The 71,421-nt window shown below is 44.0% G+C and overlaps 1 protein-coding gene across 7 annotated transcripts; it reads left to right on the plus strand.

Annotated features, from left to right (window-relative positions):
- Positions 1 to 905: 905 nt before the first annotated feature.
- Positions 906 to 37,422, plus strand: PDGFA (platelet derived growth factor subunit A). 7 transcript variants are annotated; one of them, XR_015807204.1, is made up of 8 exons: positions 941 to 1,381; positions 2,535 to 2,631; positions 9,885 to 9,989; positions 12,027 to 12,214; positions 19,135 to 19,261; positions 20,897 to 20,979; positions 21,978 to 22,091; positions 22,203 to 22,973. XR_015807204.1 is itself a non-coding variant. In XM_088174357.1 (7 exons), the coding sequence occupies exons 1-6, from the start codon at positions 1,319 to 1,321 to the stop codon at positions 27,229 to 27,231; spliced, it is 714 nt and encodes a 237-aa protein (XP_088030483.1). In that variant the 5' UTR covers positions 941 to 1,318; the 3' UTR covers positions 27,232 to 27,271; positions 35,866 to 37,422. The 7 variants fall into 7 exon arrangements, 5 of the variants coding, with proteins under 5 accessions (XP_014725290.1, XP_088030483.1, XP_088030484.1 ...); XR_015807205.1 differs by lacking the exon at positions 20,897 to 20,979 and having other exon boundaries at positions 935 to 1,381; XM_088174357.1 differs by lacking the exons at positions 20,897 to 20,979; positions 21,978 to 22,091; positions 22,203 to 22,973 and adding exons at positions 27,098 to 27,271; positions 35,866 to 37,422.
- Positions 37,423 to 71,421: the final 33,999 nt, after the last annotated feature.

Below are 71,421 nucleotides of genomic sequence, written 5' to 3' on the forward strand. Positions count from 1 at the left end.
CTCTGCCCCTCCCCTTCTGCAAAAGGCAAGGCCCCCCCGCTAAAATAGAATAACAACCATAAGAAAGCGCGCACACACGCACACACGATCGCGCCGTGGCCATGGCGATCCGCTCTGCCTTATGTAAAGGCAGAGCACACGGCCGAGCCCGCCAGGTTACACGGCGGCTGCTGCGCAGCAGCGCCCGCCCCTCCGCCCGGTGCCGCAGAGGGCCGGCGGCGGGGGCTGCCCCGCTCCCCCCGGCCCCTGCCCGCCGCCGGCTCCTTGTTTTCCCCTCTCAGTGGGCAGAGCCCCTGGCCCTGGAGCAGGCGCCGCAGCTGCCGGCACCCCCACGACTTGTTGTTGGTGGGTCTGGTGCCGGGAGTACCCGGGAGGAGGGGCGGGGGCGGCGCACGGCGGGGCGGGAGCGGTATATGCTGCTCCTCGCCGGGGCCACGCTGCAGACCGGCCACCGCTCCGGAGCGAGCCCTGAGCCTCCCTCTGCCTGGAGTTGCAGTTCGTCTCCGATCCCCTTGGGATTTAAACCTTCTTGCATATATATATATATATATATATTTTTTTTTTTCCCCCCCTCCTTCCTCCTCCTCCTCCTGTCTTTTTCTCCCGTGCAAAGTGGAGCAGGAACTGCACCAAGGCAGCCCGCGAGATCCTGCAATACTGCTCCGATTTGTCCCTGCTATTATTCCTAATTAATTATTATTTTTGACCTCGCCCCAAGCCGGGGAGGGAAGCGGGACCGTTCTCGGCAAGAGAAACATTTCGCTCCGTATCAATAAAGATTTTTGATTTTTCCCCTCTCCGAGGAGGGGCCGGGTGGAGGGCAGGCACGGCGGGGGGGGCCGGCCCTCGGCGGAGAGCGCAGCCCCGCGGTCCCGGCGCGGCGCGGAGCGGCGGCCGCGGCGGGGGGAGGCGGCCCCAGCGCCGCCCGCGCGAGGGGGGCAGCCGCCCCAGACAGGTGATGGGCGTTTCGGCTGCGCTCCGGATCGACTCCTTGGGTTTCACTTTGGTCTGATCTAAGCAAATATGCAGAAGTACCGGCTGGTCTAGTCCTAAGAGCCAAGAGAAGCGAGCGAGAGCGGCAGAAGGGAGAGCAGCCACGCTCCCGTAGCGAGGGGAACGTACAAACAGCGGCCGCGCCGTCATTGAGCCACCGCCGCCCCGGGCAGCCCCGACCCACCCTGGATGCGGAGGACCCCCGAGCCACCCCGCTGCCTTTCCCCTGAGGGATGGTACTGAATTCCTGCGCGGCAGGAGCCGGCCTGCAGCCCCTCTCCATCAGCGTTGCCTTCCCTCCGTGTCTAAAGTGCACTAGACCGCGATGAGGACCTGGGCTTGCGTTTTGCTGATAGGTTTTGGATACCTGTCCTTTACCTTCTCCGAGGTAGGTGAGAGCGGCTTCCTGCGCTGCCCGTCCCCGGGGCACGCCGCAGCCGGGGGTCGGGGCGAGCCGCGGCGGAGGGCACCGGGGAGGGAGCGGGCTGCTCACCTGGGCTCCGCGGGCATCCCTGCGCCCCGGCCCCGCCGGGAGCGCTGCCCTGCCCCGGGCCCTGCGGGGCCGAGCCTGGGAGCAAGTTGCCATTTCATGCATGGCAGAAGAGAAGGGGAATGACCGTGCATTCCGCGCCCGGGCTGCTGGCTGCCCTTAAGAATTAATATGTATATAATATCTATTATATATATAATAAATACATGATAAAATATCCACGCCCCGCGGGTGCCAGCGGGCTGCGGCTGTGCGGAAGCCGAGGGTGTGCGGAGCCGGGCCGCCCCCGCGGCGCCCAGCGCTGCACACGGCGGCCGCGGGCACCGCTAGTGCCGCGGGCAGAACTTGGGTGAATCCCCCGCGCCCCAAAACGCCCGTCCCCGGTTTGTGAAGATCCCCCCGAGCAGTCAGGAGCTCTCCCGCCCGTTTGCCCGCAGGGGACGGAGGGGGCGCGGAGCCGCGTCCCGGGCTTGCTACAGGTGGCCCCGGTCGGGGCGAGCGCGGTGCTCGGCGCTGCACAGCGGCTGTAACTTTTCCCGGGACCCGGTCTGCTTGGCACTGGGAGCCGCGACGTGGGCGCTGGTAGGATGGCGGCGCCCCGTGGGACGCGGTTCTCCTCGTCCTCCTCCTGCCCGGCTCGGGGGAGCCCGAGCCCGCGGGGGACTTGGCGTCCGCCGGGGCGAACTTGGTCAGCCGCTGCCCGGGGTGGGCTCCTGCCGCCGAGCGGGGCTCGGGGCTCGGCGCTGCCGGGCACACGCTGCCAGGCGGGGCCGTGCGGAGCTGCCGCCCCGCTGAGCCGTGGCGCAGTCGGGCGGGCGGCGCGCAGCCCCCGCGGGCGCGCAGGCGGGGGCGGCGGGAGCGCTCCGGCGCCCCGCGGAGCGCTGTGGTGGGGTGTGTGCGTGTACTTTCCCCCTGCTTCATCCCCACACGTCCCGCAAACACCCCGCACCCTCCCCGGCAAGCCCGGAGGAGCGGCGCGCCGCATGCCCGGCGCTGCGGGCGCGCCTGGCGGGACTGCGCGGTGACCCGCGGTGTGTGTGTGTCTTTGAAGGAGGCCGAGATCCCGCAGGAGCTCATCGAGCGGCTGGCGCACAGCGAGATCCACAGCATCCGCGACTTGCAGCGCCTCCTGGAGATTGACTCCGTAGGTAAATTAGTCCCGTCCTCCTTCCTTCCGCGCCGTCGGCCGCCGCCGCCCCGGGGGGAGGCCCCGCACGCCCCGCGCTCCCCGCACGCCGCTCCGCGCCTCGCCCGAGACACCCGTGCGGGGAGCGGCCCCGAGAGCCGGGCCGCCCCGGGATGCGTGTCACGGGGAGGCGGCGGCCAAGGGGCCGATCGGGAGTTAAAACTTCGTGGGGTTCAGGGTGGAGAGGGACCTTGTGACCCCCCGTATTTTCAGAGCTCTCTCCGTCTCGCAGCGGAGAAGAATTGCCATAAGGTTTGTTGTTGGTCTTGCATTGCTCTGTTATCTTTAAACTACTGTCCTAGAGGTATTTAAAATATTTGAAACAATATTTATGAATGAAGTAATGTCTCTTCAAGCGCTGGGCTTTATTAAAAGGAAAATAAACAGTCCGCGCTGATTTTAAACAGAAACCTGCATATGAAGCTTACCCTCAAAAATACACTTTTTTTTTTTTTTTCCAAAAGAAAATAGTGCAGGGTTATTTTCTGCATCATTAGGCATGCAAATGGGTGTAGTGAGAACGTGCAGTTTAACAGATCGTTGCAGCAGTAAATCACATCTAGAAGCATGGTATTGCTGGGCTCCTTATCATTTGGTTTCGCTTGATGCACTTTGTTCCTGGTGATTTCTTCCCTCAGTTGAGAGAGAATAAACCCGGCACCTTTGATGTGCCCAGGGGAAGCCTGCATCTTGCTGAAGCACAAACATGGAGAAAAATGAATGAGTTCTTGCTTGCATTGGTACTGGGCCATCTCCTTTTAAACCATATGCTGTGTATTTTTGTAAAGTCTGTGCCAGGTTCAATCACCTTCATTCAGAGTTGCAGGATCCTTCTAGAGTTTAACTCACTGCTTTTTGTACAGTGCTCTATTAACGAGCAGGAATGCACTAGGAACGTATTTTACAGTCATAGCTTTCAATTTTCATGTGATTAGGGAGCAAACGTTTTCCCATTACACTGAAAAGGGGAGTATTTCTGTCTTGCACAACACTTTACCATAGAGGCTAATTACTAATTACCAGGTTGGCATCAGTTTAATATTTTTGGAGAGCAGTGCTTCATCATTGTTGTTTATCACCACAATTAAAGAAACTTTCACAACAGGGAAGGCATATGCAGTTCATATTTCCCCACTGAAGGCTGTTTTGGACCAGACAAGTGCACTACTGCTAAATTTTTTTCTTCCCTGTGAACTTGGTAGAGTTGGCTGCTGTTGCAGAAGGGCTGGATCTGAGCGCTAGCATTTTAAAATAGTGCGTGCTGCTCCTGCCTTTGAGTCAGGGTTCTGTAGCTACCAGAATACATTATTTTTTCAAATACCTCAGCGTAGCAAGCACATGCTTCATTTTTAAATACCACTTAGAAAGAGAGCAAAAGTTCACGTGGCTCCATTGCAAGAGAATCAGGCAGACAAGTGGGGCAATGGCAGGAACTGAATAAATGGGTAGATGTAGCAGAGAAATTTATTTCAGAAAATAATTATTTACCTCGTGGCAAATATTAACTGGAGGATGCAAGACCGAAAATGGAAAAGGTCAGCCAGAAGTTTACCCATTTCATTTTGCTGTTTTTTTTGCAATTTGTCAGTTTAGAAAGCATTAGAGAAACAAGAGACATAAATATTTTACTATCTCACTGTGAAACAGTAATTCCTTAAGACATGAACTCAAACAATATTAAAAAATAAAACCAAAATATTCAGCCTTTCACCCGGTTCTTGCTTATGTGAGTGCTGCTTTTGCCTGTGTGCTAAGCTGTGCTCTGAGCTACTCAGGCATGGTTGGGTTTTCATGGAGTAACCCGTCTTTACTACCCACATTTGCTTTTCCTGGGCACAGTCCTGCAGGCTTTACTGTCATGAGTAATTCTTACTAAAGGCTTATCAGGGTGACTAATCGAGTATTGAAATTGCCGTGCTTTCCTCAGTAAACAGGATCGGGCCTGTTTACTATATTTAGTATTAGCTTGAATTAGCAAATCAAATGTTTTCTCGTTGTCCCTGGTAAGATGATATTTCTGAAATATATTTCCTTAGGGCTGCAGTTGCCTTTAGGGAACAGCCAGTTCAGTGAGGGCTTGTACAGTAGGTATATTTCACTTTTATAGCATGTACTCATTTTCAGCTGAGGCTCAGAACAAAATCACTCCAGTGACTGTTCTCTGCCTTGTTATAGTGCATGGTATTGCCAGTCCTTCTGCATGTGAGTAGCCCTGTTTAAACTCAGTGGGTGGACTTGAGAATTAAGAATGATCTTGTAGGCTAAGAGTTTGCAGGATCAGGCATGCATGAAGAAAATGTCTGATATTCCTGAGTAACAAGGCGGAATCTGTGGAAAACGAAGGAAGAACAGTCATTTTCTCTCCTGCAATGCAAAACGTATATTTTTAATTGGAAAAGTAAGTTTTGTAAGTCAGAGTGGGCAGGTTTTTCTTCTATTCTGACAGATTTGGTCTCTATATTGTAGCGCAGAGATGACTGATAACCCCTTCATAAAATTAGAAACCACACCCCCAGACCATCTGGCATATTACTTAAAGAAAAACACTACCCAACATGGAGCTTATCATTGTATTCAAAAAAGAAAATCCAGGCCAGTTTGTCAGAGCCCAGTGCTGTATGTCCGACTCGGAGGGTAAAGGCAGCGTGAAAATTCTCTGTTTCTATCAGGAAATAGGGTCTTGTATCAATTTGCTGCGATTGGAATCTGGAGGCAGTGACAGAATTGCCTTGGCACGACGGAGAGCAGAGTCTGACCCTGTTTAAAGGAGAAAGCATGCACAGTCCCAGGAAGTAGGCAGCTCTAGTGTGCAGAGTACAGTTTTACTACGAGCAGACTAAATCCCCAAAACGGGGGCATTTCCTCTGCTCTGCTTGTGAAGTTCTCTCTGGCTCAGCAGCGTGGTTTTTCTCCTCGTGCTTCACCTCTCCCATCTGTCCTGTGGGAGGTAGAGTTCATTTCATCACCTATTATGTTTGCCTCCTGCTGGGAACAGATTTTCCCCAAGTCATCTGCCTGCATGGGGAAAGGCAGGGCTGAGTGTGCCTCTTTGCACGGGTTAAGGGCATCCACCAGGGTCACCTTAGGCCATGTGAATTTAACAGCCTGTGATTAAGAACTAGCAGAGCAGCTTTTGTTAAGTGGAGAAACGTTCTAAATTAACTGTGTTCTTCCATGGAAAAAGTGTTAGGCTGCTGCAGAGCTCAATCTTTTGGAAAATCTGCTGTTGACTTTGCAGGTTGTGGTGTGGTGCTCAATGAAGGAAGGACGTTGCAGTCCAATGTTTTGGCTTCCCTTGCACTTCTTACACATCATGAGAGGCATCTTCCATGTGTGGCCTCTGTTTTTCCTGAGACAGATGAGGGTATACTCCTCCTCCTTTACAGTTGGTCGATCACACCTAGGTAAAGGAAAAAAAGAAAACCTAAACAAGCGAGCTGCTACTTATATTTCCTTTAACAGATCAAAGTTGAAAACTTAATGACATCTATCTCTGCAGTTGAAATGTCAGAAGGGCAAATTTTATATCAGCCAAAAAGAAGATCAAAAAAACAGACTGATGTTGCCGTGGGCTTTCTGGCTCTAGGACTGATTTGTAAGACAGACCATTTCATTTTATTGTACCTTACATTGAATTCCTGAAAAAAATGAGATTATAAGAATTTCCTAAACTGCTGCTGTTGGTACTAGAAGTCTTGGATCTGTACTTTCTGGATGCACATCAAAGTGAAATCTAGAAGGATTTGCATTTAGACTGCATGTGTTGGGAGTTGTACCTCACATAAAATAGTTTGGTAAGAAGATGGAAATGCATATAAATTGATAAATAGAAAATAGCAGTAAACTTAGGATGCTTTCCACATGCTTCTTGAGTGAGAAGAGTAATCATGTATTGGCAGAATGTCACAGGAACTCTGTGATTTATATTCCATGACCCAGTGGAAAATTGCCAATCTGACAAAAAAGAACAATTTCAGCTACACTAATGGATTGACCAAGGCTAATTGCAAGAGTTTTTATGCCCATCATTGATATGTTGTCAGTACATAAAAGATTACAGAGAAATTTCTTGATTGGCTGCCATGAAAACATTTTTTTATTATTAAATCGTTAAAAGAAAGCTGCACTAATCTGGCTCTGTGCAGCATCCTCCATCTTCACTTGGTGACGAGCAGTGTTTGAGTTCTAAACTAAGAACCACCCATTTCTAGGCTTTCTGCTCTAAACCTCATTTTGTGAGGTGCTAAGCACCCATAAACTCGCATTTCCTTTGCTAAGAGCTTATCCTCACCCTGCAAGGAAATCAGTACATTGGAGGAAAAACTGATACACATTAAGTATCACCCTTCCTTAAAGTCAAACTAGAGAGTGCTCTTTGTAGCATGGTGGTTTTAATGAAATAAAAGGAGGTCTTCTGGCCATGCTTTCAGAGCCAAGTGTGAGTTTGAAAGCTGACTTGGTGATTTTTCACTCCTGCTTGGGCAAGACTCCAGTTGACTTAAACATTGCTTGAAGTGCATTGATTTTCCCATTGACTTCACTGGGAAATGGAATTCCTTCCAAATGCCTGTGGGAATCGGGGGACACTTAAGTGCCTTTAGCATTGTAGTGTCTTCTGGCTCCAGCCATGCCCCATGATTCTGTTTATTAAACCAAACTTGGATGATGTGATGATAGAAATAATACAATTTGTGTTAGATAACGCATTGAGGTTTGACTGGAACTTGTTCTGCTGAGCTAGCTGTGTAGATAGATCTCTTGTAACCCTCACAGAGAGACATGAACTTAGGACCTGCTATACATGCTCTTCACCTTAGAAATCATCTTATAAACAACACATCTCCTTGAGGTGTCATTTTGCTTTATAAACGTGGTGATGGAAAATGGCTAATGGCAGCTGAGTCGAGCACTTCTGTGTAAGCACATGACTTAACATCCTGGTTAGCTGATCATACCAGTCCTTTGGCTCTTACCAGCTTCTTTACAGGAGGCAGTGAGGGATCCTTCATGCTAGCAGGGAGCTGTGCCAGCATTGCTGAGTGTGGGATTAGGAGCTGTGGCCCAGCCCTGCCGTAGTGCTGGCAGCCCTGCCAGCTTCCCTTTCCAGCCTGATGCCTGTGCCCACCAAGCAGTTGGGATTAGAGGCATTACTTTTGTGTCTAATCTCCTTATAAACATTGTTTGCTTGTGCACGGACATGCTTCTTGCTCTGAGCCTAGCTTGGATCTCGGGCTGAGCAGAATTCACGCTGCTGTCGAGTATCACTTCATTGCCTCAAATTGAGGGAGAGGTTGTGACAACTTGAAGCTGCCAAAAAGGAGGTCGGTATTAAGGTGTTGGGTGGCTGAGTGCTAGGAAACAGAAGAGAGCTGGAGGCACATCAGAACTGATCCTCATTTTGCATAACGCCATTTGGGATCAGGTGGATGGCCTGGTGCCATTGGAATGGGATGTGGGAGACCTGGCTCCACTCCCCAGCTCAGTTGCAAACTTCCTGTGGGATCTCTGGCAAGCCATTTTATTTATACCACTGATGAGTTTTCTGGAGTATGGGGTGCAATAAAAGCAGAAATAAAACCCTTTAGTCATTGCTGTGTTACATGACAGGACTGGGACTGCAAATAAGGCCCAATACCAGCTAATTAGTCTGGTTCCAAAATTTCCCATTGAAATCTATGGGAAACGAGTACCATACATAGGAGCTTGGAGCCAATTTACTTGGATAAATTGAGACTGTGGATTTCACAATGACTAATTTCATACGAGGATCTGTTCAGCTGATAAGGAAAATAGACAGGACCAGTGGGTGATCCTGGCACGACCTCTTGGACCTCTGATTTTATCTTCTCTTAGCTACTTACAGTAGTATTTTCCAAGAAATAATGATAAACTCTGAGATGCAGAACTCTTTCTAAGGTGCTGAAGATCCTGCTATCTTCATGTCTCACCTGGCTGTACAGGTGATTTCATAAGCTGCATGTTCCTTAGGGCACAATTTCTTGGAGGGAGGAGAAAAGGAGTTGGTTGTTTTGTGGAACAGAGCCTTATGATGTGTGTTACTAATAAAACTGAGATTAAAACCAGTTCCAGAGACAGACAGCTGTGTGTACAGAACAAACTGGAAGCAGGGAGTGTGACAGTGCAAAAGATGGGAGTGTAGGGTGTTGTAGCTTGCAGAGAGGGTAATTGAGTACTGTATAATACCCTTTTGCATTTTTTTAGAGCACGTCACAGTTTTCTTAGGAGTCTGCAGTCAAACCTTGAAACTCTGCAATGATGTTCCAGAGGACACTCCAAGCAGCAGAGTGGTGCTAAACCCCTTAGTTTGGGTGTCCTGGGGTCTGTGTGCAGTTCTCTGTTTGGTTCCTTCTTCCTGATCCCCTATTTGCAGATTGTGCTTGTGGTTTTCAGACCCCACGGCATGGGACACGACCTGAACTGCTTCACTTAACAAACCCAAATAGTTGGAGCAGTTATTTTGTTGTTTTTTATGATAAATGAAATGCCAAGTTTTCCATCTTTGCTTTTTCTCATGGCCCTTTAACCCATGTGGTAGGCTTATTTAGGGAACAAGACAAGCCTGGATGCAGTCCCAGAGTTTGCAGTAGCTTCAGATGCCCCTCCAAAGGTTAGGATACTTCACAGGGGATTTGTTCTGCAACAGAGAGGCTAAAAGGAAACCCATGCTAGTTACTTTTTGCTTTTGATTCTGTCCTAGTACTGCCCTGAAAACCAAGCAACAGAAAATTTACAGAGGCAGCATTGTTGCTGTTGGGTCTAATACCATATTGTCTACTGTTGCCTCATACCAGAACTTCAAAATGTTTGTAAGAAACATTTCACATGCAAGCTTACTGTTCCTATTTCTACACCTTTCCAGTAAGAAAAACCATATTATGCCTTTCACATAAAAATGCAACTGTTTTACTTTAGACATGGTTGTCTGCCACAGTGTGTGCACTGTTTCTAGGGGCTTTCAGTAAAATGGATATTGGAATTAAATTGTGCATGCTTATACATGACATTCAATGTCTGTGTCTTTTGTCCCTGCCTTATGCCCTTGCAATTGCATTGCCAGGGGTTACATTAGACTAATTGTAGCAGGATTTGGTCTTGTGCCTATGAACAGCACAGATTTGTACCTGTGGAACAGCACTGTAGCAATACTGGTGCAAGTAACATACCTGAGGTTTAACATTTTGTTTCCTCTTCTAGGATATGATGATGTTTCAGAAACAAACTTGAGATCTTACAGTGTTCATTCTGCTAAACATGTGCAAGAGAACCGTCCTGTGCCCATTCGCAGAAAAAGAAGCATTGGTAAGAAACAAGCTATTTGTACTTTGGGAGTGAAAGCAGAGGGGGTGCTTTTGGTCAGCCAAGCAGGACATTTCAGTGGAAAAATGTGACATGCACAAAGGAAAAAAAGGACCATTTCTAGCTTCTGCCTTTCTTTTTGCACAAAACGAGCCGTTGCCTGAGAAGCTGTGTTCTGGAGGATGTCCATAGGAGACAGACATGCACAAATTCTTTACATTCACTTTCTTGTTGCAGCATGTTGGAAAGCTAGACCTTGGTTAGAAAATGCTGTGATATTCAATGTATAATTCATAGTGTGGGGAACAACTACAGCAGTGTGCTTTAAAAAACATCAACAGTTGGTAGAGTTTTCAGTACAGAAGCTCCACAAAAGGAAACAGCTTGACTCTTTATTCACAAGAAAAATACAGTTTATCCCCAAAATTAAAAGCCATTGATGGGAACTCCAGGGCATTGATTTTCATCACTGCGTAGGGTACCAGGCCTGTTTACAGGGGATTTTATCCTGATTAATAACAATGGTGATCCAACAAATCCCAAATATAAATTTAAAAAAGGGATGCACGAATAGGATTTACGTGCAGTGCTTGTTCATCTAATTAGGTGTGAGTGTCCCACCGTTCCACTGGAGTGTGGAAAACATCCACGATGTTACCTGTGGTGGGTAATTCAGCGTGGTGGTAGGCAGAGATAGCCCAGCTTGCTGTCAGCAGGGATTTGCAGTGTGAATTGGCAGGCACCCGGTGCCTTGGCTGCCTCGGGAGAGCAGCGGTTCTGAGGCAGCCGGCGACGTTGGCACCTCACCCTGCAAGGTGCTGGATGCCTCCCCACCACAGGCACTGGGAACTGGGTGTGCTCAATAACTTGTAGGAGTTGCCAGCTATCTTGCAGTATTGCATCTGTTAATTTTCTTGAGTTCATGGCACTGGGGGCTGAGAGTAAGAATTTTCACTTATTTAGTCTATTGAAATGCATCTCTTTCGAAACTAAGCCTAGATTTCTGTGTTGCAGGCACATGCTAGGCATGAGCTTCTTGTACTTAAGAACTAAGTGAAGAAGTGCAGGCAGTGTTCCAGTTCCCTGACACATTTAACCCAAAGCTATCACAAGCTTCCACTGCAAGGCAAAAAAAAAAAAAATCCCAGATGTCTGTGGAGAACTTATCAGCAAACAACTTGTCCCTGAAATTGCTGTTTTTTTCTGGACTGTTTTGAAATATCAGCTGACTTCTTAAGCAGTCCCTAGGTTGATGATGATAAATGGTTTGGATCATGGCAGCATCACACAGTAGTACAGAGCAACTCTTTATAATCCTAAACAAGCTCACTTACCTGAGCCCACCAGGATATTGGTTTAACTGCAGGTTTTTCGGTCATGCTGCTCTGGTGGTTTTGTATCATTCAGGAAATAACAAATTAAATAAAACCCACCATGTACAAAGCTTTGATGACTTCAGAAAAAATGGCAATTGCCCTTTGGAATGGTGGATGAACCAGACTCCCTGATGTGGGGATATTAAAGTTCTGGAAGTAGAAACCCAAGTCTTGAGAGTTTCAAGCTGGTGCAGGTTGTTTCCCAGGTGTGCAAATTGGGTATGATACAAATAATCCTCAATTTAACTTTTGAGGTGGTGTTTGACAGGTGTTGCATGTTTGTGTGATGGTATTTGTGTGCAGTGATGACCCCAGTGCTGGAAAACAGCAGCTGCTGTTGCACAGCCACTCTGAGGCTCTACTAGGGGGTCATCAAATGTGGAGGAGCTCCTGGCTTGCTGTCACTTCCAGAGCCAGAATTCTCTTATCTCATGGTATGTGCTCCAATCTGTGTCGGGAGCCAGGATACTGGAAACCCTCATTTTAGGGCTGGGCTTTGGGAACGAATCAGGCTTGTCCCCAGGGTAACAGCAGAGCTCAGCTGTAAGCAAACAGCGCTCAGCACTGCCTTGCCAGTGACCAGTGGGGCTGGGAGCACTGGTGCCACGTGTAGCTCGGCCATGGGGGTGCTGTGAGCTGGGGTGTGACTGTGCTGTGCCCGCAGAGGAGGCCATCCCGGCGGTGTGCAAGACACGGACGGTGATCTACGAGATACCTCGGAGCCAGATCGACCCCACCTCGGCCAATTTCCTGATATGGCCGCCCTGCGTGGAGGTGAAGCGCTGCACCGGCTGCTGCAACACCAGCAGCGTCAAGTGCCAGCCCTCCCGGATACACCACAGGAGTGTCAAGGTGAGCAGGGGCTGCGGGGCCCCAGCTGGCTCCTCTCCAGCCTGGAAACCCCATTATCCCTGTGCCCGTGTGACCCAAATCTTCGCTATCCCCTCTTGGATAGAGCGCCCCTCTCCGCTTTGAGTGAGCAGATGGCCTTTCCCAGTTACGTGGTCATTGGAAAATCTTGGGTTTGGGTTTGATTTTCACAGGATTCCCTTTAGGTTTTCTCTCTCTTTTTTTTTTTTCTTTTTTTTTGCAATGAAAATAAAGTTGATTGTGCCTTTCCCATGATCTCGCACAGTACAGATCTTAAAGTTAAGAAGATAAAATGACTCAAGGGGCATTGGACTTAAAAAAATAAATAAATCACAGTATGGAATGCTGTTTTCTTAATTAAATATTATGCAGCCTAAATTGGGCTTTTATATCTGACAACATAACACTTTTGATCTGAAAAAATGTGTTTCAAATTATCTTACCCCAGGGATAGAAGACTCAACAGCTTCATGCTGTATTTACTCATTAGACAAAATCCCTATTGCAACTTTCCAGTAAATATTACGTGAAATATTTATGTTCATCTGGCTTCACTGTGTTCTAATTTTTATCAGTATTTAAACAAGTACTGTTGATCTACATCTGTGTGTAGGAGATTAGACTTACACTTAGCATTCATATTGTGAAGATTCTGAGTTCTCATTGCCCTGAATTTCCTAAGAGCAGAATTAAAATAAACCCTACCACATTCTTGAACGTAAAATTGCTCAGCAGAACACACTGATTGCTGCACTTGTAATGGATTTCTTTAGAAAAGTGCTGTTCATTTAGTGCTGTACATCCTAGAACAAAAACAAGGCACCTAAGTAATTTCATTGTTTTTCATACACTGTTTTTCATACATGCAGACATGTGTCTGGGCAAAATTTCTTTTTCTTTTCTGGTTCTGAACATCTGAGAAATGTTTTTGCATCCAAATAAGCTGGAGAAACATCTAAGATTCCCTCAGTGTTCCCAAAAATAATCATACTTTAAACTTGCTTGCTGCCTTGCCTTAATGGGGATCTGCTTTGCAGAAACAATTAAAAATGAGGTCAAAATTTGGATCAATAATTACTTGAGAAGAAACTGGGGAGATTGAAGGACTGCAATTGTAAACCTTTCTGAATAGGAGCTAAACAGCAAAGTGCCTCAGGGTTGTGATATTTAGTGCTGTTGCCTTTGGGTTGGATGCAGCTTCCAGTTGATTTTGTGCAGCAGCAAACATGTACAGAGCAGCTGGATGTGCTCAGCAAAGAGCTGAGATGTGTGTGATGAACTTGCTGTTGGTACCTGTGTGTGATACTGGGTACCTGGGTGTGAACCTTGTGCTTCTCTCCTACCCCTGAGGGATGGGGCAGATGACAGATGAGAGAGAGGGTCTTGGCTGTCCCCCTGCTACTGGGACTCTGAGTGTTCCCTAAGAGCTGCAAACTCCTGGCAGCAGCTCTGCAGGATGTCACTGCTGGGGCTGCTTCCCCAGCACACAACCACGTTGAGGGATTTTAGTCTCTCAGCCCATTGTAGTGCTTTTAGATTTGCATTCATTTTAGTAGGGCACAAGCTAAAAGTAGGTTCAGCTGAGCAGCTGCTTTTTGTGGCTGTGTAAATATATTGCCACCAGCAATATCAATATACGTCAGCCAGCTTTGGAGGACATTTTTTTTCCTAGCTCCAAGACTGCTCCAAACAGTCATTAAGTAGCAGGGGAAAAAAAGGACAAGAGGTCAAGCAGGAACAGGATGTTCATTGTAAAGGTTGTAGGCTGACCCCACTGTCACACCAAACTCTTAGAACAGAATCCATATTTATGCCCTCCAGAGTCAGATCCCCTTGTAGCTTTGATGTAATTGATGGTTTTCTGAGCCTTTTGCCAATCCTAAGTTTAGAGCTGAATGTCTGCTCATGCCATTAAGTAGCTGGCTCAGAGAGAGGGTCCCTGGAAAGGTGGGAGCAGTTTTGGAGAGCCTTCTCAGCTGCTCTGCAGTGCAGTTGGAAAGCCAGCTTGTGTTTTCCCCTGATGTCAGACTGCATAAAAGCTCTCTTTTGGTGGAACATTGAAAAGGCTTTCCCTGCTTCCTCCTCATTGACAAGGTAGTGAGATCATAGCTGGCCCATTCACACTAGAAAAATGTTCATCCAGAAAGGTCAGCAAGTGGGTTTGCATCATCCAACAGGCAAAAGCAAAGGGTGTTTTCTTTGTCTCACTAAGGACCACTGTAGTCAAGGTTAAGAGATGGCTGGGGCAGTGTGGGAGGAGCAGTGGAGGTGCTTGTGTCCAGGCATTTCATTCCTGGGACATGATTCAAATGCTGGAGGGTTTGGGGATACCCTTTCTATGTCTTCACTGAGCTCTCATCAGTGAAATACCATTAATGTGGAATTGAAGCTGTAGGGAGGCTCCAAGCCAGGGGGATTGGTGGAACAGCTTTCCTGAAATGGGTGTTGTAAGATTTCCCTTTCACGGGGTGGGTTTCATTAGGGAAAGGTGTTTTTGCCCTGCATGGTGATAGTGAGCAAAGCTTCCTGGTTCTGAAGACGTCTCTGTTCAGCAAACTGCCCCTGCACAGCCCCACAGAACTTGGACTGAGATGGAGAGGCTGATTGAGTGCTGCTCTTTGATGGGAAGGAAAGGATTCTATTTCTCTCCTTACAGAGCAATGGTGACATGGATGGGGGAGTTAGGGGTGTTGGTGTCTGTTACAGAGAGATTTTCTCCTCTGTGTGCAAAAGCATTTCAGTAACATCTGCAGATCTTGTTGCTTCTGTCCAGTGAGTTCAAGTATTTACCAAGCACCAGACCATAATTTATTTGGGGCGTTCTGAACAAGGGTCTTCCCAAGAGGCTTTTTGAGCACAGTGTTGTTCTTGGTGGGTTTGGTCACAGAAGCAGAAAATAATTAGCTTTATGGAGTAAATGCTGCTATGCTACTAATTTTGAATAGCCAAGTTGAACAATATGATTGTTTGCAGCAATGCAAATTAAGAAACAAGAGCTAAATGACTCCATCTACCTCAGCTTTGCCTCAGGTTGGCCTTGAGCAGAAGCCCTGCCAGCTTCAGCCATTTCTGCATATTCATTGTTGAGCTGATCTGGGGAATCTTAACCTGGTATATTCTTAGAGTAAAATACGTGGGTGAGGTGCAGAGAAAAGGAGCTGGACAGGAGGGAATGCAGGAGCAGCTCCTCAGCTGTCACTGGGGAGTTGTTCAGAGGTTGGAAGAAAATGCTGGAGTTCAGGATGAGCTGTTCAGCAGAGCTCCCCAGCCTCAGAGTGGGCTGAAAAGGCCTTGCAGAACACATGGGGTGTGTTCTGGCTGTATGTCATGTTTGCAGGTTTAAGAACCTTCTTCTTCTGCCACTGGGATAAGGAGCACTTGGAATGAGCTGTGGTTTAACTGCAATTGCAGCCAGCACTCGGTGGGACTGGCAGGCAGGACCAGGTATCAAAGGTCAGTTTAGGAATGGGAGAAACCAAGGAAACCCCGGCAGAGGAGGAAGAGCAGCGAGGAGCTCTCGGAGCATGGGAAGCCTCCCAGCCTGGCAGAGGGTCTGGCTGCTCTGCTCTGCTCGGGGACAGAGACCCCACACAGCCATTCCTGTCCTCCTGTCCCTGCAGCAGTTACTTGCCAGGCCCTGAAGGCTCCTGATGCCTCCCCAGTCCTTGAGTCCCTGTTGACTCACGTCCTCCTCACAGTTTTCCCTCCGTTGTATCAGCATGCAGTTATTTTAATGTGGAAGCAATAGATGATTCCAAGAAATATCCTCATTCAGTTGCTTTTTGGGCTTGTTTCCATCCAGTATTTAGGCATCAGCCACATGAGTTCTGAGGTTATGAGGAACTATCTGTGCTGACACTTCTCTTGTGAGCTCCTGCCCGTGATAAATTTTAGTTTTGTACTGGAGGTGTTTTGAACATTTCTGCTTAGTCTTGGTTTTTTTCCCCTGCTATTAATCCCTGATTCCATATCTCCTGGAGAATCCCTAAAAAAAAGTTCCCGTGATGTTTTCCATTAGGCCACTAATTTTTATCAGATTTTATTTTCATTTTTACTTAGCCACCACACTGTATTGCAGGATGTAGACCTAGAATCTACACTGATGCAAGTATGGTACCACTGATTATATACCATTTGAGAAGCTAATCAGTTATTTCACTGTCTTGCTCTCAAAGAGTTTTTATATAGTGGTATTTCCTGGATCTGGAGGGTTTAAGGATTTTTATTTTTGTTACATTAGAGACAAGTAAAAGGAGCTTGTTGATTTGTTGAGGATTGACCACTTCAAAGTTCTGTGTAATACACTTGAGACACTGTACAATATAAACACCAAGGAGAAAAATACAAAGAAGAAAAAACCATTTGTACACAAGGCCAGATCCCATGGTGTTGGCACAGCTACCCCTGTTTATACTCTCTGAAAATGGGACCTGCAGGCTACATTGTTGTAGATCAACACTGTGTGTGGCAGCAGGTGTTAACAGGTGACACAGACACAGCAGCCTATCTGGTTTGTGCTGTTTCACTTCCAGTATTTGCAACGTCTACAAAATGACATTCCTTTAACTTGAGTAGTGTGAAGTAGGGCAGTGGAACGTGTGCTGGATTGTGTTTTAACTACAATAATAAAAGCCAGCTTTAAATTGCTGCATAAATTAATTATGATCCTCTACAAAGTATTACTGTTTCTGGTTTTTTAACTGTTATTTAATACCAACAGCCACAAGAACTGCATATATCTTTCAGTTTGTAAAACCAAGCGAAACAAGGACAAGCTTTTAAAAGCTTGATTACAGTTTATTTTTGTTGCGTGTAATTTTCAATGAGACTGGTTTATTCTAACAGCTGTAATAAGCATGGCAGATCTGAGAGCTGTTCCGTGATTGCTGGGTCCCTTTCTTTGTCTCTGATGATGGAGGTGTCTTAATTACTGTTTGTTTTCATAAATTTTAAGGATTAGTCATCCTTTGATGCCAGATGACTCAGTTGTACCATACATTTTCAAATCATTGTGTTCAAAGGCTTGATGGAGTTGGGTTCTGATAGGAAGTTTTGAAACATACTGCTTCAATCCATAGTTAGTCTTTCAGATAAAGTGTTCTGGTATGTCATGGCCAGCTCTTAATCTGTTTACATGGAGATCTGACAGGTTCAGAAGATACCTTTTAATGTGGATACTTCACTTATTGCATCTGTTTCTGTAACTTTTGCTTGCTGGGTAAATTAAAATCGACTCCAGATCCTGTTGACAGAAGGGGTGGTGACTAAAATGTGGATCTGAACTCCTTGCTCTGTGAAAGCTCAGGCAGATCTCCCACTGGCTTTAGAAAGGCCAGGATTTTGCTCTAGCTTCTCTCACTGGCATTCAGAGGCCCTCGATAGTTGTGACCCCAGAGCCAGAAGAGAGTTTCTGAGAACTGGGAATGGAATGGGTTTTTCCAGCTACCACTCTCATTTCGTGACACTGTTGTTCCAGTTTTGAAAGGGCAAGGGGATGATTTTCGCAGTGTGAAGATTGATTTAGAGCATTGAATCCCCACCAAACACACAAGGAAACAGTGGCTGGGAGTGTCATTGTGGATGCTTTATTTGGTAGTGACTGGAGCTTTGGTTGGACCAGCCTTTATGGTTTTGTCATGTAACCTCTGTAGAGACAGCCAGCCTCCCCTGTCCTCCTGCTCCCTCATCTCTCTTATTTACACTGCATCCCTGTGATTTGTAGTCTTGTTTGTTGGGACAGCCATACTGCTGTGCCCTTTTGTCAGATGAGTAGGTCTGAGGAGCCATGATTTAATTGCAGGGATTTCCATTTCAAGCAAATGATCACCACCTATTCTGCAATGTTCAGCACAGTTGAGAACTAAACACTGGACCCCTTAAAAACTCTCTAGCACTCTCCTTGTCCACATTAGGCCATATTCCCTTGCATGGTCCTGACCATCATGCCCACTACATTACACTTAGCACAAGTCAGTGGCCAGCATTCCACGAGCCACTTCAGCACCCCAGAACATCAGTGCTCTGCCCTCTCTGCCATTCCTCCTCTCCTGGCTGTCAGGATTCCTCGTGTTCAGTATTCCCCCACCCCAGCATCCTTCTGTTCTGCCTTGGTTGCCTTCAGATGAGAGATCTGCATGTAGCCAGAGCTGCTCCAGCATGATCCTTCCTCCAACCTCAACTTGTCCTCCAGACTTTTTTATTTTAGGGATGCCGTAAGTGGAGCAGGGCAGTTGTGAACAGTTGGAAGGACTGGGGACAAATATTCTGTCTGCCAGCTTTCCACAATAAAGCCAAAGGCTGGACCCAGTTCAGGGAGTGGAAGTTCCCTGGGACCTAAGAATTGTGCTTGAGAGCTCTTGTGACCAAGCCCCAGGTTATTACAGGGAGGGAGTAGGAATGAAACTGCTTTCTAAGGTGGTGCTCAGATCCTGGTTGTGTAGGGTTGAGCACTTCATATTCAGAGGGTTCTGGAGACACCAATTTGTAAATAACAAAATGTATTACAAACCTGTCTAATGCCTTCACTGTCAGTCTTTAACAACACGTACAGAAGATTGTGCTGAAAGTGGCAGTTTACAAGAACAACCACTGATTTATATCTGTATAGAAGTTTATTGTGATACATGTGGAAACTGAGTTGCTTAAAACATCAAACCAAGATGAATGGGAAATTGTTTTATCTCTTGGGGGGAAAATTGTTTCAAACTACAGAACTTGAATAAACAAATAGTCTGTGCAGTAAATAGTTACACGATGCACAATTAAGATAAAAGATGATTAGTATGCTAACATTTTATATGGGTTTGGCTACATTAAAAATAGAGGTATATAGTTATCTGTCTTCAGTTCTGAACTGTAACCATGTTGATGTGTCTCAGTACATACCTCATCGTATTTTATAGGTGGCAAAAGTGGAGTATGTTAGAAAAAAGCCAAAATTAAAAGAAGTTCTGGTGAGATTAGAAGAGCATATGGAATGCACCTGTACATCATCAAATACTAATTCAGATTATAGAGAAGAAGAAACTGGTATGTTTTCCTTTTATTTTTGCATTATTGCTGATTTCATATGGACCTTATTTTTTATATTAGTAAAGAACGTAAAGCAAATGTTGCTCACAGTGAACTCAATAGAGAAGCTCCAGGCTACTTCTCTGTGTTGAAGATGCCAAATGAGGGCCAGTTTGTGCTGTACAAGGAGTTTAGATTTCAAATTTCAAGTGTATCACTTCTCGTTAGGCTGGCCTTTAAATAAATGTAAATGCCCAGTAGTGTTCAGGTCTTGCTTCACTAAGTTAAAGGTTGTCATGTTGCAGCTCATGGGTGAACTCTTTTGCCTAATTTCTTTAGACTTTGTGGAGACAGGGCTAACACCGAGATTTACTTGACCTTGGGGAAAATATGAATGAAATTAATGTAAAGCACTTGGGAATAAATTTAGGATTCAAGGCTAAGGAGTTTGTTTGGAAAAAACATTGCTCATTCTTGTTGTTTCCTTACGTATGTGTACTCAAGAATTTGTCAGTTGTTGCATTAAACCAAAATTTGCCTTATCAAGACAACCTTTGAGTTACAATGGATAAAGATTTGTTGGGAAAAATTACTTTCAATCTGGCTTTCAAAAAATCATTCTGAATTAATCTAAAATCATTGGCTCTGATCTACTTACTACAGTGTAATCAATGCAGGGCTTGACACACTTATTCAGAAAACCCACTATGTGAAAAGGACATTTCTTTTCTCCTGATGCTGGCTGAAGGCAGCCTCAGAAGTTTGTTCTGTACCTCTGCAGGGAATTTAAGGGTGCAGTAGAGCCAGCCCAAAATTAAAGAATCAGTGAAGAGCAGGTAGACATAGGAGGAAAGCTGTCCAAAGGTGATTGATTTTGTAGGTGGCTGGGTGAGGAAGGGTTTTCTGTACTGGCTCCATCCAGCATGGAGACATAAACCTGGTCCAAGCAAATGTAAACTTCAGTTGCTATGTACAGAGCAGAGGAATTAGAATTTCTATAAAAGCAAAGTTAGACTTCTGCTGCAATTTTACTGGACATCAATTTATAATCTGAGCTGAGTGTTTATCTGAAACTAGGTGGAGTTATTAGACAAAACCACATATAAAGTGACTATTTTTAATGTGGGTTTGATACACTTCATATGTCTCCCGTTTGGAGATAAAGTTTCATTAGATCAATTTCAGTTTTCGAAATTGTCTTTAATTGTCATAGATGAAGCAGCTATGATTTTAAGATTAATTTTTTTTTGTTTTGATATGTGTAAAAAATGGGGCAGAATTATCATGGAAAAATATGCATTTCTATGATTTAATTACTGATAGGAACAAAGCTTGCACCCTGCAAGTGGATGGTGAGCTGAAAATAGCTCAACTCCAGAGCTGAAGGCAAATGTTGAGTACTGCATGGTAACAGCAATTATAGATGGATCCTGGGAATGACGTGTGCAATGCCAACTTCGTTTATTATTTCTTTACTTTTGTGTAATTACTTTGTAAACTCAATGTCAAATCAGACGTTATAAAGTTAATACTTTAATGCAAAGGATAATGAGATTTCTTTGAAATGTAAACGGTTTGAGTATTTATGACTTCAGTGTTACACGAAATGCATTACCTTAGGGCTTTTCACCAGCCCTGCCCTTATGTTAACAGGAAGGCCTAGGGAATCAGGTAAAAAACGGAAACGAAAAAAGTTAAAACCAACATAAAACCTACTGGAACTATTTGATATTCAGGTAGGACCTATATGCTGAACACCCTAATAGCACAAGTACTGGAAAACTTAATCAAATATCATCACTTCAACTTAATCACTGTTCAAAATCTTGACACTTGCTACCTCAAGGCTGCAAAGAGATTAGATTTGATTGGCTTTGATAATTCTACCTGCTGGTATTTTCCCTTTAAGCTCCACATCACCATCAGCATCTTACATTCTTGAGCTACTTCCTTTTCTTGCCTTTTTTATTTCTTTTTTATTGGAGGGTGCTAATACTTCAGCTTCTGAAATCTCAAGTTCCATTGCCTCTGCTTGTGTTTCATTATTATTGATTTCTGAGGTCAAAGCATCACGTGATAATGCATGAATGAATTGCCAAGTTACAAATCGTTGTGTTCCCAGTCCTTGGCTGTGAAACATTGAGTGTACATACAGCAAATATTATTATTTGTGTGACCATCAAACCCATGTTCTGGCACAACCTGGGGTTGATTGCACATGCACCTGACACAATCTGATGATCTGCTTACTTGACCAGAAAGACTTTTTTTTTTTTTTTCCTTTTGTGTTGCAGAGTCCTGTGTTACTTACACCAGAAAATTAAAATTAAGATCTTTATTTTTGGTCTGTTCAGTCTCAGTAGGATGATGATAGTCAGTCATCAAAATTCATGAAGTTTTCAGTGTACTGAAAAACTAACACCCTCTCAGTGCAAAAATGACTGAAATCCTTTGGCCAACATATTAGCAATGTATGATGATGGCGACACACATTCCAAATTAAATACGGAATTTCCATTTCTTAATGGCTTGAAAGTATGTAAACTGCAGCACTTGCAATTGATTCTGGTATTTGGAGTGGGAATGATTTGGATTTTGCAGTGTCTGTTCCTAAGGCCTGGATGATGGTGAATTTAATTTCAAGCCCCTGTTTTTGCACATGAACTCCCAGTGGCAGTTTTCATTTACACCAATGTATCATTTCTAAAATGCTAAACTTGATATCCTGTTTCAGATTAACAGGTATTTATTTGGAGTAGTATGATAGAAGCAAAGATTTTCTAAAATTCAACTTTAAAAGTGAGCATGTAAACTCAATCAAAACAGCATTTAGAACTTCTTGTCCCAGGTTAGTGACTCTTCATGCAGAACAGTTTTTTTTTTTTTTAAGTCATCTACTTCAAGGACAGGACCTTTGATTCTAATCATAGAGTTATTGTATCTTTTTTCTCTCCTGCAGATGTAAGGTGAAAATAAGCTAGAAAAAAAACTTCTCTCTGGGACATGGATGTACATGGTTTGTTACATTCCTGAACCTACTATGTATGGTGCTTATTGACTGTATACTTTATTTGTTCTCCTGTGTGAAAAAAGTGGCTCAAAAGAACACTTAATGAGAACAAAGAGACAATGTACATTTGTTTAATGTGACATCAAAGCAAGTATTGTAGCACTCTGTGAAACAATAGGAAGCTTCCCTGTCCAAAAAAGAAAAAAACCGAAAGAAAGAAAAACAGAAAAGAAAAAAAGACAGTTGAATGAATGGAGGATACCAAAAGTACTCAAAAACATGACAAAAATCTAAGTGAATAGTGGATTTCTGTCAGAGCAGTCAACGGTGCTTTACGTCAAGAAATGTGCCTGCGTTCTTGATGAAGATGGATGGACACTGGTGGACTTCAGGCACAAAAAAAGCAGGAATGTATGAAATGATCAAATGCCACGCAAACACTATAGAACAATACATCCTTGCTTGGTGGTGTTTTAAAAGTCTATACAAAAAAACCTTCTGGGGAGCCTTAAGTGGATTTTTTTTTTTACACCATAAAGTGATTATTAAGTTTTCTTTTTACTCTTTGCCTAGCTTTTTATTATCTCTTGGACTACATTTGCCAATAACACATATAAAAGACTGGTATAACAATAAGCAGAACACAAAACATTATGGTATTTCTCCTAGTGGGATGCAAACTAATGAGATGTATTAAAATAAAAATGGTATACCTATGCATAATTTTCTAGACGTTTCTTGGTTTATGTTCCCCAACCTCCCCCGTAATTTAAAGCATTACATAAAAGAAAAAAAAAAAGAGAAAAAAAAAGAGAGATGTGCGTAAACAAATCATAGGATATCCATGCAAAAATCCTTTTTTTTTCTTTAAGACTTATGCCAGTTGCCTACTAGTGATATTGTGTTAGCAATTGTCATTCTTATCAGTATACAGATACTTTTATTTCACATGTTGGAGCTGTGTGAAATGTACAAATTCTTGTATCTGCATTGTATAATGTCATGGTGGCATGGGAATTACCTTGCTGCAAATATTTGAAAAAACCTAAAATTCTTTATTTTTGGTAAAATGTTATGCTTTATGTGTATTCAACAGAAATATGTGTTTTTGTAAAGGTGAAGTTTGTATTTTTATCTAAAAATTAACAGTTTTATATACCTGAGAAAGCCTGCTATGTTTTCTTGAACCAAAAAAAAAAAGAAAAAAAAAGAAAAAAAAGAAAAAAAAAAAGCATTTTGTGGTCATATTTTTGTAGTAGAATAGCCCAAATAACATCAAAATCTATTTTAACTATAGCAGGGCAGATAAAATACTCTGGCACCAGCTCCTGTATTTTCAAAGTGCCAAAGGATTAAATGTTCAGTTCCCCACAGATTGCAGTGGGAGCCTCATGGATAAATCCTTCTGTACTGCTTTGGAAATTTAGGGCTGTGCCAGATATGACATGGCTACTCACTTGGCCAAAATCACTGCCCCACCCCAGTAGTTTGGATTATGTACCCTTTGTTTTATTTGGATTATTACATTGGATATGTAAAATGAACTACTGGATTCTTTTATTTGTGAAACATCTACAAAGAGATGAAAGAGTTTTCGTAGTTTGGAACAACAAAAAAGTTTGTCTTGAAGACAGTGTTTCCACTCAAATAAAAATATCTTCAAATGTGAATGAACTGCAGAACCTTAAAACAACAAGAGAACAAGATTTTTAACCTTTCCATTTCTCTAAATATAGTTCAAACATTCCCCTCCTGTTCCTGTAGCTATGTCCAAATTCAACCAAACAAAGCAATGTTAGCTAACAGGCATTATTGGCTTCAGATGCTAATGCAGAGATAGTTAGTCACCATCCTATTTTGTGATCATTTTCCCAGTGTATTTGTTGAGCACCAAAACTGGAAATACATTTAACTAAGATTGTCTGTGCTTGTTTTCCACTAAGTGTACTGTTCACAATGTTATGCACATGAATGTATGTGTCTGCGTTTAAGAAAGTGTATAAAATGTAATTTATATATTTATGTTTCAGTGGGATGCCAATAATGTTGCTCCGTTCCTTTTTTTTTTTTTTTGTCTAAAGGATATCTAATGAAAGAAAAAAAACAAACATATATCCATTAAAATCATGTAGATGAAAAGCATTACGTGACCCACTCAGACACTGTGCAGGTGTGAAAGGATGTCAAAGTCACTTAAGTGGAATAGTTTGCAAAACAACTCTTGGAAAGGGTCCTGTGGTTGGGCTGGCATGAGAAGGCTGTGTTTGGGTTTGTGGGCCAGCTCCTTGGGAGTGACTCCCCTGGGTATCCTGGAGCTCTGATTTACATCACGAGGGAGTCTGGCCTTGTAGCAAAGTCTTGAAAACAAAGCAAACTGAGAGGTTTTGTCGATGCCAGCAAATAAATGTGTTATGCCAAATTCAGCACACCAGGAGAGAGTGAAGACTGAATGGGGACTTTTCCAATAGCCGCTTGTTTGAGACTTGTAGTCTTGAGTTAATTTTGTTACGAGGAATGAAACGCACACGAGTCTTTGTTGTCAAGCACAGTGTTCATACAGCATGCGGCAGAAAAGACAAAAATCTCAGGGCTATGTTCTCAGCTACTATAAATTGGCAAATGTTTCTGACTTTAGATGCCCCCAAGCTAATTTACATCAGATGAGGATGCAGTCCATGGCTGGTAAATTGAGGAGTAGTGTCACAACACGAGCATCACTTCCTGTAGTCCAGCTGAGCTCTCACGTGCCAGGTTGTGAGATTAGTCCTTCAAAGTGGCAGATACAACCAGAAGGAGCAGTGACACTAAAGGTTGTCATGGGAGTCACAATTAATTCAAAGTTAATTCAAAGTTAAGTTGGACATTTCAAGGGCCATGTCCTCAGCTGGTGTAAATCACCATCACTCCGTTGCCTGCAATGGAGCTGTACCAGCTTACACCACTTGAGGGGCTGGTCCCTCATTCTTGCTCATCCCTTCCACTCCTCGGTCCCGCAGGGATCTCAGGTTGTTGTGTATGGTTAATGTAATCCTGTGTTCTCTAATACTTAAGCACAGTAAGTGAATATAAGAATGAGTGTCAGACTTAACTTTGAATGTCCAAGCTCTGAAATGGTTTGTTTCACCATTGTGGCTGTAAATTAAACAGTTCTCTGTGCATTCGTGAATGCCGTGTCATATCTTCTTCACTGTCTGCTGGAGGTGGACTCCCTCTGGACTTCTAATGTGCTGCATTTGGAGTGTTACAGGGAAGGGTGTGAGCAGTTGGACCCACAAAATATCTGATGGACAGCTCTGTTGTTTGTGGGGTGGGGGGTGAGTAGGGGCCTTAATGGAGCCGAGAATGGTGGTTGTCAAAAGTTGCACTTCCATGCAATGCTTGAACACATTGTTGGTTTTGTCTTTCCACATCGTAGGCAGCAGTTTGGGGATGAAATGTTTTCTGTTTTATGTTCTGCACTCATTTCCTCTGTCCAGGGATCCAGAACTTCTTGGTCTGATTATATCTTTTTCTGAGGTGTTGTCCGATCAGAAAAGACACACAGAGAGGACTGCCCAAACCTAATCTCAGCATTACAATATGGTGTATTGTCACTGATTCTTTAGCCAGTTCATTACGTTTAATTCAGGGCTTCATCTTTCCAGACCTGTCCTTCAGTTTCTTTTGTTGAGTGAAACCAAGATTGTGTGCCAGTTGGCTTTCCTTTTCTCCTGTCCTCTGCCCTGCCTGGCATCTGCTTTGTTAAGAGGTGCATGGTGACTGCAGGCAGTCGCTCCTCTCCCAGGTTCCCAGGTAGCTCCAGCACATTGGGTTTAGGCTTTTTACTCTTGCTCAAAACAGTATCTTCCTTCCAATGGGCTTCAACCTTCCACTTATGAGGTTCTCTTGCCTCTCCTCCTCAGGTCCATGTTGCCTTTCTGTGGGCTGTTTTCCAGCTGTTCTCTGCCAGACTTTCCCATCCCTCTTTTTTCTGTCTCTCAGAAATTATTTTCCCTTCCTAAGATGTGTCTCATATCTGTTTTCTCTATTTCTGCCTGACAGAACAGCCTTTGATCTGTGGGTCTCCAAATCAGTTGGTTTATCTAGGCACATGCCTAGATCTTCTCTCCCAGACCCACAGGCCCATAACTGACCTCCGACATGGAAGGCAAATGCTTTGGAGAAAAAGATTTATCTTTGCATTTGGAAAAATACTACTGAAGACTCTTTGCTAAAGTGCTGTCTAATTTCAGCAGCAGTGTGATGCTGCAATAGTGGCATTGAAGCTGTTCCAGGCATCTGACAGTTTAATTAGGATCAGTGGCCCCATTTATATTTTAATTTGAAAGTTTCAGATTTTATTTTGAAGTTTCAAAACTACCTCAGATTTGCATGCTCATATTTTACTGTGAATCAAAGGGAATTATGTTTGTAGGCCCCTCCTATGGCTTTGAAAATGTCCTGGATAGTTATCTGATCCTCATTTGGGCTGGAAATCATGGCTGCTGTAAAACAGACACTATGTAGGGGTTTTGAATGAAGTAATTTTCTTGGTGTTTCTAATACACAGTTTGTACTACTAGCAGATCTCAGAGTCAGGTCAACTCATAGGAATCCTACTTGAATTTCCTTTAATTCCAGGTACAAAGCCTATCAGTGTTGCATTCCTCAAAAATCAGCCTATGTTTTGTGTTTATTACTCAATTTAATTACTGTCTGTGTTCCCACATTTTATTAGCAAGGCATTATTCCGTGTCTGAGCTTTTCTGTGCTGCTCTTTGCTGTAGCATCTCTGTGACGCAGCCTTGAGCTGGTTTGTATTCCTATCTCCTCTGAAATAAAGAACTATTGTTATCCCATTTTAGGCGAGACCGAGGCATGGAGAAAAGCCTGTGCAAGGTCATACAGCAAGGCTGTGGCAGAACCAGGGAGAGGACTCAGATCTGAGTGCTCATCCAGTGCCCTAAATCACACGACCATCTTCCCTTTCCAAGAATGAATCCTTGCACCCTTAGAGCTAAATACTGAAAAGATTGAGGGTAAGTCGTTTTGCTAATTACTGTGCATCGGATACATGATCAAAAGCCACTGCCATATTGTCAGAGAACGTAGTGATTGATGAAAATCCATCTTTCTGCCCTTGCAATTATGCAGCCTTTTATCCTATCATGAGCCAGTCATTTCCTGCTTCTCTTAGGAGTCAGCCTTTCATGACTTACAGTCAAAATTATGCACATAGAACAAGACTCAGATTTTATGGGAATTTACAAAAATTCAGTAGACAATTTTCATTCTCCTTTAGTTCAGTGTCATTCCTTCCTTTTATGGTGTGGGCAACATTTCCATGGGGAACTGTTTTTATCATGGGCCCAATCTGAAATTTTTTTCCCAGGCCCTAACATGGAAAAACACTTTAAGAGATGCTTGTCTTTGCTCTTCTTCACACTGGTGCCTGAGCATGCTCCTAGGTTTGGACAAACATCCCATTGACCTCAGGCAAATGGAGCAGAGTTGATGCTTTATTTTTTAATTACTGTGTGCCTTCCTGACACAGGATCCCAGTTGTGGGCTGGGGGTCTTTGTGCTCTCAGAGTGTTGAAGTATTTTGTAAGCGACCTCAAAGATGAAGTAACAAGTCTTGTATATACAACTAGGAAAACAGCTGGGAGTGTACCACTCCTGCTCCCATGGAGATTGCCATTTTGAATTACATATTTGTTCTTGGGGAAAATATTTTCTTGGCATGGGTGGATTCAGGACTGCAGTCACTAATGCCAGTAAGCCCATTTCAGATGATCTATTTGGGTACCTCAGGATATAGTTTGAAAACTCACAGTTGTACTGATAGCAGACAAATTTGAAACAGGAAAAATTAATGTGAAATTTGGCAAATTTTGGTATGGGAAAAAAAAAAAGAAAAATGTTTCAAAAGTAGAATAAACAAAACCTAAGGCGGCTCAATCATTTCCTTTTTTCAGTTGTGGCATGCCACCTGTCTCTTTAGTCATTCTAATTACTTGTTTCATCAGTCTAAAGTATGTGCTGAAGTAGCTCAGAATCACTACAACATGTGAAAAGCTAGGACTGGCTCTTGTTGAACTGCTGCCTATTACTATGGCATATGACTGTGAGGTGGGGCCCACAATCACAGTTGTAAATCAAAGAACAAGTCATAGGTTAGGTTCTGTTTTCCTTAGATATTGTCTCTAAGTTTGCTTTCTGCATGCTGGTCTCGAGTGACGTTTGGTGAGCTTTCCAATTAGGTGGAAAGTCACGAATACCTCTTTCCCAATCAGAAGGTAAGGAAGTGCTAGCTCTTAGTCTAGCTTATAATCAATGGATGAAATTCTGGGAGCATCCTAGTGATAGAATTTCTGTCACTTGAAGATTTCATGTCACGTTTTTCCAGGGTTACTTCTTCCTGTAGAGAGGAATCAAATCATTTATATGTTTGGCTTACTAGCAGGCCACCAAATCTGACTTGGTTTGAGTTTTGGGCAACTCAGGAATTTATGTTTGGACTGATACTTGTGCATGCTAGATGTCTCCCAAGTTCTTAGATAAAATACACAAAGGAAGGCTCACTTGAGTGCTTGAACAGAAAAGAAGTTCACATATAAAGGCTGGAGTAGTCCCTCAAACCAAGAAATAAAGAGCCAAGTTTGTAACAAGCGTTACACACTCATCTTCAGATCAGACCTGGTGTTTTAGCCTCTATGTACTATCTTTGATCTTGCATAATGAAGGCAACTGGGTTTACTGTCCAGCTCTGAGATTCAGAGTAGCTGTTAAATCAGGTGTGCAAAAAGCAGAAACACACAGAGATGCAGTTGAGCCCATAATGCTTAAAATCCCCTGGGATTTTGAAAACATCTTCATTCTTGAAAGCAATCACAAATAAGTAGGAGAAAAACATTTTAAACACTTCTGAAAATCCCACCCTGGTTTATTTGGCAGGTGAAAAAAGGATCCAGAAGAGATGCTACTTATAAGGATCATTCAGTGAGAAAGTATATGTTCGTAGAGAATGCTCATGCTTAAATCTTTCAGCAGTTAATTATCATCTTTACAGACCATAATACTGGAATACTTCACTTATCAATGCATCAGGGCTTGGATGAACTTTGAGACGCATGAAAACAAGACACTCCTTAGGCCTGTGGTAGCTCTGTGTTTCTGGTAACTGATCAACCAATTACATAATTGGTCAGGTCTCTACCTTGCCTGAGCAGATACAACTCCATTGACTTCTCTGGAGGTGACAGTTACCTGAGAACTGACCCGAAACTCTTGCCATGAAGCAGATAATGGTTTCATATTTTGCTGTTTAGTGTTGTTGTAAAAATAGACTCATTTCCTGGAGCAGTTAGAACAAGAAAATAGGGAAAAGCAATTTCCCACAGAGACTCATCCACACTGGAATTCACTGAAGACCCCGGATGTGAACATGTGCTGATAGAAAACATAAAACAACAACTTTGTTTAGGGAAGCCTCTGACCTGTCAAAAATGCAGAGCATTTCTTACCAGACTTTTCCTTGGCAATTAGTGGGTAGAATTACTCATAGAAATTGTTTTGTTTACTCACAAGGGGAGAAGTAAGACATAAATTCAAGATAGCCCCTCTTTGACCACAAGAAAGATTCTGTTGACGGAGGGCCTATGGATGAAGAGCTGGGTGGCCTCAGCTCCCTTGGGGGATGAACTCAAACTTTTAGACCTCAGTGAAGTATGAAGGACCCCTCCAGACTTGCTGGACATCCCTGGCTGGAATTTTTTCAGCAGCCTAAGGGATTTGGGCATCCACTTTTAATTCATTTTTACGTGACTTTCAAGAAACCTCTGTTGGCTTCAGAGCGTCTCTGTCTTTGTTTTGAAGAGAGACTAATTTTGACCCAACGATGTCACTGTGACTTCTGCCTTCCATCTCTTGGCAGTAACACTCAAACCTTAGGTTTCAGACATTTCAGATGGGAAATGATTTGACATGAAATGACATTTCAGATATTCAAAGGGGAGTCCCCTTCATTCTGGCCATGCTTCACCTTTCCTTAGCTCCTGGCTTTACACGTGATTTCTGTGTAAAGGTGGTGCTGGTTTAACCTGAAGGCCAGGGAAGTTTCAAGAGGCCAGATTCCACCTCTGGGCTCTGCTCAGCTGCTGTTGGAGTCTGTATGGGGCCAGAGGAGGAGGGAGAGATGCTCCAGCAGCTCCAGTGTGGCTGAGGGCTCCATGCTCACTCTCTTGGAAGTGAGGACATTTCTTGGCCCAAACTCACCCACTGTAAATTATTCTGCTCAGAGGTCTCCTTGTAGCCGGGAAGATACTCAAAAACCTGCCCAAGATCTGAATTCCCCTTGGCTCCAGGGGGTTTCTGCAGCAAAAGTGACAGAAACAATTTATCCCAGATAGAGTGGTTTCTTCAACAGGCCGTGCAGGAGTCAGGCAGGTTAATGCTCACTTGTGTACTTCACTGATGGCCCCAAACACTGCTTTTAAATCAAAGTTTAACCGTTCTGGGATATGTTTCTTGTGGAGGTGCTTCAGAAGAGCTTGCCCAAGAGCTTGTATCCATTTGTTGTGCAGGGGCTGCTGGCCATGTGGAGTGGCTGGGCCGTGCCCGTGGAGCTCACAGGGGTCTGGGCCTTGCAGCTGGGCTTAGCCACTGCAAACGTTTCCCGTCAGCTCCCTGCACACCCTGAGCTGTGATTCATCAAGGGAGACAGTGCAAAGCTGAACTTGAGGCGTGTGAGCTGTTTCTTTGAAGTTACTTGTGCTTAAAGTTAGGCGTGATCTAAGCTGACTCGCTGAGCTGAGGCCCTGAAGAGCCCACGGTGCTAACACAGTGCAGTTTAGTCTTTTCCTCTCAAGTGTTGTCCAAAGTGATGTGAGTTTCAGAAGGGTCTGAAACTTTTTAATAAACCATTCCATAGGAATGAGGGAAATCTTTAACTATTCAGTGTTTTTTTAGTAGCAAGCTCAGTTACACTGGAGAGCACAGAGCTAAGCTTGCCCTCTCTGGGCCTTCCCCTTCCTTAGTTTCTTCAGCATGTTTCTTTTCAAAGGCAAGGGGGGGAAAAAATCCTAAAATGGTACCTTAAAAAGGTGGGAAATTGAGCAGATCATATAATCTTGATTCCTTTATCTCACGTAATTAAGGAGAAGTTTGCCAATAGTGATCTGGTGTTTCCTAAAACAAGCATATATGAAGAACATTTTGAAGAACTTCAAAAGAATTTTCAGGCTAGATCAGGAAAAGATAAAAACAGAAGTGGAAACTTCTAATACACTTTATATTTCAGTACTTACAGGAAGTACATTGTTGCATGGGATACTAATGAATTCTGCAGGAGGTGGTTTCCAAAAGAAAAATGAAATGGCACCTTCTCTATCTTAGAGAAAAGGTCTGAGGACTTTTGCAGTTATGACAGATATGCAGTGGAAATGTATGGTCATATCACCTGGAGAGAGTCTATCTCTGGCAAAAGGCTACTTGGAGTTTCAAGTGTGTACACTATTGAATTTCTGTAGCAACTTCCTGGTCTAGCTGTGAAAAGTGATAAAGGGAATGGTAAAAGTCTATCTTGCTTTCAGTTGCCCTGCTCTACATCCCAGAGGACAGAAATGCTGCCCTGTGTGTAGCTTGCTTCAGGAAGCATGGCAGGAACACACTGGAGTGGCTAAGGGTGAACACATAATGTTGCTGATGATGTTCCCAACCAGGTTGTGAGGCCAGCAAAGTGAAAATAGCAGCATGGATACCCCAATACACCAGTGACACTGGTCCGGAAAAATTATTATTTGACAGAGTCTTAATTAACTCAAGTGAAGAACTCATTCTAAAATCCCAGTTTTGGAATCCCAGAGAGTTAATGCTCTCAGAAATGATGTGATACAGGATTGCTTCACACTTGTAAAGCACACAGCAATCCTAGGTAACAGGTAACAGTTCTGTACTGTTTGGAGAGTCAGCAGAGCCCTCTATGGTGCCTTGAGAATGGAGGACTTGTGCCCCAGGCTTGGCTCAAGGGTTCAAGTCCAGGTATGAACATATTTTAGGCAGCAAGGCATTTCTACCAGGACTGAAACACATGGACATTTTTTTCTTTCGTATAGGCAAGATATTTAAATATGGGGTTAGTTGCTCTTTGTATCTTCAGGGCCCCAGATCCTTCTAAGCCTGTGGTCATTGGAAGGCTGTCTGACTGAAAATCCAGAGGCCTTTGCCCTTCTGAAACTTTCTACTCTTGCTTGGAAGTGAGATTTGGATTCCTGAGTTACAAAGATGCTTTTGCAATTGTTATATCTGTCTTTCTGTTTCTTTATAAATCAACCTGCTTGGCCTGAACTGAATGTTTAAATAATAAACAGCTAAAAGACAGTCTGATGGCTTTTTTTTTAGTGTTTCCCTTAGGGAGCCCTTGGGATCACATGGCATCTGCCCTGACCTTAAAGACCTGCTTTCTGAAGGCTTTTTTTACAATGCTAACAAACCTCACATTTTAACTAGCTATTAAATAAGCCAGTCAGTGGTAACTATTCAGGACAGGGATTAGGAGAGTATTCTTGCTGGCATACAAGATGGCTCTGTCCATGTGCTGGCCAGGGATGAAGGGCTGGAAAACTGTGTGGTGGAAGAGACTATTAATGTGATTTTCCACAACTTTCCTTGCAGCTGCATTTTTGAGAGGAGAAAGAGAGAGATGGCTAGGCTTGCAGTAACATGTTGTGCCGTCATAAATGCTACAGCCACCATCTGTTTCCAGCCCACGACTTGAAAGAAAACTGAGCAGTAATCTCATAATTCACATGAGCGTTTTACACTTGTGAACCCTTCCCAACCTTTGTCTAATAATGAGGGGAGTGCATGGTGCTAAGTTTTGTATTTTTCCTGTACGTATTAGTGTTTATTTGTATGTCTTTTCCTGTTTTGTTGTTTTGTGGGGTTTTTTTTTCCAGGAAAAAAAATAATTCACTGAGAGGAAAATCAGACCAGTTCCACAGTCAAAAGAAATATAATAAAGGCAAAATCCCAATTCCATTGATCTTGCTGGCAAAAATTCTCCAAGAGGAGGTGCATTTAACATTCCTCAGTGTGTCTGTCTTAGTTACTTGTTGGTTAAAAGAAAGAGAGCCATTAGAAAGTGAAGAGGCAGGTTGCTGAACTGCCCTTTCCCTGCAGAAATAGAGCTGCTACAAGAGCTGGACATGCGCATTTTAAACCGAACCATCAGACAGGATGGTAATGGTAGGTTGGATTTTAATGAAAACAGATTCTTCTGCTAATCTTCGCTTGGGGCTGGCCCTCGGCAGGATTAAGGATCCCACCTGCTGTGCCAAAGACATGCTCAGGTGGGTGGGAAGAGCACAAACATCTGAGAGTGACTCTGGTGAGCGATCCCAGCCTGTCCTGGTGCAGTGCCCTCAGGGAAGCCAAAGAGTTGAGATCATTTAGTTGATGGAAATACTGCTCCCCTCCAGCCTGCAAAGCACGGCTGAGCATCATTAAGGATTTCTTTCTGGCTGCTCTTCGAAATCAAGGGCTGCTGTGTCTCCCAGCCTCCTCTCACCTTTGGACCCAATTTGCACACCTCCTCCTACCACAGCTGAATGACCTCCTGCTCTCCTCTGGCCTTAGGAACAATGGCTTTCATCATCCCTACCAGACTGCAGAGCAGTTTAAGGATGAAAGGGCTTCTCATTTCATATATCCCACTGCTGCTAGAGCTATAAATCATCGATGGACTGAATTTATAGCCAACTGCTACTGCAAGCAAGTGAAATTTATTTTGTGTTGTCATATGTACGGTCAAGCTGTCCAAGAAGTTGCCAAACAAAGAACTGAGCTGCTGCTGAGTATTCAATCTATTCTCATTTTATTTAAAAATAATAAATAACTGTCAATCAAAGGAACTTATTTTGACATGTGCTATCTGCTGGGTGATCCACAGTATCTCCAGGATGTGTCTGTAAGTGGAAGATAGCTGCTAGCTTTTGCCAGGTCCAGCAGATATGACATGAAGTTCCAGCAAGAAAAGGTTTGTGGGTTGGGTACATGTTGAGGGCCACCTCCTTTTTTAGCATTACTTGCTCTTCTAAGAGTGTTTGGTCAGGTAGCCCAGGGGTTGCAGTGACTTCTACTTGAATCAGTGACAAATTTTCATTGACCTGTACAGAGCAGTGGCCCTTATTCTGTCTCACAGTTTGCTGGCAGGTGGATTGTTGGTGGGTCTCTGGAGTCTGGAAAGTTGGCCTGTGCCTATTGTGGTGCCTTGTGATGGCGATGAGCTAAAAATGAGAGAGTAGAAACTCTTGAAGCTGCTGGGGTCTGAATCACGTATTTCTGTATGATTTACTTACAGAGCCAACAAGCCTGAAAGGTTATTTTTGTATTTTACCCATTAATTAGCTGGGGGTGTTGGGAGCTGTCATATTGAGCAGCCTTTCCCTGCTCGCTCCTGTTGTCCTGCTGGATTCAATCCCTGCAGCCTCCCACCCCGCTGTGTGTACTTTATGGCCACATCTGGAGTGTCTCCCTGCACACGTGCCTGTAGGAGCCTCCTCCCTGCTGGCACAAACGTCATGGCTTTTGGGGTCTGTGGAGTTACAGTCATCCTTCCCAACACTTGTTTTTCCATGAGAGGGTAAGAGAGAAGGGGTACCGGAAGGGCAGTGGCAGGGAAGGCCTCTGACATGAAATTCCCAGGAACAGGATTTGCACATTTTATGACCGTTCAGATGGAAATGCAGTGGAGCTGAATTATTCCTCCTTAATCCTGCTTTCTCACTTTCCTCCCAGCAGCCTCTTCCCCTGCAGTTTAGGTAATACAGAAGCTTATAAACAAATCCCACCGCGTGAAAAATAGCAAAGGGGGGAAGAAAAGGGACCTGGGTTAGGGCTGTGATGGATAGACAGGTGGAAGGCAGGCACCAGAAGGGAGGATGAATGGTAAAAGCCTTTGATGGAAACACTAAAGAGCTATTGAAAATCCAAGGGGTGGGGGGAGGGTGGAGAAAGAATAGCAGGAGGAGGGAAAGCAAGGGAGTCGTGCCCCCGTCCCCCCGCCCTCTTTCTCAGGATGTTGAAAGTATTTGTCCTTCGTTACAAAATGATTGAACTGCCGCCAGGCCAGGCCACCCTTCCAGCCATTGCACTGGGAAACTGGCACTTCTGAAAGCCTTGTCGCCTCTCAAATTTTATAGCTTTCCCTTTTTGTGGGAGTTTTTGTGTTGTGCTATTTGCAGGATTGTTTTCAGATTTGCTGCGTATCAAAGAAACTATGTTTTGTTTTTGTTGCTCTGACAAACACAGAATCCAGGTAACGAAAAGAGAAATTAAAAAATAAAGGCACATTTTTATCAGAAAACACAGCTGTCTGCCTTTTATTGAGTCAGAATTTCATACATTCCGTATTCACAGTGTGAATTTGGTTTACCTCTAGTGTTTTTTGAAGGAGGAATTTCATCCTACAAATAGAACTTCTGCTTTACTAACGTCTCTGTGTGCACAAAAGTGGTGCCTGTTCTTCAGAGTCAGGGTAGCGAGGATCACTGTGTTCTATCTTAATTAAAATGGATTTTGCATCATGTCCATGTTGACAACAGTGGGAAAAAATAATCTTTCCCCTTTTCAGAATGGTTCCTGAAGCTCTGCAATGTCTTTGACCTGCAGGATCTACAGATGGAAAGAACTGTTGAAGATCTGAGTACGAGACTGTTCCTGCTGCCAGAGGCTGTATTTGTACCATATATTTATATGTGTGTGTATTTATATAAGCCTGATGCTCGGAAAGGACTGGAGCCATGTGTGTTCTTAATTAGATTTGGAGGTCTGTAGATGCAGCATCCACCCAGATTCTTGTTAACCAGGGGAGGACCCAGGGGTCTGCCCAGTGCCCCTCACATGTCAGAGGGGTCAAGGAGCTGGTGGTGGCCTGGCCACGGGGTGACCAGGGCTGTCTCTGGGCAGGTGCCTGCTCTGTGTGTGGGGCGAGTGCTTGTCCTCCTGTGCCATCGTCTGCATCACCCTCACTACAGCCCCAAGGGCGCATCTCTGAGTACACAGGGCAGACAGGCAGCTGTCTGTTGCCTCCAGGATTAGATCCTAGGATTAGGTCTCTGATGGGCCATGCCATATAATTAAAATAGTCTGGAAGAGCAGAGAGGCAATGTGCCACCCATACATAGCTGAATACTGGGGGGGTTGTACACGCTCACGGACCCACTGCAGCTGAAAGCAAATCTTTCCACTAACATAATTTACAATAGCAATTTCCACCTAAACATCTCCAGTGCTTGGTTATATTCAGGAGTTTGCAGTGGCCTGAGAGGTAACACTGCCTTTGTCCCCAATTCTAAATGAGCAGAAAGGGTAAATGGTTCACTCAAGGTTAGATGGGAGTCACTGGAGATGGTGCTCCACTCTCCTGCCTTCAAAGGAATTTGCTGTGGTGACCAAAGCAAACAGCCCCTGCTGTTACCACGCCGGACTGTGGCGTGTCATTCGCACTTTGTATCTGTGATGCTGTGTCTGGGTAGGTATCACTGTCCTTGTGAACCAACTTTTAGTTCTGGAGCGTGGGTGAACACTTGTCATCGTGCCAGGATGACACAAAGTCTAGAAATTATGATGGCAATTCAGGTCATGGGATAAAGGGGGAAAAATGCTGTCTCAGAAGTGTCCTCATCTGGTGTCACTGCTGGCGATTATTTAAGATGCAGGACATGACTGTGACAAAGATCAGGTTGTAGCTGATATGAATCATGCCTTGAAATAACACTTTCCTTCTTACATTGTGAAAATTACAGCAGTATGGGAAGTGAGGGAAAATGGGATTTCCCTGGAGGTTAAAGATTTTCCTTTAATCAGTTTTCATAATGTTAATTAAACGTTTGGAACAATGGCTGAGTCCTGGGATCCGCCCGCTCTTGCATAACTATCTCACAATGCCGATTTCACTTTCATGTTTATTTGCCAGCATGATTCCAAGTGAGAGCTGAGCAAGATCTCTGAACCAAGAAGCTCCTTGGGGGTTTGGGAGAACTCACCTCCCTCTCTCACCTCTCCTGGGGAGAGAAGACTCCAACTCTCCCCTCCCAAGCAGGAGCAGCCTAGAGGGATAAAAGCACTTTGTCTGTCATCATCACCCCATCTGCAAATGGGGCTAATAAAAACTTACTGGTATTTTGAGGCTGGTGCATATAAATATATACCCACCCATATGGAGGAAAGGGTGTGTTTATAGAGATCAGTACATGGATACATCTATTCCGGGTAGGTAAGATGGATTACAGTGCCACTTGTTCCCTGAATTTTTCACTCTTTCTGTACCATAGTTGCTATGTGCCCATGGGAGCCATCATCCCTGGTCCTTTCAGCAATGGGCTTAATATAACCTGGTCTCACATCACACACACAGAGAGCTCTGGGGAAGAGAAAATCTGGGGAATGGTTCACAGGCAGGGCATGACAATGATCACCCCAGGGACCACAGACCATGGGAATGGGAGCTGTGCTGGGCACATTTCCTGGGCTTCTTGTTGCCAGACTGGGATGTCTCTCCTGGTGGTCTGAGAGGTGTTGGTGAGCCCCAGAGATGGACTAGTGATGTCTCAGAGCAGCCACCAGCTACACAGGTGCAGGGGGTGCACACGTATCCAGAGCCACAGCCTGGCCACTTTGTTCTTCAAGTTAGAAAAGACTTGCTTCAAAAATAAGGTATGAAAACGTATAAATGTCAGACACTATCAGAAAAAGAAAAGGAACCTATTATATTTTAGGTCAAAGAGTTATCTAGCTCAAGATTTTTAAATATGTGCAAAATGCAGTTTGTGCAGAAGGGCCATTAATCAGCCTCTGGAAGAACTGCCTTTTCTGTCTTTTTTTTTAAGCTGCAAAGATGAAAACAAAAAGCGGGGAGTGCAGGGGCAGCTCCATTTCCCCATTGTACAGAGCAGGAGGGCACCTCCATCCGAACGGGCTCCTGCTTCCCTGGCAACACGTTCACATCTCTGCAAAAGCTGTTTAAATACGCTGAGCCACGCAAACTGCACGGCACTTTCCCTGTTGACACACGCCTTTCTCTGCTCAGAGGAGGTGCTCTGTAAACACCAGTGCTGGACGGTTTTTATGTGACTTATTCCTGATTCATTGGTTCTAAATTAGTAGCCCCAAGGCACATACCTTTTGTACAGGCAGGAAAGGGATTGCCTCTTCTCCCCACCTTTGGAAACTTTGACCTGCTGGGATCACAAACTGGAGGAAATCTCAGAGGCGAAGTCCCAGGTACTGCCAGCAGTAAAACCTGGGAGTAAACAGATTAGATGTTTGAAAGACATTTCAAGGGAGCTTGGGCTATCTGGCTCAGTTTCCCTACACCACAAGCAAGATTATTTCAAGACTGATTTTGATAGCGTGAAGGCTTCTTCCTTAATACGGGAATTGGCTGTGTAATTTATATATATACATATATATATATATGTATATCTTACTTTCCTCTTTGGCAGTGAGGAATTGAAACTTCTCCACACCCCTTTGATTAGCACAGGAGTGGCAGGAGGGATTTTTCCTCTCTTAGTCATTCTGGGCAACCTTTGAGCCCAGGTTTTCCACCCTGTTCCCTTTAGGAAGCTGCAGAGGCCACACGAGTGAGTTCCTGGCCAGCTGGGAGCTGTCAGCTGCCTTCGAAGGCCTGGCCAGCCCTTCTGTGATAAATCCATGCGAGGTGTGTAATGCACATGGTGTCAGCCCCATATCCCACACAATTCCTGCCCCAACAGGGATGAAAGCATTTTTAAAAGCTGGAGTACAAAAGAGGAAAACCTATTTCTTGAACTTTTGAGTCAGTTTATGGAGCCATCAGGAGTATTTGGGTTAAGTCTTGCTTGGTTTTAACCGAGGGCTGCTGACTGTAGGTTTTACCACCCTCTCACAGGAGTGAGGTGAGAAAGACCTAAAAGCTGCCCTGGTCCCTCCCAAATCCTCCCTTGCAGATGGTAAAAGTACATTGTTGATTTACACAAAAAAGAAATTAAGAATCCTCTCTAGACATTTTGGGCTTAGACTAATGATGATTTTGTTTTTGTTTTGTGATGCTGGCTTTGGCATCACCTTTCCATTTCTCTTTTGTTTGGTCTCTCAGTGATTCATCTCTGCATTTCACTTCTCTTTTGTTTGTTCCATAATTGCTGGCTTAACCTGGAGGCATGAGGCTTCCTTGTGGAAACATCACCAGGCTGTCAGTCAGCCGTGGAGAGGTGGTACAGCTGGTACAGTCCTTCCTCCCTCTCAGGAGTGAGTGAATCATCCCTTGAATATGCAATATCATCCAGGACAGGAGCCAGGATTCTCAACAGGCACATGAATTTCAGCATCTCTGGAAACATTATTTCCACATTTTGGGCAGACTAAGAGACAGTAAGTAAATAAGCAAGCTGTGGCATTTGCAATCTCTTGTAGTTTTATTTAAAGTGACTGCCTGTGCTCGAAATGCTTGTGTGGGTATTTAAAACACAAAGAGAAAAGCGTGTATCCTTGATCTGATACTGCCCAAGGCAGCTTCAGGGTATGGCCCATTTAATGCCATTGAGCAGTCCATTGAACAGTTAAGAACCCACCAGAAACAGTAACTGCCTGCTTTCCTCCTGAACACTCACATGAACCAACACATCCCAAACCCTCTCTGTTGCTGGCCTCTGGATTTCTCCTTTGGAACTGTGTCCATGGTGGCTCTGGTCCTGCAGGGAGTTGTTTCCCACTGTCCTCACACGGGTGCAGTGAAACACACACGGGCTCTTTCCCTCAGCTGGGATCTTGTTCAGAAGTGTCTCCCCTCCAAGGAAAAGTCTAATTTCCCATGCTTTCCTGGGCTGTAGGTGGGATGTAGCCAGAGAACCAGGGAATATTCACTGCATCAGCAGGTAGTCCATGACACAGCATTTCACAACATCAACTGATATTCCTGAGCTCTTGTGTGCAATGCTCATGAATCCAATAAAACTGCCCTGGAGTGAACAGACAATGAGATTTCACTGCTGAATGTGTGAAAGACACACTGGGAAAAGAACACTGCTCTGACTGAGCTGGGAAACACTGGTCAGGAGAGCTGTGATTTGGTTTTCTCTACTCTTATTAATACCAGGAGCCGACACTTTTTCTGCTTCGCTTTTGTGCCAAGGTCATAGCTATGTGTTAACCTTCATCAGTCCTTCTGATGATAACAGTGAAAGCAAAATACCATTAAAATTATCTTCCTATATGTTTAAAGCACTCTGGCACTTTTCCAGGCAGTGTTTGTGCCCCTGTTTATGCCGCAGACCCTGGTGACCCTGGAATACCTTTATTTACGACAGCATAAGCATCATTTCCATGGCAACATGCTTTTCAAGCCGCAGATTGAGGATTGCAATTTCCTGAGCAATAGAAGAAGCAATGGTGGATTTTTTTCCCCTAATCTGCTAGTAGCAACTTTCATGTGCAAAACAACCAGCCATGACAAATCAGTTAAAAGCTACATTATCATCAATGCAATTTGAAAGCTCAGCATGGTTAGCCTAAAAATAAAAGAGAGTTAGATCCAGTTGTTTAATGGAAATAGAGATGGTGAGATGATATCCTCACTGCTGCTCTGGTAAATTGGCTTCAGCGTGCTCTGCAATGCTGCCTAATGAGGAGCAGAGCAGTTCACTGCAGTGACACATTATTTACAGGAAGACTAGGACAGCTATAATCCTGTATGGCTTCAGACAATGCTTTCCCATATTGGAGGAGATGACAAAGCCTGTTTGAAAACAGTCCAAGCTATCAACAAAGGAATGTTACTAGAAGGGATGTTGGTTAGCAGCTCATGTGAAACTGCACTTGGTGCTCCATGCCTTCAGAGAGCCCTGGGGTGGAGCTGCTCCCTGGGGTGGAACAGCCTCTTGTGCACACAGAGGTGCCAGCACAGCCTTGGGGACAGAAAAGGCAGAATTGAGATGGGGAAACATCTCTCAGCTGTACCACAGCACTGCTTCCCTCCCCTTAAGGAATTCAGAAAAAGGTGAGGCCTTACTTTCTTGCTGGATTGCCCTTGAGAGCAAAGAAATCTCACCTTGTATTCAGGCAGGATTTGATGCTGACCAGGCCAAGTCCAGGAAACTGCTATGTACTAGGATGGGTGTCCTTAGCAGCACTGCTTCACACCTCTCTGTATTATCAGTTACTCATGTCTCTGAGTTCCAAGTTGGACCTTAATGGTGACACTACAGAACTGCCAGAGACAAATTTCTAAGTCAGTAGAAATCATTGAAGAGAAAATGAGTGTTGCTGCTGGTCATCCCACCAGAATTATTTGGGGTGACAGGTAAATAAATATTAAACTACATTCTGTAATGGCAAAAGTACACTCTAGTTGCTTAAAACCACCTTCACACTGATTTGCTTTGGGCCTCCAATAGTTTTGGGGCAAAACTTCCACTGGTTTTGAAAGCAGTAGAACAGAAGAGGTGCCTCCAGGTTCAGGGGATCTCCACACCTTGGGAGGTACAGTTGGCCATTAGCTCTCCTGGTGGAAGCTGAGGAGATGCTGCTTTCAAACACCAGCTTTTCCAAGGCAGGGCCTGGTGAAGTGTTCTGGGGTGTGAGCTATTGGACCAGCCTGCTGCAGAGTTCAATGTCAAACCTTCCAGCATCGGGAGCTTCAAGGAGCCCTGAACTAGGCAACATTTAAAGGTTCCTTTTGACCCAAACGATTCTGTGATTCTGTGACTAAAGCCACTGCATATTGATGTGCAATGCCAGCCATGGCATCCCAGCACCTTCCTCCCTTTGAAGTCAGTTGTCAGACTTGATTTGGAGTCTAGGCACCGGGGATAGGAGCTCAGGCAGCCACTAAGCATGTTCTGCCCCAGGGAGAGCGCTCACCCTCATGCTGGCTGGCGATGGGAGAGCAGGAAGGGTTTTCAGCCTGCTCTCATGGTTTAGACTTGAACTTGGAACTGTTTGTTTTTGCTACGCCACCCCTTCCGCCCTAGTTAATAGTCAACTTTGAAACCCAGCTTTATGTCCCATGTTTGATTTACATTTCAAATGCAGGGCCAGCAGGGCAGGCTGTCTAAATCACTTGTCAGCACAAGGGAAGGAGGTGACACAGTGGGAGGAAAAAGTGAGATGCGGCTATGGCCCAGTGTAAACGTTCAGGCAGCTGGGCAAAGCTGTTACTGGGAGAGTCCCCAGCAAGCGACAAATGCTCACCTTGCCCAAAGGTTGGGGTCTAACCCAGGCACCACACAGGGACCAGCTTGTCTCCTTTGATTTACGTTCCATTCCTCCAGCTCTACAAGCCTGCATCCTGTTTTCCTTCTCCTCTGCAGCTGTACATGGAGGTGAGGGCTCAAAAAGACCCAGCGAGAGGAGTTTCTTTTGAAACCAAAAATAGCCTGTCATGATTTTACTGTTTTGTTTTGGTTTTTTTTGGGTCAGCATGTCGCAATCCTAAATTTATCACTGAACTGGCATACAGGAAGCCTCTCTAATCGCCAGGTGGAGGGCACAGGGCAGAGCGAGTTCACCGGCCACTCTCAGAAACCGTCTGGCTGGAAATATCATTTTCAGCTGCTCTTTGATGAGGTAACATCAAGGAACAGAGCGACTGCACACACCACCAGGCCACTGCCAAATGGTTTGCAGGGCCAGTCAATGCCGCATTGAGGAAAGGGGAAACATTTGCAAAATCGGTCAACAATGAATTAGATGTGTTTTAAAGTAATTCCTGTGCAGACTGTTTACTTGGAATGGCACAAATATGATCAGCCTGTCCTTAGAGACCTTCTGAGGCTTGACCTGATGGATGTGGTGATGCCTAATCCTGCCCTGATGCTGCTGCCTGGAGTTGTGCTGTGCGTGTCTTGACAGCTCATCAGCAGAGTCCTGCTGGCTGCCACACACTGCCTTGATGGGTTTGTGCAACAGGACAAACATTTCCTTTCATCTTTTTAAATTAAACACAAGATCCTTGGCCTGCAGGAGTAACAGCTAGCCCCTTGTGGAGATGGCAGGTGGAGGAGCCAGTGTGGAGGCACAGCCCAGCACCTTCAGAGTTTGGTGGGAGCATTGTGCCTCTCCAGTGAGCCCACATTCTCCCCATCATCCCAAGGTTTTGCCTGAAATAGCTACCTCTGTTTCTTGCAAGCATGTTCAAAACTACCTGCCAGGTTCAGCTGATGTAAATCCTCATAAATTCGTTCACCAGCCTTATTCCCAGACAACTGCTGCTTAATACTCTGTTTCTTCATAGTTGCAATTTCTCTCAGTTTATTTTAATGTGGTGCCTTGCTCTCAGTTTCACCACACACATCCTCTGTATTGCCAAAAAGGCAGTGATGAACATGAGCTGTGTTACCAGAAATCACATTCCTGTTCCTGTTCCTTGGCTCATTTCTCCCTCATTTCCCTTTGCCTTCCTATTTTAAGACTGCATGCATGACATACCTGTCAGCTAGATCCACTCAAATATTTATCCAGTAATTTAATCAGTGAATTTTATGGTACATTGCTAACTACATTGATGATTTTCTCCTCATTCATGTAGCTGGGTTGTAGTGTGTTAGGGAGCTGGAAGGCTGCAGGTTCATAGAGGGTCTATGAAGTCAGAGAAGCTTATAAACGATGAAAAATTTCTCCTTTTTTCTTGCAGCCCTGACACCTGTGAGGAGCCCTGGCTGTGTGCTGTGCTGAGGGGAAGGGGGAAGCTCCAGAGCCTTGCTGAGACTTGGGCATCAACGTGACCCCACATCAGCCTCAGCTGGGGCCAACTGCCGGCACATGCCGAGGGAAAAGCAAACAGAAAAGGGGCAGAGTCCACTGAAACTGGGAGTGAGCCATTTTACCTTTAAATTTCAGGGCACACCCCCCTTTTTTCACTCCCTCCTAATCCCCACTCATTCACAAGACAGAAACTAGTCTTTCATGGGGAACTATTCCCCCCAAAGAAAGCTCTTAAGCCAATCTCAGCTTCCAGGCTAGAACAGCTTTAGGAGATACACCAGCCCTCCAGGCTGTGCTCTTGAAGCCTATGGTGACCCCAGGCTGGAGCTTCCCAGGGCCAGGCACCATGGCTGAGCACCCCAAAGGGTGAGCACACCCCTGCTCTGTGCCCCAGGGCTGGTTAACCCTGGCCTCTGGTAGCCAGCCCTTTCCTCACCTCAAAACGGGGCCTCAAAGAAAGGGAGGAGTGAGAGCTAGCACCCTTTTATAGTGTGAGTAATGGCTCAGCAATACCTTCCCCCGGGGCAAGGTATGCTCCACACACCGTGATTTCAAAAGAAGTTAAAAAAAAAAAAAAAAGTAAAGAAGGAATGAGGAACTAACTCAACACACCCTGTAGGCAGGTTCTGGCTTCCCAGGGAGAATTAGAGTACAAACTTCCAAACTGTGCTTAACGTGTTATAAACAGCTTTTTCTTTTGCCCCTTCCCCAACCTGAACTCCTGGTTTTTTTTACAGGGTAGTGCTCTACCTTGACAGGATGAGAGAGATGTATATGTATAGATAGAGATACTTTATCACCCATTTCCATTAATAGCTATTAAGAATAGGGATAGAAATGATAATCTCCCTCTGTTGCCTCCTGTGCCCAGTCTCCAGGAATCCTGTTACTTAATGTTTGAAACATCCTTTGGAGGAAGGATGGATGTAGCCGCCCCCCACTCATTCCTGGCTCTGGAAGCAGCAGCACACCCGGAGCTCTGCTCAGCACAAGCACTGGGTTTGGCTACACAGCTCCAGGCATTTGCTGAAGGGCTTTGCTGGGCTGGTGTTCTTGATATCTTGCAGGATAGGGTAGGAAGGCAGCAGGAGATTAAGGATTTTATCGCGTTCCCAGGAAAGTTCAGTGCAGAGTTTCATTGATTTGTGTGGAAAAGAAGCTGACCCTCATAGTTTGCACAGCTGGAAAGAAGCCTGGGAGATCCCAGTGTCCTGTCCTTTCCTCTAATCGTTAGGCTACACTTCTTGGAGAAATATGGGACATGGGGGAATTTATACTATCTTCCAAACATGAAGGTTGCTCCAAAAAGAAGCAATATTCCTATATAATAACAAGCATAAATCTATAATAATTACATCATAATGTATATTATCAGTGCATCAGAGTAAGTGCCAGGCTGGACATGGTGCCTTTCAGAATACCTTGGCAGTTTTACTAAAACAGCAGATAAGTGGAGATTGATACAGCCTTGTCAGAACTGTGGATACTTTTCCCCCTGTAATACCTGCACTTAGCTGAAATTCCAAAAGTGATTGCATTTTACTTGGGTATATCTCCTACAGCAGTGGCATGAGGCCTGTTAGGAAATAACTGAATTGAATTACTGAAATTCAAAGCATTTTCATTAATCTCAAACAGTTCTGGTTAATTGCTGAAGTGATACTGCCTTCATGTCTCAAACAGCATTAGTTGATTTTAGCTAGAATAAGAAGACCAGAAGATGAAAAAATTTTAGGCCGGAACATCTCTTGTTAAGACTCTTGAAGACACAGTCAGTTAGGTAGCTCAGCATGCCCTCGTTTTCTCAAAACCCTTTGATAAAATTATAATAATAATTGTAGTATATTAGTTAGTCCTCAGGGATAGCTCCATTTTCCATGCATGTAACCTTTACTGCCTTGGGATGCAAGTTATTTGTCTTGGCAGCCTGAAACAGCCCATAACTTCACCATGATAACCATTTTTAGTTTGGCCTGTAGATGTATTTTTTTTTCTTTTTCAAATCCATCTGTCCTGAGAAGTCAAATTCCTGATTTTATCTCGAACCACCCACCCTCTTCACTTACAAAGGAGACCTTGGAAAAAACCCTCATCCTCTTTCCTTGCTTTTTGGTTTTCCCTTGCCTCATTCTCAAAGAGATTCATGTTTCTGTTTCACTGTGTCTGGGCTAAATACTTCTATCCCTGGAATTTCTGTACTCTGAGGTTCTGTATTTATTACCTTGCAATAACAGCAATAACAGCCAAAACACTTTTGTTGAATTTACAAGTTTTAAGAACAAGAAAAACAACCCAGAAATAATTTTCCTGCCTTAGCAAAGCTGTTGATGATGGGTGCATGCATTAGAAAAGAAACCATCTCTTCCCCCATTCTTTTCTAGTTTTTTTCAGAGGCAAAAACAGCAAAAACATCTCTGCTAGAAAAATCATTCAGACTAGTTGGCAGTGGTTTGCCATTCAGCAGGTTCATTCAGGCTGTTTTCATGGAAGATTCTTTTTTCAGATGTCCAGCATCCAAATATAGCAAATGTGGATGTTTTCTGTCTTTGAAAAGAGAAAAAGAGTCATTTTGATGAAGACAGTGGGACTGATGCAAAATGCAGCGTGAGACCCAGAGCCCGCTGAGAGCCTAAAGCTGATTTTCACCTTCACGTCGCCATGGGGGCAGCTGTGAGGAGTCTGTAATTTAGAGCAGAGCACGGGGCTATTCCATGTTGCCCTAGGTTCAAGTTCAGCCTAGAATCTGCACAAGGTGGGAGACACATAGGTCTGTGTCTGTCTTTGCCCTGCCCTTTCAGACCGTGTCCCCCGTGAGCCTTTTCACCACATGCTCTCATCAGCTGCCCAAGTGCAATTAGACCTGAGCAAACTCAGCAATGGGGGAAGGAATTATGCTGAAGGATTGTTTTAGGAGTGCTGTGAAAGTGGCAGCAATTTGAGAGACACTGGAAAAAACGCCTTTGGTAAAACATGTACTTCTTCACCAGTATTTTAGGTGTAGGCACAAAATGATGTTGAATGTTTCTTGCTTCCCACAAAGTGCAAAGCTGTTCCTTTAGGTTCATCCCAAATCCTCTGAGTGACTAATTCCCTCTCAGAGTTAGCAGGGAGAGACACGTTGGTCTGCTACACCGACTTAGCAGGGATTACTTGGTTTATCACCATCGGTTTTCCTACACTCCAGAGCCACTCTTATTCCCAGCCAGATGTTCAGAGGTGGGCCCAGCATCTGGGCGGTGCCTCACCAGACCCTCTGGGTCCTCACTGACAAATACCTGCAAAAATGCTTTTAATCTGTTTGGTCTGGTTTGTCACAAGGCCACAGGGAACAGCCTCATAGGCTGGATTCAGTTACTTGGGCTCCCACTTGGCCATCCCTGCTGGGCAGTCAGGGACTTCTTTGGGGTTTGAATCTCTCTCTCCTTTGAAGAACTCATGTAATCACCCATTTTGCTGACAATCAGGATTGTTCAGCACACTCTGTTGCCTTTTGGGAACCAATATGTAGATATTCTTCAATAACATTCAGGGTTTTACCTCTGATTAGGACAGGTGAATATTAAAATAATTAATGTTAATATATTAATATTACTAGGTGTTATATTTTGTAGTCTCAAGATATGCACATTAATGAGTTAATGGTAATTTCTAGATAATGAACATCAAGTTTCTTTGGTTATGTTCTTTGCTCAGTTGACCACCGTACAGATTCTGGCAGTTAGGTGTGATAAAAGACTTGAATCATGAAAATGTCTTTAAATTTTTAAAATTGTAATTACTATTGTTTTCAACATGTCAATCTAAAGAGTATTGGACTGATCTCTCCTGGCAGAACTGGAAGGTGTCCTGTGTCACTTGAAGGAAGGTTACTGGGTGAGTACAAACATGCCACATTTATTTAAATCTGTCATTTCCTTTCCCCATGGTTACTCCTAATTCAACACCATAAAGGCTTTGCCTCCTTGATGATGTCAAGAAAAAGTCTTTGTTTCAGCCTGCTCTGCAGCCCAGTGACATAACCCAAGCTGCCAGATATCTCTTTCTTCATACACAGGTGTCATTCCTCTGGATCTTTGCAGTTCTACTGCTAAAGTGTATCCCATTTATTCTGGTTATCTAGAAATCCTCCCTTCCCCTCCAGCCCAGTCCACCTTTCATCCCAACCATTTGGAAGACTGCTGTTAGGCAATGCTATCTTGGTATAATTTGCAAGAAATAATTGATTTATTACTGCTACATACCTTCCCCGATTTTCCTGGACATGTCAAAAATAACAGGCTGTCCTGGTCTGAAAGAACTTCATATAAATTGCATTCACACACAACATATCTCGGCGATAAGGGGACCTGAGCTCAAAGGAAGCCGCATCATATCTCAACCCTCTGGAGTTTTGAGAGGTTTATTTTAATAATATCCTGACTTTAGCATATACAATCCACGGTATTTGCCAAGCTTAAAACAACAGCCACAGGAGGATCCTGTCATACGTTTTGCAACCGGTTCTCACATCAGCAGAGTGCTGATCCTGCATGGAATTCATTCCACATTTTATTCATTATCTGAATGAGTTATCAAGACAGCTCTCTGCCTGGCTGGAGGTACCAGCATAGTGCAGACAGATTTTTTCCCACAGAACTCTCTGAAGTGATACTGTCAGCATGGCTATATTTAATGGGCTCTACCCATGCAGTCAATCTCTCAGTGCACAAGAAATAGTTTACAATCTCTGAAACCCTACACTCCTCTCTGCCATGGAGCAGGAAAAAGTAACATCTACCGTCATTCCTTTTGCATGTCGCTGGATCCAGGGGGGAGGGAAGGCTAATAAGACAATGAGGACATTGAAAACAATATTTTGAGAGGCAGAGCAAGGCAAAAAAAATAAAAAATCAGTAGTCAGCATCTGCAAGCAATCTTTAACCACAGCTAAAGGCTGCCTTGAAATTCACATGTGTCATGCCCTTCTTACCTTTGCTTTAGGCTTAGTTTAGAAATAAGCTGTGATCTTCTTTATATCATTGCTATTGCCGAGTGAAGAGTTAGGACAAAGACTGCTGCATGCAAAGAGGTTTTCCCCAAGTTAAATGCCACTAGGCAGAAAATCACTAACATTTTGGGCAGATAACACAGATCAGCATTATGTGTGTGTACTCCAGAGTTCTGTGCTGTAGCTCTGCAGAATGCCTGATAGAGCTGCCACATGCATTCAGGTAAAGGTCATTTGTCAAAAAGTTATTTCTGTGAAATAAAAGTGCCTGTTTGACAATTTTAAAAAGAGGTCTGGTTCATGAATATGGCAGAGAAATGTCACTACATGCTGATCAGGGGACTGGGGTAAGTGGCAGGGTAATGGTGTGACGTTCCCTTCACATCTGGAATAAATCTCCTGGGGTGTGGAAGAGGGGTTGGTGAGTGATGTCTGTGAAACCTGGGCTGGGGAATGGGAAGGCTCCACACTACACACGGCATGAGCACCATGGAGGGAGCACAGTCATTTTAGTGAGGTTTGGCAGAATTTACCTTCAGAACAATGACACTGCTGAAAAATAAAATGTCCAGATGAGACAACACAGCTGGATGGCAGTGACAAGAGGGATGGAGAGCACTTTACCTGGGAATAAGCAGTGGCACAGCCGTGCTGGGCAGCTCATCACAACTGAAAATGCAACTCAGCCGTGGCAGGAGGAAGGCCAGCAGCTTATATGAGACATCTACCTCTGTAAGTCCAAAACCTTATTTCCAGGATCTTATTATTAGAAGTACTACAGAATTGGGAAATACAGAGGTTTTGAAATTCAAACATTTAAAGGCTACATTATAGCTCAAAGCTTTAGGATTGATGTTCATCGCTTTTTACCATGCTGTATGTGGTATATGTGTAGATCCCTTTTTAAAGTCATAAACTACATCAATTGTAATTGTCCAGGTCAAAATTTGCACCTCTACAAAGTATAGGCATGAAGTTGACTGCTCTTATGACACAGTTTAATTCACAACTCTTCAGTCAGACAGGAAAAGATCCAGAGTCTTCTTGCCCACTGTGTCCTCCTCCTCCCCCCTTTATGAAAAAAATACCAAATGTGCAAGTTATAAATAACACAAGTTATCTAACATTTCACCATATAAGGAATGAGCAGAAGTGGAAATGATGATTTCTTTTTTGCCTTTAGCATTCAAATGAAATGGACAATGTAGCAAACTGAATATTCCCAGCGAAAATGATTTGTGGGTAGTTTTGGTGTTCTTGTGTTCTGCTTTGAGCTTTGTTGGCCCCTTTGCTGATGATTCAACAGCCAGGAATCAGAAGTTTGACATTATATTCCTAAAGCATAATGGTCTTTGACCAGTTTGAAAGGAAGGGATGCAGGGCTCCCCTACTCTTGTGTTACATCCTGCGTATGGCTGGGGAGCACACCTATAAAAAAGGACTGTTTGTAAAACTTATGGGACGTGTATGTACTCGCCAGAGACTGTCATGAGCTCAGTAACACCATCTTCAGTGCTGTCTTTAGCCAGAGAAGGGATATTTTGAGGGCAAGTACAGGCAGTTAGATCTGTTGTCATATAGATTAATCTTGGGGTAAGGTTTGAAGCTAAACTGGAGCTAAAATTGGAGTCTAAATGAACTGGTTGGTTTAAACCATTTTTTCCCTTATTAAATAATAGGTGTCCTTCCAGACTCCTTTTTCCCCATGAACAGGAGCTGATTTGTTCTGGGAAGCAGATTCCTTCCCTCTGTGCTTCTCCTCTGGAGCCTGAACTGGCCTCCAGTTAATTCATATGGAGTTGAAAAAGAGATGAAGATATGAAGCTGTTCTGAGCCTCTCTCTCTCTCATACAGGGAGATATCAGCTACTGAAAAGCAGTTTTGTATCCCCTGGTAACACCGGGCTCAAGGAACATTTCACAAATAAGGAATCTGGCTACCTGGTTATTAACAGCCCAGTGCTTACTTACAGTTATCTCCCACTCTATTTGCTCACAACCAGGTATGAAAACATTCATGCTAAAAATCAAAAATAATGGGAAAATTCACTGGTTTGGGAAACAAAGTGAGTTAAAGCAATGAACCACAGTACGTGTTTTTTTATACATGTACAGCAGCATAAGGAAACTGTGGGAAGCTAATTTGCAAGCCTGTTTACTGAATACCTGGAACAACTCCCATTTCCCATTTAAATTAGCTACAGGAAGCCAAGTGTCTAATTTGCTTCTCCAGTACCTGCTTGTTCCACTCATTTAAGTCTTTACCCTCATGCATTTAGTAGACCATTTCTCCTGGCATTTCAGATGTTTATTGCTGCATCTATAGTCTGTGGAAGCCTTTCCAGGGAGAAATAAAAGCAGCCTGCTAGCAGACGGGGCTGGCTCTGTACCTGCCTTGCACTTCACGGGCACAAACAGCTATTTGGAGTCAGGAGAACAGCAGGTCAGGGTTATAACATCCAAAATCCCTGGGCCAAAAACAGTATGCAGCTCTTGCAAAGGCAGGGACTGATGAGCAGCCTCCTATCTGTGGTCAGTGCTAAACCTGTTCCATACCCCGAGAGCTTTGGCTGCCCAGTGTTAAAGCAAAAGATGCCCAGGCAGAGTAATAATGGGATTTAAAGTATCCCCCCCCACTCACAACCTCAAAGCTGCTTTCCAATCTCACCTGCTCAGGGCTAACCCAGGCTGTGAAGAAAGCCTCTTGTGCCATCAAATTTGTGGTCTCCTTGGGAAAGGAGGGGACATGGCTTTGGGCTGTGAGAAATGCTGATGGAAAATGGTCCTGGGTTTAGTCCCTGTGCTCTGGTCTCCAGAGTGTGAGCTGGAAGGCTCAGCTGTGCGTCTCTAACCAATTATGGGCTGTGTTAGCATTGCAGCTTGCTTTTCCAGAGGCAGGTTTCTCAGTGGAAAAATGTGAGAAGTGTCAATAAATAGTGACAGTTTTGAGAGCACTGGGCCAAGGTTTTGTCTTGCCTATGGACACAGTTATATAATGGTTCTTCACCATCTGTGGTTTTTCCCTAACCAAAAGTTGACCTGGAATATGCAGGTAATACAGACAGTGGAAAGGAAACCCTCTGGTTTAGCAGTTGAAAACTGGTTTGCTTTCAGTAAGATTGAACTAGATGATCTTTCAGGTCCCTTCCAACCCAAACCATTTAATGATTCTGCCATTTGCAATGGCATACATCACGTGGAGCAACATTTTAAATGCCTTCTTCAACTGCTGATCAGCTGTCAGCAGCCAGCCTGCCCCTCTGATTAGAGGATGACTTTTCAATACAACAGTAAATGCCAGTTCACCCTCATATATTTTATGCATTTGTTTGTTTGCTACTGACAAAAGAAGAAAATTCCTTTATTCTTTTCCCTTCTCTCTCTCCAGAGAGGTTAGGATTTATCCCTGAATGATTACATGATCTGTTTCATGCTAATTAAATAGAAAGCAAGTAAGAACTATCGTTTATGGAGTCCTTAAGCCCAGAGGTCTTATTTTACATTTCAGAAGGAAATTGAAAACATTATTCCTTGGAGAATGGAGATATAAAAACACTGGGAAATATTCATGTAAGCCAAGCACACAGAAATATCCTTCATTTATGTTCCCATTTGTTAAAACAAAACGGTACTTTTTTAAGCAAATGATGAAAATTGAATACTTTCTTCACAGCAGGAATATCACTGGTATCTGTCTTATAGCCAGAATGACCACCTACCCCCTGGCCCTAGAAAACATCCTTTACAATACAGTGGAGTCAGACTTTGTCCCAGTAGGTGACTTGTCTTGCTAAAGCTGTTGCAATTTGCACAGTGTTCTTCTTTAAAATAATCATTTAAAGTAGAGGTGGAAAGAAGAACTGTCATTCTTCCAGTATCAATGTTTGATTCACTGTTTTGACTCCTTTAAGCACATATCATTATGTCTTTTTCAGATGCCATACATAGTGAGTGAAATACATAACCTGTACTTAAGAACAGCATATTTTTAAATCAAAGATGAACAGTGTAGTTCAATGGAGTTCTAATAAAAAAAAAACAAACCCCAAAACAAAACCTCCAACATCTAGCAACCTAGAACCTGCAGCTGCTTCTTTTCCTTCCTCAGTGATTTAAGTTTAATTTTACAGGCTTTATTACATTACATGATCTCACCCTTTTCCTTCTCCAGGTGGATGAAAACATGGTCATTGAAATGATATTCCTGTGATATTCTGAGCTGCAGAACTCTGGTGGAGGAAGAATGGGGCATAGGTGATAAATGTTTCTAGGGCTGAATCACCTAAATTAAATTACAGCTCCTACAGCACTTGTCTGGAGAGAACCATTTTAAAGCAAGGCTTATAGTAGGGCAGGTACTCAGCAGAAGGAAACCTGGTGATCAATCAAAGTAGTGCTGAAGAAGATGAATTATGGAGGAATTTTGTCTTTAATTGACTTTGGGCAGAGTTATAGGTAAAATCTCCCTCTTACCTAAGGCCTTAATGGACATATATAAATAAACAAGTGATTCTGGGGAAGGTGGATGGGGAAGGCAGCAGCCACCCAGGAAAGCCACACAAAACAGCCAAAGCCATTTATCTTTGTGATGGTCATTAAGGAAGGCTGGAAAGTTCCTTTCTCCATGGATGCTCTCAGTGAGCTTTGGGATGTCAGTGACCCATATCAGCCACTGCAGAGCAAGCTGAGGGTGTTTTCAGCAGTGAAACACAGGCAAATGAAGCCATTACTGCAATATTGCACAGTTTGGAAAACCAAACTGCATGAATGTCCTTCCTGCAAATGTGGGAAATGTTCAGCCATACTATCCTCCATGGCACCTTCTTGAAGGATTGGGAATGTACCTATCAAAATCCCTTCAATTTCATGGTTTTTTGCTGGCTACTGATACCAATGAAGTGCTTCAGGAATCTTTCCATGCCCAAAGCAGCTGTTTTGCACCTGGTTTTATGGGAAACTGTGAAATGAGATTTTCTCAAGATTTTTGGGGTGTTGAGTGTGGGACCTAAAGAATTTAAAACAACTACATGAAGCTTTATTACTTAGTGAAAATCATGCATTCTGGAAGAATTCATTGCTGAAAATCTAATGAACTATTAGGACTTCTCATTTCATGTTTTGATCTTTAACTGATTTCTGATAAATATTTTCAATCAGGAAGGCTGACACTGGTAACTAATCTTGAAAAAAATCTTTCATACCAAGAGAAAGCCACAAAAGATTTTCTTTTTGTACATAAATAATTCTCACAGAATAAGCATGATACATGATAAGTTATAGAAAATACTGTACTAAGACTGCTGGAAATTCTTGCATTGAGATGGAAACTGTACTGTGAGTTGAACATTTTTATTAGTATTTGCTTTAGTTACATTTCCATTTTCAACTAGAAAACTGATATTTTTTTGGCTGAAAGTTCTTCCCTCCTCCGGCTCCCAGTGCAAAAATGTCCAGCCATTTTCTACTAAACAGGTTTTTGGCTTTCAGGTTTCCAAGAAACAAGGCAAATATATTCACCGTATCCCTTGTCTAAGCCACTTGATTTTACTACAGCGCTGGGGAGGTTCACAGCTCAGCAGAACAACAGTGTGCAGTGTGTGCCAGCAGATATGCAGGAAAATCATGTGTCTGCCCCCCCCAGCTTGCAGTGTGCAGGGGAGAGAGGGAGAGGAAAGGGAAAGCGGAAAGATGTGCCTAAGCAGAGATTTAGCCGTGTTTTATGAGCCCAGTCATTCTTTCCTGCAGAAGAGTTCCAGTGAGACAAAATGCCTTGGGGTGAAGTTTGGAAGGGGATGTTACGGGTGAGGTAGGAGGGAAGAATGGTGGAAAAATAGCAGTGGAAAGGAGAGAAGGAAATGCGTGAAGGGGGAGAAAAACTGATATAGAGAGGGAAAAGATCAGAAAAGGGGGGGAAAAACTCGCAAGAGAGGAGAGTGATGGTTGGTGAGGGGCTTGAACAGAGAGGAAGGAGCAGGACAGAGGGGACCCCACATCCAGGGTCACTACAAATGACAAGAGCAAAGCCTGGAACTTCCGACCTGAGAGGGGGCAGAGGTCGAGAGCCACGTGTCACACCATGACTGCTGCTTTTCTATGGGGGGGTCACCTGGTTCTGTGTTCTGGCCAGATTTCTCTAGGAAAGAAGGGAAGGGAGCAACCAGAAGGCTGTACAAGGAGTAATGGCTTTAAACTGGGAGAGGGCAGATTAGATGTCAGGAAGAAATTCTCCCCTGTGATAGGGGAGGCTCTGGCACAGGTTGTTTAAAGAGGTAGTGGATGTCTGGAGGTGTTCAAGGCCAGTTTGGATGGGGCTTTGAGCAACCTGGTCTAGTGGAAGGTGTCCCTGCCCATGCCAGGGGGTTGGAATGGGATGAGCTTTGAGGTCCCATCCAACCCAAATCATTGTGTGGATTTTCACCCTTCCCATGTGCTGCTGGGGCAGTGTTGACCCCAGGGCTTTTGCCTCAGTGACAGATCAGCCATGGGATGGTTGGGAGCTCTCAGTGAGGAGCAGAGCCTGGTGCATGGTGTGATTAAATTGGTAGCTGCAGAAAAAGTATTTACCCCAGTGGAAATAGATCCACACGGATACATTTCATTCTTCTGCTATTAAATGGGTAACAGGCAGCACGGCTGGGTGAGCCAGGCGATCCTATTGCATTTCCAAAGGTAGCTCTAAGAATTCATCTTCCCCACACTCTGCAGTCCCATATGTTGTGTGAAGGAGATGGCTTTACTGAAGCTACTATCTCCTATTGGCAAGATGGGTATATTCCAGGAAAGCTATTAAGTGAAACAGCTAAGTCTGGTGCCGATGGTATTTTTCCTCCCCCTGAGCAAACTTTCTTTCTTATCTGTGGCTGTCTCATGTATTAGCAGACATGAAAATTTTACCGATACAAATTAAATAAATGTACTGGAGAGACTGCTCTGCAGTAGCACAGAACAAGGAGGCTCTATTGTAACACCACAAAAGCACCTCATGGATGAATGAATATAACAGAACAACAGAAAATCATTAACAGTTCACAGGCCAGCTGAGTGCTGACCATAATTTATTTGTATTTGCTTGCATTTCTCTTCTGATTCTGATGAGACATAAATTAGAAAACCTGGTCAGCCATATCATGATCTAAGGAAGAAGTGCAGTTTAAAAGCTGATGTCAGAAGTGCCTTCTTTTCATCAATCCTCACTGTGTTCAGGAGGGTCACAGGCATCCTTTGGTGATTCATAACCAAGTGGTGTAAGATGCCACCACCTCTGTGGTAGCAGAAGATAAAACCCAGTGGCCTCCTTCATCAATTTGTTCATCCTGGTATGGCTTGGACACAGTGGAACAGTGGACTGAGGAGGAAAGGACAGAGGGGAAGACCTTCACATGGCATGTCCTGGACAGCTGGAAGCCTAGAGGTCAAGGGTCCAGATCTTCATCAACCCCTGGCAACACAGGGCAGCCTGGGGAGACTTTCACAAGCAGTGATGGAGTGAGGCCTCATCCCAAGCAGGGAACAGTGGGTGCTTCCTGCATACCCAGCCTGCAGGAGGAAGCAGAAATGCCAGGAATGTTCCTCGGAGCAGTGATGAGCCAAGCAACAGAAACACCTGGTTTCTGCTATCTGCCTGGAACAGTTTATGGAGAAAGAAGCAACCCTGGGTCTCACCAACACTGCCTGGAATGTTGCTGTATCTCTCCCCAGCTGTCCCTAACTCAGGTTCATTCGAACACCACATAGAGACACCATGAAGTTCTGTTCCTCAATAAACATTTCCCTCTTTGGGCGGAGACAGAGCCCACCCAAGTCTGGCCAGACAGAGAAAATTTGCTGTGTGTTTGGCCATCTGAGTCAGAGGCAAGAAAAAAATCATTGTGTGCATGAAAGTCCTTTTTGTCTTGTCTGTGCGTGTGTGAGGGCCTTCCTGACATTTCGATGATCTTTTTTTGTTTTCTTGCTGAAGTTCTCATTTCTGTGCCATGTCCTATTGATGAGCTGGGACACTTCTGAGAAGCCTCACATGGAGACAGTCACATTCACTTTCTGCAGCATGGCCAGGCACAAAGAAAATCTTTGCAGATCTCTTGCTAACAAGGAATTTGGTTCCCAGTCAGGCTAAAACCACCAACACCTCTTAAAAAAAAAAAAAAAAAAAAAAAAAAGGAGAGAAAAGGTGGCACTGGCTCATTGTCATTGAGCTTCAAGGGGGAAAAAGGTGCATTTCATGTCCATGGTCATTCCCCATGTAGGAGATCAACTATGACATTTGAGTGGTAAATATTGTGATAAAAAATGTTATTTGTTCTGGTTCATGAACATCAAAATGTAAATCTACTTTCTCTGAATGTAGAGTGCCTTCCCAGTGCTTTTTTTGTATTCACTGGGCATTTCAGTAGGTTGAGTAAGACCACCGAGGAGAATATGGCTGATATTTTAGGTGAGGATACTACCATAAAATATTTTCAAGCTAACAAGCCTATGGCATCTTCTAACTTTCTAACTGAAACCCCTCCATGTCTGCTGAAAGAAACAAGGGATAAGTGAAGTGAAATCTGAACTAAGGTACAGAGTGGATTCATGATCACCCTTCCCCTTAGGTGAGATGGTCAGAGAAGGATGTTACTGTCAGTGACACTCTCCAGCTGACCTCTGCTCCTATTTTGGAACCAAAGCCAAAGCCAGAAAGAGAGAAACAGGAGACCATCAGTGCCACAGCCCTGCCATAGGCATGAGCCAGGCACAGGCAGGAGACCACGAGATGTGAGGGACAAAGAACACAGGTTGACATCAAGTGCTCGGTTCACATTTCAAACAGAACACAGCAGGCAAGGCTCCCAGAGAGTTCAGTGTTTGGCTGGGGGATATGAGCTCCTATGAACATATTTGTACTTATGCTGGTGGCTAAATCAGCCTCCTTTTCATCAGCAGATTAATAACAACAGAGGAACAACCACCTGCAGATGTTTTCAGAGCCACTCTCCAGAATGGAAGGAAAGAGTTCCCCAGAGGGTGCAGGTCAACAGCTGCCTCTGGTGTTGAGGCCAGGGTGAGACCAAGGCAAGGAAGTAAGAGATGCTGCTGAGATAAATCTTGGAGGTTGCTTTGGTGATAAACTGGTGTGTAGGGTCCTCGTTGCTCCAGGTGGCTGATGGCATGACGTGGAGAGGCACAGGGAGTCACCAGCCAGGTTCTCATGGACTTTGAAACCTGAGCCACGGCACAAAGGCTTGGGCTGCTCTCAGCTGCTGATTATCCTTTCAGCAAGGCAGTCCTGATTTCCAATTCTCTTTTGAAAATAGGTCTTGAGATCCGAGATTAACATTTCCCAAGATACCCTAAATGGTTTAGGGGCCTATTTTCTGGTATTAACGTATTTTAGCAACAACAGATGTAGACTGGGTGATAGATTGTTGTTAATGATTAAGAAATTGCCTAGTTAAATCCTCCAAAAGGCTGTTTGGAACTACTCCTGAATTTCCAAGGGGTTTTGGTTCCTTGTCCTCTGTGTGGGATCTGTGGTTCTCCATCCCTAGGGAACAGGCAATCACTCATCATTTCTTGATGGCTATATAGATAAGGTCCCAAATTTTTCTCCCTTGAAGTATGGGATCGTGGTACAGAAGAGGCTGAGAACCACTGGTCTGTATTTAAAATTTCCTATTTTGTGCCACTCCTGTTATCGTTCTCTTAATATACTGCAGTTTTGTCTTCCCAAGGGTCTACTTTTAAATATTTTCTTATTTTTTTCTTTTTTGCATTTTTGTACTGAGATCATCTGATTGGACACAAACCTGTTTATTTTGTTTTATATAAAACTGGCATTTTTAAAGCAACATATTGCTACATTTCCTGGTACTTTATTGTATTTAGGGCTAACTGTTCTTTACTTAAAATCCATGGCTAAATTCCTGTTGACGCAATAAAAAAAAGTTACATCAAGAAAAAGATAAATTTATAGGATTATGAAAAGAATGGATTATTACATAAGTTCTTTGTGTAGTGGAAATACATAATTAACCAGTTGAACTGGGTTTGTGTGGCCTATTTATCTATCAGGTATTGTGAATGTTTCGATACGTTTCCTCTATTCATTTCTAATTCCCTGCTGAGCCAATAATATTTCCAAAAATACTTAGGCAGCAGGTGAATTTGTAGGTGTCCTACTAAGTGAGAGCTTGTCTGTATTTTTACGATCCACTCACAGCAGGAAAGTTCACATCATTTGAAAAAAACTATTAAGAAAAGAGATGCTGAAACGCATGCAATTGTTCTCCTGCAATATCTGGGGCAGAGAGCACAAGTCACAGCCAGAAACCTCCTGGGAGAGGCAGGTGGAGGAGCAGGAAATCAAAGAGCAGCAGTGCTGTGCTGTGCCGATAGTGCCAATCACTGTGAGGACCTCTGACATCACCAGTCACTGCCAAACACGCAGCTAATAAATATCTGTGATGAAATTATTGCTGAGTCACTGCTCAACTACGTCCCCTTTGGCCTCCTCGGGGCAAGCAGGAGCTGATCTGGGCCATGCAGATGTTGGTCTAAACCAGTTTGCCATTAAGCAGATTGCCATGACAGAATTCCTTGTGGGAGGGTACTCAGAGACAAACTCTGGCTTCAGTGACTGCATCAAGCATTTACTGTATGGCTGTGGGTGCAGCCAAAGTGGTTTACTACTGATAAACAGAGTGGGATTAGAGGGAGCTGGGGGAAAAAAACCTTCGGAAAATGCCTAGATGGAGAACAAGTATCAATTTCCCACTGCAGGGTAATTCATTAGGACACTGATAAATTCTCTCTCTCCTACTTGTCATTCAGGCCTGTTATTGGGGTGAGGAGCTGTCACCTCCAAGGCTCAGTGCCACTTGAACTCCCTGACACGAGTAGTTACTAGGGAGAGCAGTGAGTGGGTAATGCTGAGAGCAGTGAGTGGGTAATGGTGAGAGCAGTGAGTGGATAATGGTGAGAGCAGTGAGTGGGTAATGCTGAGAGCAGTGAGTAGGTAATAGTGAGAGCAGTGAGTGGATAATGGTGAGAGCAGTGAGTGGGTAATGGTGAGAGCAGTGAGTGGATAATGGTGAGAGCAGTGAGTGGATAATGGTGAGAGCAGTGAGTAGGTAATAGTGAGAACAGTGAGTGGATAATGGTGAGAGCAGTGAGCAGGTAATAGTGAGAACAGTGAGTGGATAATGGTGAGAGCAGTGAGTGGATAATAGTGAGAGCAGTGAGTAGGTAATGCTGAGAGCAGTGAGTGGGTAATGCTGAGAGCAGTGAGTGGATAATAGTGAGAGCAGTGAGTGGATAATAGTGAGAACAGTGAGTGGATAATAGTGAGAGCAGTGAGTAGGTAATGCTGAGAGCAGTGAGTGGGTAATGGTGAGAGCAGTGAGTGGATAATGGTGAGAGCAACAAGAAGACTTCAAACAGTTGCAGCCCAAAATACAGCCCTTGCCCCAGAGATGCTGTGTTGCAAAGGAGACGCCACATTGCTCAATGTCCTTAGTGACTGTTTTGCTACAGACTTTCAGAAAGTTGTAGCAATAATCAGTGTTTGAAGGCAGCTGGGCTGAGAGCTGATTTACCCTTCCCATGCGTGGGGATGGATCTGCCTGTGTCTTTTGTTCTAATTTTTCATTTTTCTCTGGTAATGTCATCCACATTTGGATGACCAGGACACAACATGTCCGTGTAGCCCTAAGGACAGAACTGCTTTTGACTTAGGGCCAGACATTTCTGATTTTATTTTATTTTTCCAGGACTGACACTGTAAGAAGTTAGCATGAAGCAAAGTCACGTCACTGGTTCACTGCATTCCCAGTGAGTTCATCAAGCAGGCTTTGTCTATTCTTCATGGAGATGCTCACACACACAAGAACATAAAGTTTCGAGGTGCCAGCACTGAAACTTTTCCAAAGTATCTGTCAGCCCTTTTGTCCTCCTCCCTTTTCCCACTCCTCACCATTCCTTAAGCCTCCAGAGAAATGATGCAGTGAAAGTTTACACAGAAAACATGGAAGAAACTGCAGACAATGCTTTCACCTGCTGTGATGTGCACAATAGCCAGAGACTGAAAAGACTCTCTTCGTTCTTCTAGGAGGAGAGTCTCATGTGAGCTCTCAAAATAGGGTTTAGCAAGCCAGAGCTGAATTTCATCCAGCCCCACTCTCTGCTGGAGAAGGAAAATCTTGATATTATTAACGTAAGAGGTGAGGTTAGCTCAGGAATCCGTGCCAGAAGGGGCTGAAATCCCTGCTGTACGTTTTGGAGAGCTGGAGCCTGATGGTTACAGGCCGGGGTAGGTGCCCAGCTCTGTGGAGTTTCAGCTGGAACCAAATGGCTGATGTGCCCTTGAAAATCCCAGGCTGCAATTCCTCCCCTCTGCAGTTACAACAGCACAAAGACAATGTGGTAATGTCTGCTGCGTTACAGAATCCCTTTATCTGGGAAAAAAAAAGTCCTGTCAGACTAATCAGGGAATTAGCAGTATTACAAAAGTGCTCCTCACAAATGCTAAAATGCAGACATGACTCAGATTAATTTTCAGATCAGGAAACTTATCTTTCTAGTGTGCAGCACTAGTCTGTATGAGAGGATTCTGGCTTTAATATGGATTTGTTTGGTGGCACTTGGCAGAGAAACAGAGGGTTTTTAAAAAAAATTATTATTATTTCAAAATCTACTGGAAATGATTTAGCAGCCTTTTGGAAACATTATATTTTCTCTATTTTGGGGAGCTTTTTGACCTTTCTTAAAAATTTAATTATCCAGAATTGTCACATCTGATTTCTTTAAATACCCATAAGAGGAAAAACTCACAAAGCAAATGAAAGGTTGGTGAACTTTGCTTTATTTTGCTCACAATGCGAACTTTCAAACGATTGGAAAATTATTTCCTTCTATTTTGAATGATAGAAGTTAAAGATAGGAATGACCTATTAGATCACCGCGAGCATTTCCTTGACAATTGCCGTTCTGTTTCATTAATGGGAAGAAAGGAGCAGGGATTTCATGGGCTGAGCAGCTCCAAGGGCTGGCAGTGGGGTGGGGAGACCCTGATGGTGAGGAAGACCTGAGCCAAGTCAGCAGGGGCCGGATGCCTCCAGCACCCGGCTTCTGTTTGGTGGCCTCATGAGATGAATGAGCTGCGTCTGTCCGACGTGGAGGGCCCGGGGATGAATAGCACAAAAAGCACAACTATGACTGCTCCATTTATTGGGCATTTTGGCAGCATGGCTGAATAGCAAAGGGATGTGGAAAACTGCTCGGAAACTCCCAAACAGGGACCTAGCTATGTGGGGGAACCTGCACTTCCTTCACCCTTTGACATTTTATTATTAACTACTAATTTTGCAATCCATAGCCCTTTTGAGGAGTACAAAGAGAGCCAGCTTAGCACAACAATCATCTTCTTGGTTAAAAGCACCCATCTATGTTCCAGTGTTCACATGACAAAATTTGTTTTCCCCAGTGTTTCCTGGGCACAGCTTAACTGCAGCAATTTTTAAATAGGTTTCTTTTTTCCTTTTCTTTCCTTCAACCAGTATTACACTAGTAGGATGTATTTCAGATGGCAAGAAAAGACTTGTTCTTGTCTGGCTTGGAAGTAATCATGGAAAAGTCTCTTAGTCTATCTCAAATGGAACAAATTGTTTGGAGCTCCTGCCCACTGGCTCTGCAGTAGCTCCTTGGGACAATCTCATCCAGCTCGAGGATTTTCCATGGCCAGTCTGCCTTGGAGCTTAAAGGTCCTTGATCAGTGTCACAGAGTTTTTTTCTCTACATCTCCAGAGGGTGACAGACACAATTATTGCTGTTCCAGTTGAAATTTATCCTGAATCTTTGTGGCACTTTATTGACTTTGGCTGAAGCTGGCTCAGAGCTCCTGTGCAGCAGGGTGATGGATGAGGCACATACTGCAGTTTGTCAGTCCAGGGCTCTCCCAGAGCTATGATGGCACCTCCCAGTAAGCTGAGAGTTGGGTATTCAAACACTGTTAAAGTTCATCTTCAGAAAGCTGAGCTGAATCTCATCAGCTGAGATCTACCTCTTCTCCACATGGACCCAGAATAAAATCCTTTTCTTTCAGGAGATGGGAGACTGTCTGACCCTGTCCCAAGTGTGCCAGGGGTAGGGAGAATTTAGTGAGAGTCAAACTGTCATAACGTCCTGGTTCCAGCCAAAGGCAAGAGTTGCAGAAGCTGCTGGTTCCTTATCAGAGACGTGAGTGTGATATGCAGAATTTGGGTATGTAATACAGCTGTAGAGGATCACATCTGGAATGTAGTCAGATCTGAAGAGACTGAGGTTGGCTGGGCATCATTTTGCCACTGGGAATGTCCTGTCAGGTGAAATCCAGGCGTGTGGTCCCACTCTGCATCTGCAAACACCGAGGAGAGAAGTGGTAAAGAGGGGCAAGTGTGCTGAGGGCTGGGCACGGAGGAGGATGGTGTCCAACTGCTGTGTCCTCACTCAAGTGACCCCCTAAACAGAACACGACCACCCTGGCTCCACATGTCCCTCACATGCCCTCCTCCATGGGGCTGCTCTTTCTAAAAGTGGTCTTTCCTTGGTGGCTGCCACTTTGGTGTCACTGCTGGCTCTGAGTGGGGCAGTTCTCTGTGCTGTACAAGGTGCAGCTGATGTAGAACTTCTGCACTTCCCAGGTTCCCCTCCATGACAGCCAAATCCACGTCCTGGTGGAAAGATGGAGCAGATTCCCACGTGCTGAACCCTGTGGGAGCTGCAGGGATTGAGTCACACAGTGCTGGGAAAGTCCAGCCTCCTGCTGTCTCAGGTGTCAGACCCCTTAGTCCCCCACTGATTTTAGATATTAATTTCTGTCTGTCCCCTCTGTCTCTGTCTCTCTTGAGTGTGGCACTGGAGAAATCCAAGCAGATGCTGTTACAAGGCAGGAAGCTGAGCTTCTCTGAAGCTCTGGGTCTTGTGGGGTGTCAGTCCAGGTTTGTCCTGGGGCTGGGAAGACAAGTCCACGTTACCTGGAGCACCTGACAGTCTTGTTGTGGGGCAAATGGAGGGCATTTATTTCCACGCCTGTAATGCCTCCTTAACAGACTCAGATGGAAGAAACAAACCTAATGGGAGAACAAACCCTGTGAGCCTGTGTGTGCCTCTTTCTATGCCTGAATAGAAGTGCCCAGTGACTTTTGAGATGCCTTTGAAACTTTGGCCAAACTATTTCTTAAAAGGCCTTCTGAAGAGTTCAGTTTGACTTGGTTTTCCCAGCATGGTGTTAGCTGCAGAATATTTAATTCTCTTGAAACAGGTAGAGTTAGCTTGAATCCTTCTGTATGTGTGGAATTTTCCTGGATAAATCCCTTTATTTCCGAGATTTTGAGAATGCTATTCTCTAATAAACTGCAGCTATATTTATCTCAGCATTTGTATTTTCTCCTTGTTATTCTTTGCTCTGACACAAGTTGTCCTGACACAAGGCACAGTTTGAGCTCTCTTGCTTTCCCTCTGTTTCCCAGTGTTTCTTTTTAAATTATATGCAAGAGCACACATTCCACCTTGGCATTTGGCAACCCCTTCCCCTCTTATCTTGTATTCATGAGCTTTTAGAAATGTCCTACAGTAGTCCTGCCTGACTGCTGGGTGTCTAAGGCTTTTAATAGTTCTGCTAAGTTTAATTGTACTCGATTTTGCTGCTTCATTTTTATATGCATGCCGGACAGCTCATCCCCTCAAGAATGTCCTGAAGGCATCCTCTGCCATAATAAATACCAGAAGTGATAGTTAAAATATACATGTATAAATAAAGTTTGCTCTGGTGTGTGAGTTCGCCTAGCAAATATGAAAATGTGACTGAGGGCCTGCACCTCTGCATTCAAATCCTTGCTGTACAGTGAAATGAACTGGAATGTGCTACAGTGATTTTCTTTGATAATGTCTGGCTTATAATTTACTTTTGGCTGAAGCAATCAGTGAGGGAAATCCATTTGAATAGCTTTGTAAGAACGCTTTATTTTTCTGGTGCTGCAGGCTGCAACTTTCACACTCTGAGACTAAATCCCTTTCGCATCGTCCAGGTCCTGGGGAGAGACATTTATTTAAAAGTAGCTGAAATGAAGCACAGAAACAAACTGTAAGTGATTTTTGGCATTACAAGTGCAGTGACTGTAAAGCAGTGGCTCGGCTCCATACTTTAATAGGCTTTAACGTATCAATTATAGTGCTGAGTAGTAATTAGGGCTATAGAGCAAAATGCAGAGTGACCTCTAAACTGTTCCAAAGCTGTGGGAACTGGTGGGAAGGGGGGACTTGGGAGCAGACTGAATTCTGGTAATCATACCACAGGGTGCAAAAGAGCAAATGTGACTATTGAAAGCTGAATTTTGTTTCAGCAAGGCAGGCAAGCCCTGCCTACCCTCTGAAGGTGAATCTTCCCACAGCACGGAGCTAAGTGGGCTGAGCAGTGGGTAACTCCTCTGGGACCATGGGCAACAGTGTGCTGGTCCTGCCAGCCTGCCCACTCCATTAAATAAATTGTGTTTAAAATCCCTGCACTGCTCTGCTGTGCTCAGCTGCTCGGGAGCCTCTCAGGAGGAGGGTGAAAGCTGAGAGCTGGGGAATGCTGCTTCTCCTTTCAGCGTGGCCTAAAGACACCCCCAAAAATTCCATGGTACAAAGGGGGTGCCTGGCTTCCAGCTACACTCCTTCCACCCTGCACTCAGCTGGTGAAAATATGCTTGTCCTGGCTGAGAAAGGGCACTCCAAAATTTTGGAGGACAGAGGCACTGGACCCCCTTCATAGTAATAATAAAAATAAAAATAATGGTAAGAGCAATGCAAACCACGAAATTACAAGTTTTCTTCCCTTACTGGTTGTTTGCTGCTCAAATTGCCCTGGAGACAGAGTGAAATGTCCAGTGATACTGTGGATGTTTGGTTGTAGGGATGGCAACCTATATCCACATGTGCCTGGTTAGTCCCATAAACCTGAATGAGCCAAGCCCAAACCTCCTCTTGTTTTCAGGGTGGAGTCAAAGCCACAAAATACTTCTGCAATGTTTGTAGCTGGTGATCAATTGTAAGCTAAAGAAATATTTATTTTAAAGCGTAAACTGAGCAGTGTGAATTTCTTTGCCCAGGATATTCCTCTTGATGCTACTATTTTGATATGCCTAAGTTCATTGGTATAAATAGGGTGCAGTTGTCATCACATTTAACTATAAAAAGCCCTCCTCAGCTGACAGCATAGGTATCATAAAGTCACATCACCCCCTACTAAGCAATTTTCACTTGAGCCATATGCAAGCCTCTGAATGACAATTCTGCCTTTCTAGCCTTGGCTGGCATATAATTTAAGAGCAAGGGAAGGCTTTCAGAAGCAAAGATTTGTAGGCTTGACACAAAGCACCAGTGAATCATACACTTGAAAACTTTATGCACCATAGCTGAAAACAAAAATCACATACAAGCCAAAAATGCAAAGTGGGCCCCATGGATGTGACATGGCTTGGCTCACCTCCAGGAGGCTTCAGTAATCTTCTAGCATGGTTGGAAACACGCCAGCAAGTGTCCTTCACCAGGGTGGAGGGAGTGAAACGTTCACAAGAACTAATTTCTTGATGTGAGATCCCACAGAGAGAAATGGCTGCTCTACCCTCGTGAAGAGAGAGATGAAAGTTTATCCCATTTTAGGGCTTGGTTTTTGTCTATCCAGTAAAGTTCTTATATGGGCTCCATGCTGTCCTGCCTGGGCGAGTCGTGGTCCTTCACACATTTATTTTTGTGGCTAGGGGAAGGGCTGAGGTTTGTGCTTCAGCTGGGGAAGGCATGAATGGCAAGGCAGAGTTCCACCCCACACTGAGAGAATGGAAATTAGCACTGCTTGTCTCAGCAGCAGAGAGAGTCAGGAGGAGCTTTACTTGAGCATAAAAATCTAGAGGAGAGAGAGTCAGTCTGTGCGAGGTAGGGAGAACTGCCAAGACTCAACTGGATAAGTAACACGCAGTAAATGCTTAGAGTCACCTTGCCAGACAAATATTTGCCTTTCACTTTGAATGAAGACCAAATCATGTTCTAACTAGTAGGACCAAGAAATTCCACGCATTTTAGTAAGTTGAGTGTCCTACAGAAACTCCCAGGGTAAGTGTGTGAGGGCAGACTTTGGGGGATTGCTGGACAGACGGGAGGAAAAAAAAAAAAAAACTCGGGAAGATATTTCAGTGTAGGAAAAAGATCAGAGGGAAAGCTGGAAAATGGGAACAGGGTGGAAAAAAGCTTTGTAAATGAGTGTGGCTAAATACACCACCACAGTCAGTGGATAGTCTTCATATTTATGGTGGTCAGAGGGGTGGAATCCAGGAGCTGAAGAGGTCAAAATCTCTGGGGAAACACTGGAGACAAAACTATGTCTCCTCCCTAAATCAGATTATCTCTGAAAAATATGTTATGGGAAGAATTAAAATCTAGAGTAAAGACCACAGTCCCTGGGCATTTCCAGTCATTTCTAACAACTATGTAAACTTCCCTCTCTTGTTCAGTGAACCAAATGCAGAAGGCAATAGCAGACAAAAGACAGCAGTAGAATTGTCCTTTTTGTGACAGATGTGGCCTTGGTATCATTATTTAAGGGCTACACTTACAGGCAATACTCACTGTTTTCAGGTCATTTGCTCTGTCTGCTGTAGTAGCTTTTTATGACCAATTTTTGGAAAGAACTGATTTTATCAGCTGTTACTAGGTTAGTAGCTCTGGTTGGACTTCAGTGCATCTATCAGTTTTAATGAAAATATAAAAAATAAAGAAGGAAGGCTGAGATGGACCAGCTCCTTGATCACTGGGCTGTGCAAGAGCAGAATTCAGACACTGGTTGTGACCCCTCTAAGTGCAGACTACTCTTCTACGTGGTTTTTTTTTTTGGTTTTTTTTTTTTTTTTTTTTTTTTTTTTTTTTAACTTTAAAGTGAGCCAGAAATGACACCTTCACAATTTCCCTTGGGAAACCTGGGATCCAGAGCTCTCTGCATTCAGTAGAAATCTTTCCATTGACTTTGATGTCCTTTGGACTAGAACTTATATTTCCATGGCATTTCTGGGACGTGTGTCTGAAATTCACTTGCTTCCCTCGCTCTTTCTCATGCATCATTCTGGCCAGCACATCTCCTGCCATAAATACAGCCCAGAGCACGCTCAGGAGTCCTCCAGGTTTCAGTCAGTAGCAAACACTGTCTGATACCTGTCTAATTTTCCTCTCTAGCTTCATCTCATTCCAGCTCTCTGTATCCCCTTGGCCCCCCGTGGTTCCTCTCCATTCCAGCACCTGTGCAATTGTGTTTTGTGACCTTGTATCATGTATGTAAACACGGAAAAGCTTAATTAAAATGAACAAATGCATCGAATTGTTTCACAGTATACCATCTAAGTACTTAATGTACCCTTCAAAGGCATATCAGAAGCACCTGAATAAAGCCCTGTTTAGCAACTATTAATTAAGTGATGTTTATACAATGCTTTGAACATGTAAAATGGTGAGAGTTTCCAAGTATATCAGGAACATCGTTATCACTGGTGCACAAAAATCAGGAATGTACTGAACTTCTCTTAATCCCACCCAATTACTAAAGACTTTGTGAGTTGAAGAGAATCAGCCATGACAAACTAACAGATAGTCTTTCTTCCAGCTGGGTTGTCCTTTTGTCTCCAGAAAATGGTATAAAGTGTAACTTCTTTTACCCATCTTGTTTATTTAAGCACATTTGTCAAAGCCTACCGCAGAAGGGCGATTCCAGCTTAAAGAAATCCTTCCGGGTCACAAAGTCCTTTGGATGTCTCACATCCAACTGCTCTCCCTTCCCATTCCTCCCTTTTAAGTCCTTGAAAGTCTGTCAAAGTCTGGGCTGAATTCCTGGAACCAGTTGGAGTGTAGCTCTTCTTTTGTTCCCCACTGCCAACTGCAGAAAGCTACGTTCACTGGGTTTTGTAGTCACCAGCTTTAAAATCCCTAAGTCCCATTGCTTCCTTTGAATGGCCAGATGCAAAGCAATGCTTTAAACCCAGCAATGACTTTACAGAGCTTTTCACTCGCCGTGTTGGATGGGCTGCTGTGCTGTCTCTGATTTCAAGGAAGAATGCCTTAAGCAGCCTGTCTGTTTCTTAAGACTATCAGAGGTAAGGCTAAAACTTGCAAAATAACATCTGGAAAGTTCAGATCCTTCTCTAATGTAGAAATAGTATTTTCATCCTTGAGGTCTGAAGGCTATAAATATAATTGTATCAGTGTAATTAATTCAGCTCAAAGGGATGTCTTCCGTTTTTAAGGTATATACATTTAAACATGGTTTAAATGGAAAGCTGCTTCAAGTGCTGTAGGGCTGCTAAGTTTTACTGCACTTGAAGGTACAAGATGTTTGGGTAATTTTTGTCCTCTTACTATTCACCAGTGAATTAATTTACTGTTCTGCTTACGGATAGAAGTACAATCCAATTCATTAATCATATTGAGATTTTTAAACCTGCACTAGTCTGTTATGACTTGTTCTTCATAAGGCTGAAAAATATTTCTTTCATCAGAATGGCTTAATGCCCATAAACATGTCCTAATTATATTTTCTTGGAATTAATCAAGTTCATTATGTTAAGTTTGGGATCTACATCTGAAGTGAATCTGAATTGTGAGCATCTGCCACATTCCCTTCAGACATTACTGATAAGAATAGTGGTGTGGGATTTTCAGAAATACTCAGTTTTGGCCTCATCCTGTTCCTTTTAATGTCAGTTGGAGTTTTACCATTCTTTCAGTGGTGGATTTCAGACAAATCCGAGCACTTCTCAAAACCTTACAGTTTTGACAAATTTTTCAAACAACTTGAGAGAAAAAGTCTACACAAGGTGTCACTTCATTTAGAAGAATATGCAGTTATCCCTGTTTGGTTGGTGGGTTTTTTTTTCCCCTGCATTTTTTCCCCCTAAAATAGAGGTTTACTGAGCATTTCAGATGAAAAGTGATTAAATAGTTTGCTGTCAGAGACTTGGGGATTTTTTGCATGAGAAAATCCTTCAGGAACCTACAGAATCCCTCAAAATGACTGAAAAAGTCAATGGGCTTATACAAAGAAGCCCCACTTGTACAGAAACGAAGACAATCTTTTTGATTTAAAGCCCTCTGAGAGAGTGATCTTTATCTCATTAGTTCAACCACAGTTGTTTCCATTGCAGTTTATTCACAAGAACCAAATCTTGAGGTCCTTCATTCAGTTTGGTCAGGTCAAAGAAAGCTTTTCCCTGAGTAATGGTCCTGGTCCCAGGATATGATCTATTTGTGATTCCTGATCTTCCCATTGAAGATAAATTTTAAAGTCATTCTTTCAGAACTGTTTGATATTGAGGACTGTAAAAAAGGAAAGGGTTGAAAATGAATGAGGAAACTCTTTATCCACCAACCCATCATCAGTGTTACCAAAGTCCATATTTTAGCAAGCTCAACATTCTGAGATGGTCAGGCAATGTCCAGAAACACAGTACCTACCAATTCAAATGTTTCTTACCCTTGGTTCTGTTTGGTTCAAGTGCTATGGGGTCAGCAGGTGAATGGGATGCCAGGGGGTGCAATTCTGAGATGTCAAGGAGCCAAAAAACTTCCCTCAGACAATTGTGCCTGTCAACATTTATGATTCTTGCTAATTGAAGGCCCCCTCACTGGATCACTGCCTGCCACAGTAGCAGGTACCTGGGGTGGGTCTGCTCTCCCTGCTCTGTCTCAGAATTGGCTGTCTGGCTGCAGGTGGGTGTCTAGACTTCCCTCCTAACCTGTGGAGTTATCCCTGCTCCCAGGAGCCAGCTCACCCTATCCAACCTGCAACTGTGGGATGAGTCACCCTCTGGCTGTGCCTGCCTCTCTCTGCTGATGACAGGGGAAGCCCAGGTGAGTGACACCTCTGTGTTAAGAAGGAGAAATTGGATGAGATGGATCCCACCCACATTGCTCACACACAGCTAATTGCAGTGTCAAAAGATCTTGTGTGCATTTAATAATAAACATATTTAAAATAGCCAGTTCTGGCACTGCAGGGTGGGCAACGTGATGTGGGGGTAGGTTTGGGAACCTGGCCTGGATCCAGCAGTTGTTGCTGTGGACCACAGTGAGAATGCCCAGCTGACCTTCCTCAAAGTCAACACAAGCACCTGAGCAGGAGCTGTGCAGCTTGTGGAGCTGCAGGGACCACGAGGGACCATTCCTCACAGCCAGGGAGGAGAGAGGAGAGGAGCAAAGAGCTCATCCACCTGGAGGTGACAGTGGCAGCAGGTCCAAACCCCTCAGCTGTAACCACCTGAAAAGGCTTTGCCTGAGTGACAAGACAGTTCCAACCAAACCCAAGAGCTCCCAGGATGAAAACTCTCATCTTGATCCTCCCAACATGCATCTCAAAAGTGGCTTGGCTGCAAACAACTTCTTCAGCTGATGCATAATTAAAAAGCCATTTTCATTCATTTCACAGGCCGTG

This window comes from Sturnus vulgaris, chromosome 16, assembly GCF_052056855.1.
Source record: "Sturnus vulgaris isolate bStuVul1 chromosome 16, bStuVul1.hap1, whole genome shotgun sequence".
NCBI classification, from domain to species: Eukaryota; Metazoa; Chordata; class Aves; order Passeriformes; family Sturnidae; genus Sturnus; species Sturnus vulgaris.

What these genes read in the sequence shown, in the direction of transcription:
- PDGFA (XM_088174357.1), top strand. Translation starts at nt 1,319, where the DNA reads ATGAGGACCTGGGCTTGCGTTTTGCTGATAGGTTTTGGATACCTGTCC. An exon ending in CCTGGAGATTGACTCCGTAG is followed by an intron (nt 2,632 to 9,884) that starts GTAAATTAGTCC and finishes TTCCTCTTCTAG; the next exon opens with GATATGATGATGTTTCAGAA. An exon ending in TCGCAGAAAAAGAAGCATTG is followed by an intron (nt 9,990 to 12,026) that starts GTAAGAAACAAG and finishes CTGTGCCCGCAG; the next exon opens with AGGAGGCCATCCCGGCGGTG.